The following is a 72,089-nucleotide window of genomic DNA, read 5'->3' on the forward strand; positions in this document are numbered from 1 at the left end:
ACAGATTTAGAATTTTTAATTTTGTGTATTCTATATTGTATTTGTATAAGAATAATTATAGAGGATTTGAATGTGTATTTTAAAATATTTGTTATAATGTATGCTACTATTTTAATTTATTATGTGCTTTAAGATTGATATTATTAATTTTGAAGGGTTAGAATTGAGTAAATATTCATTATGTATGAATATATATATATATATAAACTTCATAATAGGTGAACTCGTACGAGTCTACGAGTTAACTTGCCAGTTGAGTCTAGGTGAACTCCACGAGTTTACTTAGACTCGCGAGTTTGACAACCTTAAATAGATGTAATTCAAATTTTAAACTAGAAATATTTTTTGACATAAGTTAGAAGGATTAAACATTTTTTCAACTTAGTCAATTAATTTATAAGAAAATTACTTATCAAATACCTAATCAGATATTAGTACAATGTCAAAAAAATATTTGACTCAATTATTAATTAATTTAAAAATAATCTAAATGATTAGATAACAGTATAAAATTAAATTATTTTACATAATTAATATATAATAATCAAACTAATATGCGAGATAATAAAATGTATGTATGTATTAAGAATCACTAAAAATAGTGAATACAATATAAAAAATATAATGAATTGAAAATACAGTATAGTATTCTAAAAGTAAGAATAATATGGGAGCGAAGGAAGAGCTCAACCACTTGCAAAGGAGAAGAGAAAGGGACTTCAGTTCAAGTTCAAAAGATACAAAAGAAGAGAAAGCACAAAAAAAAATGGTCATAGCTTATAGATCAATCTTCCTTTCTCTAGCTTCTCTTTCCACCTTATATCCACTGTAGTAGTACTGAGTTTGTTATGTTATTGTGAGTTTGCTATGTCATTCAACTCTCTCATGCATGATGCATCTTCCTCTAAAGTGTCTATCATCACTCCTCCCGATGAAAATTAACCTTACCCTCAAAGTTGAAAGTCGGATAAAGTTGTTTCATACTCTCATAACATTTTCAGGTTGCGTTATCTGGTGGTAGTGCTTGCTATTTCATTAATACCTCTTCCTGCTAGCGGTTGTCTTGCTTAACCATGCGGTGTCCCAAAATCGCTTGTAGCTATATCCCAAGATCGTTCTTGCCAAGCAATAAAGGGGACGAGATGTTTGGTTCTGAAGGTCTGCTGCAACACTTCTTCAATAGGTAGGAAAATGTGGAAGATCGGATGAATTTTGGCTAAAGGTGGTAGAGAGAGATTGTAAGTGACCTTTCTAATTCAAGTCGTCGCTGAAAATAGTCCAAAGTAACACATGCTCAGCTTTTGGTTCTTGTGCAATGCAACCGATTGTTTATAAGGCTGGAGCTTGTCATACAATAAATCACCAACTTGCAATTCCAGCTCGTTACGCTTCTTATCGGCTTGGAGCTTCATTTTTTCTTAGGCACGTTGAATGTTTTGTTTAAGGGCAGCAAACAATTCATCCCGCTGTTGTAGTTGTTCCTGGACTGCCGAGGGATCAGAGGGATCGGGTGTGTAGTGAAGCAGGGGCAGGGGCAGGGTGTAAACTCCGAGTAATTAGTAAATAATTAACTAATTAATTATTATTTAAAGAAATTAGAAAATTAAATTTTATAGTTGAATGAAGCAGAAACAATTGAAAAATGAAATTTGACACTAATTTTAAAGATTTTAGTCTAAAATTGGACTAATGAACCGAACCGGTTAAACTAAACCTAAACCGGACTCAAGACCCAACCCGTTCACCCTCATTTAATGGACTTCGGCCATTCCTTCCCTTTCCATACCCCCATCTACGCTGGAATTGAAGCAAAGCTAAAGAAACCTTAACATAACTCGTTTCCAATTTTCAATCCATTGTAACTTTCAATTCGAAACTCCAATTGATGAGTCGTTAGTGGCCATGCATTCGTCTCAGAATTCTCTAAAAAACCCACCGAATAATTTGGAAAGGACTTTGCGTTTTCTCACCCATATCTTCTCTATTCAATTTCAAAATTTGGGGATTTGGGTATTGAAGAATTATATAATTTTGATGATTTAGGTGAACTCTAGCAGCGGATAATCACTGTGTTTTATTCAATTGAGTTGTGGGTAAGGTAAGAAACTCCTATGTCTTGGTGAAATTCTAAATTAGTGAACTCTATGTTGATTATAGTGATAATATATGATATTAGATTGATGATGCGGGTTTGAACTTATTGAATTGAGAATCGGAGGAATTGGAGCTTGTGAGGGAGAAGATTTTGGTGTTACGAACTTAGGGAGGAATCGGCCAAGGTATGATTTTGGTTTCTTGTATGTAATATATAATGTCTTGTGAAAGTTTAGGCTAGATGACCATAGGATAAGTTGTATGATATGGAAGGTTGAGGTTTAGTGACTCGTTGTTGGAAATCATTGAGTGGGTGGTTGAAATGCATGATGATTGATTATTAATGATTGTGAATAATGATAATGAGAATAATTGATGATTGATGAATGATATTGAATTATAATGATGAGCTTTGAAGTGAATAATGAATGTGATAAATAATGTTGATAGTAAGCGATGATGATGATAGGTTGTGGAGATTTGTTGATTATATATATGTAGGTATTTGTGGATGATTGAGTGGTTTGGATGGGACCCGAGAAGAGTGGCAAAGTCTGAGTTTTAGGGGAGGTGCTGTCAAAATTTTATGAGAATTTTGTGAAAGTTTTCTATTTGGTTAATTTGGATGGAAGAATAGTTTATTTGATTTTGATTTATTTAAGAAAAGAATGAATTAGATTTGAGTTTAAATTATTGAGAAAAGAATTATGTTTTGAGTTTGATTAAGAAATCACATTTGGAGGAATTTTAGTGAATTTTAAAAGTAATTGTTTTAAGTAAAATTATTTTGAAGGTTTTGGAAAATGTTACAAAGAGGTAGTTTTGGTTTTAAAGGAAAAAGATATTTGAGATTTGAATTACCTGGGCAGTATGCAAGGGTTGTGACTTAGTCCCACTTGTTCGGGTCAATATTTTAAAAGATTGTGATTTTAAATGTGAACTTTGACCTGGTAAGGATCGTGGTGGTGTACCGCTTTCCAGTGTTGCGATGGACGTGGGGATCGTGGTTGTTTACCGCCCATGTGTGTGCTGTTTTCCAATTGAAAACGTCTATGGGGATCGAGGTGGTTTACCGCTCACCAGGTGAGGATCATGGTACTGTACCGCTCATCAGTTTTCAAGAGGACGGTGTCTGGGTTAGCTACCGGACATGTCGGGCTGGCTTTATACCCGACAGATGAGACTCATTAGCTATAGGACAGGCATACATTATATGCATATGTGTATTTTGTTTGATTCTGCATTAATTGGACTTGCCTATATAATTATTATGCTTACCTACTATATTTGCTACCTGCTATATCTATATCCTACTTTTATTTGCTTTGTCTGTATTGCTTGTCTGTGCACTGGAGTTTTAGAGGATTGGAGGAAGGTGAGAAGTTGAGGGAATAAGTAGAATTGAGTTAGACTTAGGAACCTTATATCTCACCTTATATTATGGTTTTAAATTTTAATTCTAAACTTTATATCTGAGTATCGGAGTTCTAGGATTGCTTATGACTTTTCCGAGACCTTATATCTTATGTACGTGGACACCTTTACCATACTGAGAACCCTCGATTTTCATTCCATACATATATTGTGGTTTTCAGATGTAGGATGCGAGACACCACACTGAGCATTCTAGAGACTCTTAAAAGCGAATAACTATCTTGGGACTTGGTGTTTGTATTTGGTTTATGTTTATATATGTATATAGATTCTCTATCTTGTATATATTATGTTTTGTCCCTCTTAGAGGTTGACCTGGAGAAACATGATTTATATTTATATATTCTAGTCGACCTTTGCTTCGCAGGTCTAGTCTAGATCTTAATTATATAACTATCATTTGGAACTCTACTTTTATACATCTGTCTTTTGGTTTTCTGTATAAGTTTTTTATCTTTCCGTTTCTCGTGAGCGTTGTATCTTCGATTTTGTTTTCGTTATACCCCTTTTCTTTCAAAACTCTTAGGTATATTATCCTTGTTATATATATATATATACTTTTAGAGGTCATAGCACCTCACCACCTCTGTTTTACATCCTAAGTGTAAAGTTCTGTGTAGAAGGGTATTAGACGAAGGATCCAATTTTGACATCCAATTCTACTATTATGGTGTCTGAATCCTCTATTATTGTAGTTCGTGGAGACTCTTGTGATCTGTCTTGATGATAAACTGATGGCTTAGGAGATAGTGGCGGAATTTAGTTACCAATGCGATGATAGCATGCATTTTGCTGGCATACACTGGCTGCGTCTGCTCCAAACCCGAGAGCTTTCGCGAGAAGAAAGCAATAGAATGATTATTCTAACTTAAGATAGCACCAATTTTAAAACTTGAAGCATCAGTTTCCATAACGAAGGGTTGAGCGAAATTTGGCAAGGCCAAGACTGAGATCCATGTAAGAGTCGCTTTGAAATTCTAAAAGGTTGTCTTTACAGTTGGGGACCAAGTAAAATTATCTCTCTTAAGGAGGTCTGTAAGTGGGGTGGCCAAGCGTGTAAATTGCTTGATAAACTTGCGATAGTAGCTTGCAAGGCCGAGAAAAAACACGCAACTATTTAACAGAAGTTGGAGTTGTCCATTGTTTGATAGCTGTAACATGCCCAAGATGATCGATGCTTCTTTGTCCAAACGAATACTTTGATAGTTTAGCAAAAAGTGTATGCTGCCGTAAAAGTGACAGGACGTGCATCAAATGCTCAAGATGGGATTGCCAGTCTGGATTATACACTAAGGGTGTGTGTGGTTCAAGTATTACATTGTTATAAAGATTACATTCCCATAGAAATTAAAAATACCCAAGAGAAATGTGAGAATTGAAATGATGGTATTTTGATTCCCTGGAATCAAACTTGCTTAAGAATAGTTTTTCAAACTTTGAACCAAATATGGGAATATGATATTCCCATCTTAAAATTCTTAGGAATTATTTATAATTTCTCCAACCACACACGCCCTAAAATATCTTCGAAAAATACCATAACATATTTACGAAGGACTGCTACGAATATGAAGTTTTTGAGACTCTGTAATGCCGCCAAATATATGTATATATATACTAAATAATGCTAATTGATCTTAATTATATTCTAACATGTATTAAGAATCACTGAAAGTAGTGAATACAATATAAAGAATGTAATGAATTAAAAATACGGTATAATTTTTCAAGAGTGAGAATAATATGGAGAGAAGTAAAATTCAACCACCTGTAAAGGAGAAGAAAAAGGGGCTTCAAGACAAGTTCAAAAGATAAAAAAAAAAAAAAAATACAGAAAAGGGGTCAAAATTTATGTATCAATCCTCCTTTCTTTAGCTACTCTTTTTTCTTTATATTCACTGTAGTAATGTCAAATTTGTTATGTTATTATTAGTTTATTATGCCATTCAACTCTCTCATGCTTCTTTCTCTAAAGTGTGTATCACAACTTAGATAAAATTCTTAAACAAGCTTAAAAAGTTTTGTTATTTCTTTTTTTGTAAATTTATTCATCCATCTATTGACGGCAAAACTTTAAAATACAAAACAAGAATGAATGAGAAAAAGCATGCCTATTTTAGTAATAAACATTTTTCAAAGCTAAGCGGGGACATATGTTTCCCTTATTTTTTATATAAGTGGCCGGATTTTATATTTTATTTTTCGAAATATTGCAAGGCAAATTTCAATAGGTACCGATGGACTAATATATATATATATATATATATATATATAGTCGGATTATTCTGTGCACATTTATAATTAGAATAAAAATTAATTTTAAAATGAGATTAATTATATATAGATTATAGAGTATGTCTAAAATAAATTTAAATAGTTTTGTTAGTATAGGATATGTCATTTTTAAAAATCATTAAATTTTAATAAATAAAAATTAAATAATGCCATTACATATATAATTACAAATAAAGGTTTATAATTTTTTACAAGGAATGAATATTTGCATTTTATCCAATAATACCAAAATTAGATTGGATATGTTTTGATGTCACATTAAAATTGAGTAAATTTAACTTAATTCTAAAAAATAGTTCAAGAAATAAGTAATAAGTAATAATGGGGTGTGTGTGTGTCACACTAAATATATTGTAAAAGCTTACATGTAACATGTTACAAAATTTATAACCGGTGTGTGTTGAGATTTGGAATTGGCGAAGTCAATAATGGATGCTAATTATGATTCTTATGAAAATTTGGGTTTTTTGGTGACTGAAATAAATTAAACAAAGAAAAACAAAAGAAACAAAATAAGGAACTGCTTAAATAGAGGGATAGTCCCGTTTAAGACTACTCTTAAACTTCTCTCAAGGTGAAAGAAGCTCCACATGCGAAAGTTGTAACTTCATCGCCATCTTTGCCATAGTATCTGCCACCGTGTTTGCATCTCTCATAATCAAACGAAAGTCAACACGCCAATTCCAATGCATGATATCTCTTATTTTGAGCACCAGTGGATCAATAAACCCAAAACCATCTTGAGTAACAAGATTAAATGCTTCCACACAATCCGTCTCACAAATAACATCTCGTTGACCCACATCCCAAGCTAAGAGATATCCTCTCCAAATAGCAAACAATTCTCCTTGAAGAATACTATTACTCTCAATCATTCCCAAACACCCCCTTTGCCAGCTCCCATTACAATCTCTAATAACACAAGCAAAACCAACACTATCACCCGAACCAAAATAACTAGCATCACAGTTAATCTTAAAAGTACCAATGGATGGGGGATTCCAAAAACCATTTAGAGTAGAGGGAAGGGACATACGTTGTAATTCAAAAATATTTCTAAGCTCCTTTTCTGAAGTTAATGCCAAACAAATGACTTTTTCCGGAGGCCAAGTTTCATGGGGATTAAAGATGTCGTTATTCCTTGCTCGCCATATCCACCAAAGTCCCGAAAAGAACTTGAACGGGTGCTCTCTGCTATGATACAAGAACCAGTTCTTCAAATCCAAAGGATGACAGGAAATATCCAACCTTTGCCAGACAAGCTGAGCTTTTGGACAATCCCGAATACAATGTATAACCGATTCCTGGCTAGAAAGACATCTTGGACACCTATCCGATGACGACATCCCTCTTCTAAAGCGAAAACTTGCAGTAGGAAGAGCCTCCTTAAGACACAACCAAGCCAAAAACTTATGCTTTTCCGGAACAAGCTGACGCCAAAGCCAAAGCCAATTCTCCCTCTCCTCCCAACCAAACAGCTGCTTACACAACCACAAGTAACCATTGCGTGAGTCATAGACTTTGGCAGCAGACCCACTCCAATACCAACCCACTTCCGGACCTGCTTGTTCATCTAGATTGTAAGAGAGAATATTATCTTTCAGATTTTGAGATAAAGGAGAATAAAGAGTATCCAAATGCCACCTACCAACCGACCAAATATCCTGTATCCGGAGATTCGAATCAGAAATGTGGACATAATCCATCTCATTAGATAACCGTCCTTCTCTCCTCCAGCTAGAAAACCAAAAATTCTGGTTCAAATCTCCAATACACCAAGCAAACCCATCCTTCAACACTTTCCAAGCCTTGCAAAGACACCTCCAAATGGGAGAGTCCTTGTTCTTAGGATAACTAAAACAGTCATATAGAGATGATCGGTATTTGGCATCCAATAATTGGACCCATAGCTTGTTTGGCTGCTGGAAAAAAGTCCAAACTAGCTTCCCAAGAAGAGCAATATTTACACAATAAGGATCTCTAATCCCCAAACCTCCATATTTTTTTGGAGTAACCAGTACCTTCCAACTAACAAGATTTAATCCTCTTCCATCAACTTGTCCTTTCCAAAGAAAATTTCTCATCATAGACTCCAATTTACTAATGATTCCTTTGGGAAAAATAGAGACCTGCATCTGGTACGTGGGAATAGCAGCGGCAACAGAATTAACCAAGCAGAGTCTACCAGCCCGATTGAGTAAACTCCCTTTCCAGCTTGCTAGCCTACTCCGAATCTTATCCAGGACACCATTGAAAGCTGAACGAGTCACTCTAGAATGGCTAAGGGTAACTCCAAGATACTTGCCCAAATCCTGGACAAATCTGATAGAGGATACCCCAGTGAAAACCTCTTTCCTTGTTGCAGAGACATTCTTGGAGCAAAGCGCTTTAGACTTCTCCACATTAATCTTCATCCCAGATGCTTTGCAAAAAGTCTCTAAAACCAACATCACATTTTGCACTTGTCTCTTTGTAGCTTTACAGAATAGAAGCAAGTCATCTGCAAACATTAAATGGGATATTCTTGGTCCCCCTCTAGAAATAGCAACCGGCTCCCACAAGCCCAAATCAACCTGATGACTAATAAAGCATGCCAGTCGCTCCATACACAACACAAAAAGATAGGGTGACATAGGGTCTCCTTGTCTAAGACCTCGGCTAGGAGTAAAGCCATTCAGACGACTCCCATTCCAAAGAATAGATAAGGAAGAAGCAGTGACACAATTCATAATCAAATTAAGTGTAGGAATAGGAAAACCAAAGCTCTTAAGGGTATGAGCTAAAAACCTCCAGTCAACTCTGTCATAAGCTTTCTCCAGATCAATCTTAAAGGCCAGTGTGCCTTTCTTTGATTTAGTCTTCTTCATAAAGTGGAGGACTTCTTGAGCAATAATGATGTTGTCAGGAGTTCCTCGTCCCGGAATAAATCCTCCTTGAAGCGGGCCAACAATCTCCGCAAGATGAGGACGAAGCCTATTAACAAGGACCTTCGTGATGATCTTGTAAACTACATTGCAGAGACTAATTGGCCTGAAATCTTTCATAGATACCGGTGATTCAACCTTTGGAATGAGAACCAGTAAAGTCTCCAACATTCTCGGATCAAGAGTAACACCGGAGAATGCCTGCTTAACCATCTTCCAAACATCAAGACCAATGATCTCCCAATATTCTTTGAAGAAGAAAGCTTGAAACCCATCCGGACCTGGAGCTTTAAAAGAGTTCATGTGAAAAACAGCTGTTTTGACTTCCTCCATAGTAACTGGTGCCGTAAGATTATTGCAAGCTTCCTCATTCAGAGAAGGAAGAGGCACATCACCAAGGCAACCCAAATCAACATCATCCAAATGACAGAATAAGCTTTTATAGAAAGACTCTGCTTCTTGACTCAGAACTTCTGGATCAGTTTTCCACACTCCATCCTTGAGAAAAAGGCCATGAATCTTATTATGCTTCCTTCGCGCAAGAGTTTGAATATGAAAGAATCTTGTATTCCTATCCCCGAACCTTACCCACTGCTCTCTGGACTTTTGGAACCATAGGAGCTCTTCTTGCACTAGAGTATTATTATAATCATCAAGCAACTGTTGCTCTTTCTGACGCAAATAAATACTATCCACCACTTCCAAACGCTTTTGTAAATAATTAATCTGCTGCTCTAATTCACATTTCTTAACAAAAATGTTACCAAATACCTTCGAGTTAAACTCTAGTGAATTCTTCTGTACTTCTGAAAGCTTGCCATGAATTCCTCTATTACCAGACCACCATGACTGGTTCACAATATCTTTATACCCAGGATGAGTAGCCCAAGCAGCAACAAATCGGAAAGGTCGATTCCCTTTAGGCTGAGGACGACCTTTACAACGCACCAGAATAGGGCAATGATCAGACTGAAGCCTATTTAAAACTTCTGCATAAGCCTCTGGAAAGATAGATAACCAACTACTATTTATACAGACTCGATCAAGCTTTTTTGCCACGTCAACATAATTTTTCACCCTCCTGTACCAAGAAAACTGCCTCCCGATAGTCTTCAGATCAAACAAACCACTATCCCCTAATGAAGTAGCAAACATGTCTGCTCTTTGATGAGAAAATTGACAGCCCTTAGATTCATGAGAAAATTTGACTTCATTAAAATCACCAAGAAAAATCCAAGGTCCTTGAAAAACCATGGATTGTGCAACAAGATAATCCCAAAGGAGAACCCTTTTATTAAATTGAGGACTGCCATAAATACCACTACACCTCCAAATTAAATTATCAAAGTGAACCTCAACAGTAACACCCTGATCAAAAGCATCAATGAACTTACAACAAACACCCTTCATAGAGGATAGAAACCAAATACCTCCCTTATGCCCCTGTGCCTCTACTATACCAACAGAGTGATACCCCAACCTTTCCCAAAATAATTTTAAATGCTGAAAAGGGGAGTGAGTTTCAACCACAATAAAGAAAACAGGTCTAAATTTCCTAACAAGTTCCTTACAATGCACCCGGGCTAACTTATTAGAAGCACCCCTAATATTCCAAACAATCATATTTAAACTATCCATAAATAATAGGGACAGAATAAATAAGAACATAAACTCTAAACAGAATCACCAACCTCAATAGGTGGTTTGTCCTGCGGTACTGGCACACTCTGATCCTCAATAATTGCCACCTTTGGACCCCCTGACACTGCACTTGCCATGCTTCCATCTACTAAGGTTTCCTCCGTTGTGCCACCATTTTTATCAACTGGCGAGTTCTGCAAGGAGGAAGGCCGAGGACGCTTCCGTAGAGAAATTCCACGACGTGCAGGAGTTCTGCGCGATGGAGATGGCGCAATTTCATGTTTTTCTTGCTTTCCCATCCTAATGCCAGTTGATTTGCCTCCATCACCATGCAAATTGGGCCTTGGAACCCTTCTCGAACCAAACTTGTGCTGCTTTCCATCTTGGTCCTTCAAACCTGATGACTGGCCTATTGTAAATTTTTTCTTACGCAGCACTTGTTGCCAGCCCTCTCCATCATCCATGCATGCCTCATTAACAAGACCATCAGGCACGTGAGGAGCCAATGATTCCGTAACCACATCCTTCCCTTTAACAACTCCTAATTTCTCACCCAAATCACGAGCTTCTGATTCAGCCTCTTTTTGAATCTCATGATTGTTGTGTGGCACTAGTGTTGGGGCTTCATTATTTTTTCCATCACCAAAGGAATTTATGTTTCCTTCCAAGGACTCCTTCTCCATGCACAAAGATTTATCATGCCCATACCGTGCACAAGTAGCACAAATCAACTGTAAACTCTCGTACTCCACTTCATAAGTCACACCCTCCACTATAATATGTTTGATTACAGGCAACTCAAGATTAATTTGAACACAAGCTCGGGCATATTTTCCTCTTTCTGCGAGCTTAGTAGCCAAATCTACTTTCACCGGAATCCCAATTGCAGAAGCAATTCGCAGCATTGCTTGTTCCTGGTAGCACCAAATTGGAAGTCCCGAGACTCGAATCCATACCAGCGTTGATCCAAAGGATTTTTCGCATGGCCTAAAATCCACATCCCATGGCTTTACTGCAACATAGTGACCGTCTATCAACCACGGGCCACCAAGAATGACTTTCTCACGATCCCCAGCAATATCAAATTTAACCAAAAAATATCCAAATCCCACATCCAACAAATCAAACCCTCCTTTGATGCGCCATACTATCCAGAGCTTATGCATGAGAGCCGTGTAGCCATAATACTTATCCAACACCTTGATCACGATGGCTTCCTTATAAGGTTCAGCTAGACAGCTCTTTGCCTCCTTGGTAAAACTGACACTTGGTGGACGAGAATCACCCTGCTTACCTGTCACCATCGCGATACCATCCCCAGATAAAGACCCTACTAATGCAAAGGCCTTAGACTTTTCTGCACCAATGACTTTATCTCTAAAAGAGACCTTGGATGGCTTTCCTAACCCCTCTCGAGAAGAACCCTCCTTAACACCGGATACACACCCACCCACGCTCTCCCCCTTATCTCTTCCGATGGCATGGCCATCTTCCTCACCGTGTTTCACCCTCAACTGCTCGCCCCCGCTTTCTCCTTCTCTCATTCTCTTTGAGTACGGAATACGTACTCTTTCTCTGCTAGGGTTTTGGATGATAAAATAGTATAATTTTAATATTGGAAGATTTGGGTTTAAGCCAATATTAAAATTATTGAGAAATTTTGTTAATAATTTATAAATGTGTTATATATATTATGCTCGCTCATTTTATATATTAAATAATTGAACTTTAGATGGGCCAATTATCATGTAAAAAAAAAAAAAAACAGAAGACCCATCACTAGGGTGGATAGATATAGATACATGTGAGTGAAAGAACAAAAGAGAAGATTAAGGTGGAGCCTTATAAAATATATTATCAGCAGTTAGGTCATAATGCAGAGGTGTATTGATAATTGTCCAATTTCACTTTAGTTTTTTTTTTTTTTGGTGACTACTTTAGTTTTTTTAATAATACTTTGTTTGTGAATGATTTGAGATAAAAAAATATGTTATATTTGAGATATAAAGTTTAACAATATTGAATTGAATGGCAAACATTAACTATTTTCCCATTCTTTTACTAAAAATATTCACTTCTACTATTTTTTATTTCTATTATTTTTAATTGAACTGATAGAAATTCAAGTTGTTAATATATATATATATATATATATATATATATATATATATATATATTTCATGACTCTAATTTTATATTGTTGATACTTTAGCTAAATATTTATGGTTAAAAATTATTTTAGTGTATCTTGCACTAAATTAAAGCAAATTTATTGAAGATTAGATGTATTAATCGAGTTAGTCTGATTTATATAGATCTGTCTGTTTAAGTTTGCAGGTATAAATAAATGAATATATTATATATCAAATACGTAAAAATTTTGAAAATGAAAATTCGATACACTTAAAAGAAGTTTGCCGAGCTAATGAGCTTGCTTTTTTTCTCTAAATAATTCATGTTAAATTAAAAACTAAAAAAAACTCAATTTTTGGCATAAAATATCATTTTTAGACTAAAAGTGATAAAGGAATAAAAAGATAAACAAAACAAGAATTGAAATTGAATAGAAAAGATACATTGAAATTATTGAAATAAAAATAAAAAGGATAGGTTGAAATTGAATACAAAAAGAATCACTTTACTTTCTACCTAATTTTTTAACGCAATAAGAAAGGGACTCTTCAACCTAACTTGTCAACGCCATAGTTTAGAAATTGAATCGAATGGACTCCTCAAACTTTTACCTAATTTTCCGATGCAACAAAAGAGGGACTTCTCAACCTCAATTGTCCACATCATGGTTTAATCACGAAACCAAAAATTTGAAACCTCTAAATCATTCTATACTACGACTACAATAGCTAAGGAGGTATTTATAACCTCTTATTAGGTTAAAACAAATAAAAATCCTAAAACCCATAAACATAAGGCCCAATCTAGTAATTAAATAAATAAAATCAAAATACATTAAATTAAAATATTCTAAAAATGTAAACTAATATCTTCTAAATAACACTTGAACTCTTCATATCACGAACATTTGAAGCACGTATCATTCTTCTCCTCTTCAAAAAAAGATTCGTCCTCGAATCTTGTAGGTAAAATAGTATATGAAAAGGACAATAATTATAAAGAAGATAATTTTTTTCTTTTCTTTCTTGTATATTTTTTTTCTTTTTTTTTGCACTGTATGCTTTTTTTAAAAAATAATAAAATCAACAATAATGAAACGCAAACAAAAAACAAGAACACAAGAACTTAAAGAAAGACACAACAGACACCAGACTTTTTTTTATGATAAAAGAAGAACAAATATAGATTAATAAGAATTAATCTAATACCTGAGCTCTGATACCAAATGATAAAGGAATAAAAAGATAAATAAAACAAGAATTGAAATTGAATAGAAAAGATACATTGAAATTGAAATAAAAACAAAAAGGATAGGTTGAAATTAAATACAAAGAGAATCACTCTACTTTCTACCCAATTTCTTGACGCAATGAGAAAGGGACTCCTCAACCTAATTTGTCAATGCCATAGTTTGGAAATTGAATCGAAGGAACTCCTCAACCTTCTACCCAATTTCCCGATACAATAAAAGAGGAATCCTCAACCTCAATTGTCCACATCATGGTTTCATCACGAAATCAAAAAAGGTTTTGAAATCTCTAAATCATTCTATACTACGATTACAATAGCTAAGGAGGTATTTATAACCTCTTATTAGACCATCTCCAGTAGGGAACTCATCCCAATTCCTGTTTATGGCCCACCTGTCATAAAAAGTAACTCCACATTAGCTTTTGCGTCATAAATAGTAAATAGGAACTCAAAGCATCTCTCTCTTCTCCATTAGAAGGAACTAACTTTAGTCCCTGTTGTGGTCCCACTTAATTAATTAATTAAAATACTTGAAATTAATATAATTAATTTTTTTCAATAATGTAATTTAAATTTTTAAATTTAAAAATAATTCACTATTAAAAGATATTAATATTAAATAAATTTATATATAACAATAATACACAATATATAATTCGGGGTTACACTAATTTGTAAAATTACTTAATACAAAGAAAACATAATTAAACTCTATAATTGACGACAAGCATTGTGAAATTGCCATATGTGTTCAATCAAATCCTCTTTCAATTGTCTATGCTGCTGCCTATTTTAAAGTTGGATATTTCTTTGGAGAAATTAATGGTAATTAAATAAAAATTTAATTATTTTATCTAATTAATTATGTTAATTATTAATTAAATAAAAATATAATTATTTAATATAAATAATTATTATAATTATTACTAAATTAATTATTATTTAATTATTTAATATAATTATTTATTATAATATAATTATTTAATATAATTAATTTAAATTTTATATAATTATTTATTTAAATAATAACTTGCCATTTGGCAAGTTATTATTGGCTTCTCCAAGTCCCTGTTCAGACGGCCTGGTTCCTCTAGAAATTCGTGTGGAGACCTTCTCTTCTCTTGCTCCAACGGCTAGGACCTCTCAGTGTCAGAAAAAGTAAAATTGGGTCTCATACATTGGACTTGCTCTTAGGTTAAAATAAAAAAAAACCCCAAAGCCCAATCTAATAATTAAATAAACAAAATTAAAATACATTAAATTAAAATATTCTAAAAATATAAACTAATATATTCTAAATAACAATTGAACTCTTCATATCACGAATATTTGAAACACGTATCATTCTCATCCTCTTCAAAAAAAAGATTCGTCCTTAAATCTTGTAGGTAAAATAGTATATGAAAAGGACAATAATTATAAAGAAGATAATTTTTTTCTTTTCTTTCTTGTATTTTTTTTTCTTTTGCATTGTATGCTTTTTTTTTATTTTTTAAACAATAAAATCAACAATAATGAAACGCAAACGAAAAATAAGAACACAAGAACTTAAAGAAAGACACAACAAACACCGGACACTTTTTTTTTATGATAAAAGAAGAACAAATATAGATTAATAAGAATTAATCTAATACTTGAGCTCTGATACTAAATGATAAAGGAATAAAAAGATAAACAAAACAAGAATTGAAATTGAATAGAAAAGATACATTGAAATTGAAATAAAAACAAAAAAGGATAGGTTGAAATTGAATACAAAGAAAATCACTCAACTTTCTACCCAATTTCTTGACACAACAAGAAAGGGACTCCTCAACCTAACTTGTCAACGCCATAGTTTGGAAATTGAATTAAAGGGACTCCTCAACCTTCTACCCAATTCCCCGATACAACAAAAGAGGGACTCCTCAACCTCAATTGTCCACATCATGGTTTCATCACGAAACCAAAAAAGGTTTTGAAACCTCTAAATCATTCTATACTACAACTACAATAGTTAAGGAGGTATTTGTAACTTCTTATTAGGTTAAAACAAAGAAAAACCCTAAAACCCATAAACATAAAGCCCAATCTAGTAATTAAATAAACAAAATTAAAATATTCTAAAAATATAAACTAATATCTTCTAAATAGCACTTGAACTCTTCATATCACGAACATTTGAAGCACGTATCATATATACGTATAATGTAATATACTAAAGGAATCTAAGTATGAGCTACTACTTCTTACACTTGTATGACTGATGATCTTTTACTCTTTTGATATATATATATATATGAAACTCTTGCGGTATTATCTATTATGTGATATATTGGTTTGGGTTAAATACTTTTTTCGTCCCTAAGATTTGGGGTAAAAATCAAATTCGTCCCTAATTTTTTTTTGTTATTAAAATTATCCTCAACGTTATAAAATGTTATAAAATCGTCATTTTTTACTTCAATTTTATTTTTTGACTAAATTACCCTCAACAATTAATAAAAATAATATTAAAAAATTAAAAACAAAAACACCCCAACCCCACCCCACATTCCAGTACCCCACCCTCATCCTCGATTTCAATTCCTGAGTTTTCTCCCTGTCTCCTTCCTCCTAATCTCTTCGAATCCCCCATCTCCGATGCCTCCTCCCTCCGCCGATGGCTCAACACCATCTTTTCTGACGAGGTCTACAACCTCCCCACCCAGTCTCACGTTGTCGTCTCCTTCGAGATTTTCGACTATACCACTGATGTCGTCGTCACCGAGACCCTAAAGGAGTCAATTGTGTCACGGGAGATGACCCGCAAGTACATGACAGACATGGTGATGCACACTGACACCGACGTTATGATCGTAGGTGCCGGTTCTGCTGGGCTGTCGTGCGCCTACGAGCTCAGCAAGAACCCGTCAGCCAACATCGCCATCATTGAATAGTCTGTCAATCCTGGTGGTGACACTTGGTTCGGTGGCCAACTTTTCTATGCCATAGTAAACCTTTTCTTTTTATTTTCATTTAGAGCAGCAAAAATTTGTGGCCGAATTCTTGCAACAATTTCTCTTATATGTACATGTATGTTTTAGTAAGAAAATTGTTGTTATTGAATTGGTTAAAATGTTGAATTTATTGTTGTTGAATTTATTGCTGTTGAATTTATATGCTACTGTTGCTGAATTTTATTTTTGTTTAAGGAGAGAAGAAGAATTGAGATTTGGAGAGAGGAGAGTTCAAAGATAGTAGGAGGAACGGGATGGGGGAGGGAACATGGAAGAGAGATCGGGGATGAGGGTGGGATACTGGGGTATGGGGTTTTTTTGTTTTATTTTGTTAATATTATTTTTATTAATTGTTAAGGGTAATTTGGTCAAAAAGATAAAATTGAAGTAGAAAAGGACGATTTTATAACGTTTTGTAACGTTGAGGATGATTTTAATAACAAAAAAAGGTCGGGGACGAATTTGATTTTCACTCCAAACCTTAGAGACGAAAAAAGTACTTAACCCTATTAGTTTTTATACCTTACTACGTATATTGAATACATTATTAGTCTTTATCTGTTGTACACATTTACGAATGAGTGCGACATGCTCAAGAATATATAAATTAAATAAAAATTTAGTATTGGTCATGACGTGCTGACTTTAAATTAAATTTTAAAATTTAGGTTAGTTTAGTAGTTAGTTCACTAGTTTGATTAAATAAATATCAGAGATTCAGAATTTTATTTTGTACATGTAACAATTTATTGGGCAGCAATAAATTTTTAAATAAAACTTTAATATGTGACAGATTAATCTTTGTCCTCTATCAGATTGAGAGATACCCTTGATAGTTAAAAAAAATTAAATTGTTAAAAAAGTTGTTAAAAATATTTAGAAATGATAAACAAAGAGACGGGAATTGTTCCAATGGGAATTGGAATTAGTGAACCAGCTCCACCAGACTCTGAGGCTAGTCAAACTTGCATATGGCAGAGAGGATAGAATCGTGTGGAAATATGATAAACAAGGTGTTTTCTCTACTAACTCCTTTGTGCAAGTGTTGCAGGTGAAAACGGCGCCGGAGGATATATCAAGTTACAGCTTTACTAGGACTATTTGGAAAAGGGCTTGTACCCCCTAGAGTGGAGTTGTTTGTTTGGTTTGTCTTGACTGGTAGGGTCAATACGAAGGAGAGACTAAGTCGGTTCGGGGTTATCAACCAAGAAGATACTTTATGTGTTTTATGTAATAGAGATGATGAAAATGGTCACCATTTGTTTCTTGGATGCAGTTTCTCTTGGCAGGTATGGTGTGCTTGGATATCATATGTTGGTGTTCTATGGACTTTTACGGGTACGGTCAAGGAGCATTATCAGAGTTGGACTGAGATATCATATAAAAAAGAGGAACGCAAGAGATGGATGGTGTGCTTTTGTGCCATTGTGTGGAATATATGGTTGGAGCAGAACAGGAGGATCTTTCAGAATAAAGAAAAACGAGTGGAGGAGATTATTAACATGTCAGTTCAGAATTACACTGAGTGGTTAGGTGGAGACCTTTTTTGTTGTTGATGGCAATGCCGGAGATGACATAGAGGTGTTTGGCCATAATGGGTGCTTTGGTTTTAATTTCCTTTTGTGTTTTCTTTGTTATTGATACTTGCTCCACTGTATGTGTTGAGCTCCTTTTTCAAAAAAAAAAATATTTAGAAATGAGAAAATGAATTAAAAAATTCAAATGGCCTAAATAACCAACTTATTTAGTTGTTTATTTCATAGTCATTTATTTCACAATAAACTAGATTGGACTAGTTAAATATCTCATTTTTACAAATGTATTTTAGAAAAAATCCACTTATTTAAAATATTAATCCGGCGAATTCGACGCATTTGACCTATAGTCACTTGATAACAGGAGAGATCGAAGTGGCAACTAGCAACATGCACCACACGCCAAATTTTACAAAAAAATGAGAACTAATGTAGCTAATAGAATAAAGAAGGGTATATGTGTAATTTTGACAACAAAATATAATATTTCAGATTAGGCATATAAATAAATAAATGCACAACATAGTTATATAGGTCTATATAGATAGTAAAGAATATGTGATTTTTAATATAGCTGCATAGACTCTTTGAATATGTGATTTTGTAAGTTTTATATATGCTATAAGCTTGAAGGTTGGATTTTAATTTTAGTCAAACAATCAGTGTTGAACGTGACTTAAATTTCCATAAAAAGTGCATAAAATAATTTCACTTAATTAATAATTGAGATATTACGAATTTAGTTTTATGTATTAACCGAATGAAAAAAAATAGTTACAATATAAGTAGATGCTTATATTATTTACGTTTCTTTTTTTACTATTTGTTGTCTTTTGAACATTTGAATTGTCAGATTAAATACATAATGGACACCAAAGAATATATAATGATCTAATAACACATCGGTGAACATTTGTGTAAATTTATTTTATTAACAATTAACAATTAACAATTAGGACAAAGCTTAAAAAACAAAAAAAAAAATCAACACAATCAAACAGAGTAAAAATGAAGTAAAACAAAAACAAAGTAATATAATAAAAAAATAAATCTATAAATTATTTGTAAGAGCAAAAGTTTCGTAACAAGCAACCCTTAACTCCTATATTACCATCAACGCTATAGATTATAGAGAATCCTTTCTTTGTTACTCATCATTGCTAGCAAAAGATCTAGGTATCACTTTTTTTTTTTTTTCTCTTTTCGAAACTTTAAAACATTATTTGGACGTAAGATGAAAAAAAAATGGAAGAATAGAAAATAAAAAAAAATAAAAGAAAAAGTAAATTTTGTGTGTGTTATTTGGATAAAAAAATTAATAAAAAAATAAAAAGAAAAAATTATAACTGAATAAAATTATATTAATATATTTATCTATATTATATATAAATTATAATTTATTAATATATTTAATTCATTTTTTTCAAGAGAAAAAATAATGCAAATTAGCTTTTCAAGATTTAATATATTATTTTTATTAACAAAAAATAATTTTTTAAAGTTATCATTCTCCATTATTTTTTAAATGCCATAAACAAAAAAATTATCTCTATTTTTTAAATAAATACAAATAAATAATTTTATAAAAAAATAATAAAAACTACTTATAAATTACATCATTAATTTCTTTAATTATATTTAAAGAACAAGTGTCAAAAGATAAATATATAATTTATATTTACCTTTATATATATATAAATTATATATTTACTTGTACATTCTCTATTAATTTAGTCACCAAAAAAACATTTTCTATTAATTTTCTTCTCATCTTAAAATTTTTTCTTTATGTAAGTCCGACATTACTTTATTTTTTTTTATTTAATTTCTCTTCTCATCAAAATAAAAATAATTTAATTTTTTATTCATTTTTTTTATTTTTTTCTTTTAAATTCCTTTGATCCAAACGGTGTGTAAAAAATAATCTCATTCCTATTTAACCAAATATTTTAAATCTACTAATAAAATTAAAGTTTGGATTTTTTAAATTTTGAATTTTATTTTAGAAAATAACCTGTGATCTCTCATAATTTATTTTTTAGGTAGGATCAAGAGAAAATATAAAAAAAAGATTATTTAAAAGTAAAAAATCACACTTTATCTTTTAAAATAAAAATTTAAAATTTAGAGTAAATTCTAAAATTATTATATTATCCACCTCTTACGAATTTCGTTATGCATCGGTGGAGGTACCTATCATTCAAAGTACTCTTTTATAACTTCTGACAAATAATTTTACATTGATTATACTTATAAATTGAATTCCAAAATTATCAATCAAAAACGATTTTTAACAATAGAGCCAAAGCCTATTTGTATATATTTTTTTAAAATTAGTTAACTAAATATACAAATACCTATAAAAAAAGGTTTATTAACAATAGAGGCAATTTCCTACTTCAGTAAACTTTTTTTTACATCAATTAACTATATATACAAAAATATTTTTAATTAATTCAAAACTCAAAAAGCATTAAGCAACTTCTCATACGATGATAATAAATAAATATAACAAAATATACATCCATGGCACGAACATGATCATCATGACCATGATGATGGTTATCATGATGGTAGGTAGACATAGTGCATGTGCATAAGAAGGGCACAATATGGAAGAACTAGATTTGACTTCCATATTTTTTTTTTGGAGAGAGAGAGAGAATAGAAGAAGAAAAGAGAAAGAGAGAGAGAGAAAGAAAGAATGAAGGGAGAAAATTCAATCCGATCGAATACAATCTTGACGTCCGCAATGACTCCCCCATTCTCTCTCTACACTTTCTCTCTCTAAAAAAAAAAAAAAAACCCACACAGGCAAACAAAAAACAAGCAGCAAGCAACAACATCAAAACAAGAGCTACATCAAAACAGCACCAACAGGGTTTTCCCCTTTTTTTTCTTTTTTTCTTCTTTTTAGTAAAAAAAGAAAGAAAAACACAGAGAGAAGAAAGCCCCCATCTTATGATGCAGCTTCTGTTGCTCACACCTTGATAACGAAAAAGAAGAAGATAAAGAAACCCTAGAAGCCTTTAGCTTAACAGATGTTGCAGAGCGAATTCGGAACCCCGACTTCAAAGTTCGAAACTTTTTGCTCGTTGATCAGTTCCCAGTTGCTGTTTCGTCCTTGATTTTTTGGCTTTTTGGCTCTTCAATTAATTTTTTCAACTCACGGTGAGTCACGGCAAGTCTTAACAGCTTTGACGTTTGACCATTAGTTTTTTCTTTCTTTCTTTTTTTCTTTTTACCTTTCAATTGTGACACTCATTTACCTCATTTGTGGCTCTGGATCGTTGATTTGTCTAGCTATGGCTCGATCGACTCCTCTCAGCTGCTATTTTTGTTGTCTACTGTGTTTTTACTTCGATAAAGTTGCTGTGTTATGCTTTCTCATCTTCACTCTCTCTCTCTCTCTGTCTCTCTTCTTTTCTTAATTGAGCTTAAACTTGTTAGTTTTTCTTTTTTCTTTTTTTTTTTTTTTTTTGGTTTGAAGTGATATCTTGAATCGTTTGTTTTGGGTTTTGTTGTTTTTGCCATGAGATGCTAGCTTTAATTTGATAGAATCTATTGTAAATTGAAATGTTGGTTGGTTTATTGGCTGTTATTTTGAGAACTGGTTGATGGGTTTGGATCTGAGAAGTCATGTGTTATACAGAGATTCATGCGAAAGCCGTTTGAAGATTGCTCATTTAAGGGAGGTAGCGCAATTGTAATGTTCAGAATCAAAGATTGTTTCTTGGTTTTGGTTTTCTTTGGTGTGTTTGGTAAAACTGAACACCACATGCTTCTGTTGGATCACGGTGAAGACTCTAAAGCTTTTGGCCTTGGACTTTGGGTTGAAATATTATCTGGGTTCAGGGTTATACCCAGTTTCTCACAAGCTGTTGTGTAATTAATAGTTTGTTAAGAAAAACTCATGTTTCATATGACTTAGTTGTTCTGCTTAGGTGATTGCTTTTGAAGACCATCATAGCGAACGATGGGACCTCCAGGACCACCCACTCAAATTGGTAGTGCTCAGTCTGTGACGCCTTCTCTTTTGAGATCGAATTCTGGAATGTTAGGGGCTCAAGGGGGCCCCATGCCTTCGCAGACTTCTTTCCCTTCTCTTGTGTCGCCACGCACTCAGTTCAACAACATGAACATTCTAGGAAACATGTCTAATGTAACTTCCATGCTGAATCAATCTTTCCCCAACGGAGTTCCAAATCCTGGGATCTCGGGTCCTGGAAGTAGCCAGCGAGGAGTTGTTGATACTGGAGCCGAAACAGATCCGCTGTCAAGTGTTGGCAATGGAATGAGCTTCAGTAATTCCGCATCCTCGTTCGTACAGTCAAATATGGTGAATGCTGCTTCTTCTGTTCAAGGTCAAGGTCAACAATTTTCAAATCCATCTAGTAACCAGCTGTTGCCAGATCAGCAGCATTCACAACAGATGGAACCTCAGAATTTCCAACATGGTCAGCAGCCAATGCAGCAGTTCTCTGCTCCTCTGAATACGCAGCAGCAACAGCAGCAGCAGCATTTTCAATCAATGAGAGGAGGGGTAGGTGGTATGGGACCGGTAAAGTTGGAGCCGCAGGTAAGCAATGACCAACTTGGTCAGCAGCAACAGCAGCAAATACAATCGTTGAGGAATCTTGCTCCAGTGAAATTGGAACCACAGCAAATTCAATCAACTCGAACTCTAGCCCAAGTGAAAATGGAGCCCCAGCATTCTGATCAACCATTATTTTTGCATCACCAGCAACACCAGCAACAACAACAACAACAGCAGCAACAACAACTACAACAGCAGCAGCTCCTCCACATGTCAAGACAATCCTCTCAGGCTGCTGCTGCTCAGATGAATCTTCTGCACCAGCAGAGGCTTTTGCAATTTCAACACCAGCAGCAGCAGCAACTCTTGAAAGCAATGCCTCAACAACGGCCTCAACTGCCACAGCAGTTTCAACAGCAGAATATGCCCATAAGGTCTCCTGTGAAACCAGGATATGAACCCGGAATGTGTGCTAGGCGGCTTACACATTACATGTATCAGCAACAGCATAGACCTGAAGTAAGGATTAATCTATTTGTGGTTTTTATTCTATATGTCTTCTCTATGAATAAAAAAATATTTTTTATGATGAATAGGAAATGTTACAGAGAGAAAAGAGGATAAGAATTAAGGAAATAATGAAAGGAAAAAGAGAAATTCAATGTAACACATGCCATATCTGTTTGTCAAACTCCATAGAAAAATCCACGAGCTTTGATTTATATCTTTTGCCTTATTAAGACATATTTGCTCTCTGATCTTTTGTAGGATAACAATATTGAGTTCTGGAGGAAGTTTGTTGCTGAGTATTTTGCTCCTAATGCCAAGAAGAAGTGGTGTCTTTCTATGTATGGAAGTGGCAGACAAACAACTGGAGTTTTCCCTCAGGTCTGTTGCTAGATAAAACCTTATTTATAACCCATTCTAGTTCCTGGATTCATATAAGTGCGTAATGGACTTTTTAGTGGTGCATTTTATTGAACCATAATAAGTTTTGGCATGTTGAATTTGTTGTGATTGCATATCCTTATATCTCTGCACTCAAGTAAGTATTGCCTTAAATATTTTCATGAAAATTTCTGGGATTCAAGGAGTCAGTTGTAGCATTTTAATGAATACTATGCATTCTTTATAGCTAAGTGATGGATTCTTCAAACGTTTTCAGGATGTCTGGCACTGTGAAATATGTAATCGCAAACCTGGTCGTGGGTTCGGTAAGATCTTTTATGTTATTTCTTCAATATTCCATGCACTAGTTTTTTTTTTTTTTTCTGAGTGGTTTAGTTTTTTTAATGTGTTTTCAGAAGCAACTGTTGAGGTTCTTCCTAGGCTTTTCAAAATAAAGTATGAAAGCGGCACTTTGGAAGAGCTGCTTTATGTTGACATGCCCCGTGAATATCATAATTCATCTGGGCAGATTGTTCTAGATTATGCAAAAGCAATACAGGAAAGTGTTTTTGAGCAACTTCGTGTTGTTCGTGATGGTCAACTTCGAATAGTTTTCTCCCCAGACCTGAAGGTATATGTAGAATAATAACTTTATGTAGAAGAATAACTTTCAGATCACAACTGAAAAATGCCTGCTTAGTGTTGTCTTTGTTGACATTATCCTTGTATGAGGAAAAGTTTAATTACATTCTTTTCTTTATTTTCTTTTTGCAGATATGCTCTTGGGAATTTTGTGCTAGGCGCCATGAAGAACTCATTCCTAGAAGATTGTTAATACCTCAGGTTGCTCATTAGTTGCACAATGATAGACCTTTGTAATTATAAGGAGATAGACAGATTCTCTGTTTATGTAAAATTTTAAATGCACTAAGGGACTTGGCTGATTGACTCCTAATCTTTTCATGTGATTGTAGCAAGTTTCGACATTGTTATTTTATGTGTTGCTATCCATATTTTGCCCCCATAGGAGTGCATTTTTGTAGTGCTAAACTTATCATTGTAAAGGTTTAAAGTGGGACATGCTGATGCATTTAAATGGCATGCATTGTGGTTATTTGTACTCATGTTTATTTTATTTTTATTATTATATATAGGTTAGTCAGCTTGGAGCGGTTGCTCAAAAGTACCAGGCCTTTACTCAAAATGCTACACCAAATGTGTCGGCTCCAGAGTTGCAAAATAACTGCAATATGTGAGTCCATTTTGCCATTTATTCTTGTCAATTTACGAGCCTTTTGGTAATTATAGGATTATGTATTTTATGATCAAACCTGTGAAATTCTCGCTGATACTACCCTTCTTTGAAACTTACATATTGTGCTTGACCACAATTTTCTTTTTTCAAGCCCATGGAATCGGCGCTGGCTTATTTGTCTTCTGTGTATGGCTTTCATGTGAACATTTTGCCATGCTCGTCTCCCTATAGTAATATGTTGAGTACAATTTGTTCTGTACTAATTTTTGCCCCTCATTTTGGTAGTTGATCCCCTTGTACGGTTGCATATAACAAACAAGTTGTATTGGAAGCTGTGATCTACTCATTTCATTCTTATTGAAAAATAATTCTCCTGTATTATTCGGAAAGTGCTGGGATAAGGTGGCATTGTTAGGAATAATGGTGCATTTCCTGTTTTATACCCACCATTTCCTGTTTCCCGATTTCTCTTTCTCCTTTTTGTTGTCTTGTGTGTGCGTGTGCGTTTTTTTCTTATTCTTCTTATTATTCTGTTTTATTTTATTTTATTGGGTCGGCTGTGCCATAGTTTAGTTTTTGCCAGTGATTTCCATTGATCACCTTGTGGTTTAAATTAGATTTGCCATTTTACCTTAAGCTTCCGCATATCTTTTTCTAAGTATGTTCACATGCTTCTTTTCCAGGTTTGTTGCATCCGCCCGTCAATTGGCTAAAGCCTTGGAAGTTCCATTAGTAAATGATTTAGGATATACAAAGAGATATGTGCGCTGCCTACAGGTATTTATCCATTTCCAATCATTACTCACCTTACTTTTCAAGTAAATAATGTTTTAAACAATGTTTCAGATGGTGCATTTTTGGTCCTTTTTCTGAATTAGTATCGGTCTTTTACAACCTTATTTATGTTTGCAGATATCAGAAGTGGTAAATAGTATGAAGGACTTGATAGATTACAGCAGAGAAACAGGGACTGGACCCATGGGTAAGTTTATATGCATTTTACTAGTTCATTGCTCTCTTGTATGTGCAGATATTATCCGTATCAATCAAGTTATACCATTGAGAATCTTGGTGCATTTACTTCATACTTCTCCTTTTAAATAAGTTTAAAAGTTGTTTTAATGCTACAGATTGCAAAAAAGGTATGCACATTAAATGGAATCAATTATAGCATACTTATTAAATTTGGATTGGACCGCACTGGCTGGTTCAACAAAAAAATCAACCGGTTCAGATTGATATTTGGATTGCTCTTACAATTGAACAATTTTATTTTGGCTCTTCCATTGGAATTAAACTCGGGTTTCCTGGAAAAGGATGAGCCGGTACACCACTAGGCCAACTTGTTCCTTGATATACATTCTTTTTTTGCAAATATATTACATAGATAAAATTAAATTATACTTGAGATATTAATTAATTAATTTTGGTTTGAGGGGTTCAATCAGTGAACCATGACTTGAACCACGACGACCTTGTGCCTTGACTAGGTCACTAGGTCAATTGTGGGGTCGGTTTTTATAACTATGAATTATAGACACGATTACCTTCGATTTAAGAAAGATGGGACTTGAAGATAGATAAACTTAAAAGGCTAGCTGACAATCTGGTTAAAATTGTTGTTGGAGACTCGAGTTGGTGTGTAATGTGTAGTATCTGTCTTTAGGTCCTAGTTATAATGGAGGGCTTTTATGGAGAATTACTTGAGTTGCAAACAAGTGAATGCTTTGTTAAGTTACGGGAGATGTAATTAAGTCTTATTGAGCATGCAAGGGCAGATATGGACATATGGTGCATATGATCCATCCAACTAATTTATCCCTAGTTATAGTGATTGGAATCTGGTCTGTTATTGGGTGCTTCAGAGTTCAGACTGCTACAATAAGATATTGAAAGAAATCAATTGTAGGCAATTAGAGTTGATAATGCCTCCACTAAAGATGATTTATGTGCTAAAGCCAAACCATTAGGCTATTATAATTTGGAACTGTTGTTTGGGAGGAATGATGTGCAGCTTTTTGTCACCTTTTATCTTCCTTTATACCTCATCTCTTTTTGGTGGTGGTGGTGGAGGGGGGGGGGGGTCAAGGATGCTCGCAGGAAAAAAACTAACATCGAAAGACGTGAAGTTGATAATTGTAATTGTAGGGTTTGAGGTCAAGAGTTGAGACTGATGGTTGTTAAATAAAATTCTTTGAGGGAGCAAAGATGTTCTATACTGTGTTATGTGTCCCAACACCCAAGTATCATACCGTTTTTATTTGAACATGATATTTGTTATGTTGGCAACTTTGTTATGCCCAACTGTTTTATTGAGATGGCTGCTATATGATAATGTAACGTTTCTTTTTCCTTTCGTCCCAGAGAGCTTAGCCAAATTCCCTCGGAGAACAAGTGGATCATCTGGAATTCATAATCAAGGACAACAACATGAAGATAGATTACAGCAGCAACCGGAACAGCAACAGCAAATGGTGGCCCATAACTCAAATGGTGATCAAAACTCTGTGCAAGCTGGTGCCATGCAAATCGCTTCCAGCAATGGTATGGTCAGTGTAAATAACACTGCCAACTCTGCATCTGCATCGACCACCACAAGCACCATTGTTGGACTTCTCCACCAGAACTCAATGAATTCTAGACAACAAAGTTCAATGAACAATTCAGGCAGTCCCTATGGAAGCAGTTCTGTTCAGATTCCATCCCCAGGTTCCTCGAGCACTGTTCCACCGGCCCAGCCTAACTCATCACCTTTCCAATCACCTACACCATCTTCGTCCAATATTCCCCCACAAACATCTCACCCCACCACCTTAACGTCCGCCAATCACATAGGCGCAACAAACTCATCGGGTAACATGTCCTTGCAACATCAGCAATCACCTCTCTCTGGTGAGGCAGACCCGAGTGATGCTCAGAGCTCCGTACAGAAAATAATACACGAGATGATGATGTCCTCCCAGATGAATGGCACAGGTGGAATGGTAGGTGTTGGTTCTCTTGGGAATGACGTGAAGAACGTAAATGGTATTCTGCCGGTGAATACCAATACGGGGCTCAATGGTGGCAATGGCATGGTAAGCAATGGTGCGATGAACAGTAATTCCGGCGTTGGGATTGGTAGTTACGGCACAATGGGTATCGGTCAATCCGGTATGCCTAATGGAATGAGAGCTGCTATGGGAAATAATTCTGTCATGAATGGAAGAGGAGGAATGGCCTCAATCGCGAGGGATCAAGCCATGAACCATCAGCAGGATTTGTCAAATCAACTACTTAGCGGTCTAGGAGCAGTAAATAGTTTTAATAATCTTCAATTTGATTGGAAACCATCTCCATAAAAGAGCCTCTTTGTAGATGGTGAGTGGGATGTTGTGGTTCTTTCTTCGAAGCTGCTTCCCAGTGCAAGCAATGGTAGATTGCCTTCGGCCGTCGAACGATAATACAGCAGAATTGCTATTGGGATAGTGATAGCCTGATAGGGCGTAGGCCACTCTGCCAATATATGATTTTATAATATAAGAAATGGAAATATTTGTTGGCTGGTTGTGTGGCTGATGGGGCTGGTTTTTCTTGTGAATTCAAGTGTAACCTTTTTTTTTTCTTTTTATATTTTAAATTTTTGTCTTGATGGCTTTTTCCCCAGACTCATCTTTGATTCACGCCCTAGCACGAGGAAGGTCACAAAATTTTGGGCTACAAAATGCATCTGGTTGTTGGAAGAACAGAGTTCCTCTGCAGAAGATGATTATCTGATGATGATGATGATTAAGGAAGTTTAACATCTACAATATTGAATTAATGATTTATCCAATGTAGCCTTTGCAAAAATGTGGAGAGAATATATATATATTATTTAAAGTGTTCAATCCATATATGGAAACACTGCCCTTAACCTATATATATATATACAGAGAGTAGCGTCTAGGACAAGAAAAAAGAATGGTAGACAAATGAACAAGAAAATTTCTCCAATTTCATGCCATTATTCTATTGTGATCGAGTAAATGATCAATATGGTATTTCAAATTGCAAGTGTATTTTATTTTAACCCTTAGAAAATTTGAAAGCATTAATTTAGTATTTGACTAATCTAACTATTAGTCAACTTTGACTGTATCGTTGACATTTTATGTCAAATGTAATAGTAGTTGATTGGTCATTGACTAACAGAATGTGATACTAAAATAAAAGAGGTTGCGAATTGAAAGACCAAATTGAATTTAGTCGATTTTGTGTATAATCAAATGTCAACATATTTATCAAGTGTTGCTGACAAAGTGGACTTGGGGACTGCACCAATGACGCTCTCTTTCTTCTCTCCATTCTTGAAGAAGAGAACAGTAGGAATGCTTCTGATGCCGTACTGTGTGGCTATGTTGGGACAGTCATCGGTGTTAATCTTGTAGCATGCTATCTTGCCAGCATATTCTTTTGCCAGCTCATCAATGATGGGTGCTATCATCCTGCATGGACCACACCATGGTGCCCAAAACTCAACCAGCACTGGTGTTTCACTTCCTATCACAAGTTTGTTCCAGCTTGAGTCTGTCACTACTTGCACTGCCAAATTCATCATCATAAACAACTTTCTTATTCTAACTGCTCATAACAAAATCTTGATACAAGTTTCTTATTCCTCAATGAATCTGAACTTTTTACTAATCAAGGTTTAGAGCTTTATGAAATGATAATCTAAAAATGTTATTCACTAATTCATTTACCATTCACTTGGCTGCCCAAGTCAGCATCATCTTACCTTAGCAAAGTCTATATACGGTCAAAGTCAATTCAAAATATCTGATTTAGCGTGCATATTAATATTATTAGTAAAATTTTAAATATATTTTTTAATAAATATATAAAAAAAGCTTGTATTTAATATTTTTTAGAATTTTTTTAATTAATAAGCATTAACATATTTCTTTTAGGATACATACTAACCAAATTCATTTAATAATAACAAAACAACAATGCTACGTGACCCGCAAATATTATCATTTTGGGTTAGTATTTAGTCTGTAATAATTTGCACTCATATTTGCAAATGTTTGCACAAAAAAAATATATAATTTGTACTTATATTTACTCGAATTTGTATATATGAGTCAATACAATTTACACTCACATATTTTAGAAGAGAAACTCTTGGATAGGCAACAATTTTTAGTATTTTTTATCATCATTTGGTCAGCATAAATATTAAATTATCTTTAACAAATAAATTTTATTAATTTATAAACTATATACTTTTTGTGTGCAAAATGTCTATAAATATGGATGCAAATTATTACTAGTCGAAGATGATAATATTTGTTGACCATGTAGTATTATTTAGTTTAAAATTTATACATATAAATTAATAAAATTTATTTATTGAAGATAATTTAGCATTTATAATGACCAAAATTAATAAAAACTGCTTGCCCCTAAAATTTCTGATAATGAAATATTACTTTTTTTTTGAGTGAATACCCCATCCGGTCCCTGACAATTATCTCGAAAGGACAATGAAGTCCCTAAGAAAAAAAACACCCAATCCGGCCCCTGTTATTTTTTTTTGGGACTGATTAGCCCCTGTGCCAAAAAAAACAACATTGAATTTTTTTGACACAGGGGCCTCGTTGTCTTTTCAAAGTAATTGTCAGAGCCGGATTGGGATTTTTTTTGTCAAGGGCCTCGTTGTCTTTCGAGATAATTGTCAGGGGCTATTTTGGGTTTTTTTTATTTTTTATTTTTTTTTTCGGGATTTTCACTCTACTAAATAGACTTCTTAATTACGAGTAATATGGAGACTAATAGGTATAACTATATGCACTTATGGCTTCTAGTCATAATTTGTTATTGTGTGAAGGAAAATTCAAACATGAAAAACCGTACAAGAAAGCAAGTAAGGCTAACAAAGGGTTGTGTGAATGGTAATTACCTTCATTTACCTTTTCACGAGCATTGCAAACAAAAGAGGATTTTCTAGAGGTACCAGCAGTTGAGTAAAGAGATGGATTTGAATTTGATACTGTTGAATATAGCATGGACTTGTTAAATCCTCTGTAAGATGAAAAAACAAGTTTCTTCCTTGAAGACAATGGAGAAAGACATTGAATTCTTGCTGTTCCTACTGTGGTACTTAATCTTAAACAGTTCTCCAAGGCCATGATGCTGATAATTCTTCTTCTTTTTGTGTGTTTTCCTTTGGAGGCAGGTATATTATATTATATAATAACTTTGGTTATATATTATTTATTTTTATTTATATCAGTTCCAGGGTTTGTGGATTTTGTGGATATGCTAGTTTTGTTGAATTTATTTTGTTTTTTATGGTGTAGTATTGTATATCTATTAGTGGATAATTGTAACGTGATTGTGAGGTTCTGAAAAGGCTCAAATTCATGTGGATGTTGTTTAATTTTATGTCTTCACAAAACCTCAACTTTTATCTCACTATAAAGCATCCAACATACTTTAATGACAGATTTTTTTTTTGGTGACACTTTAATGACAGATTGAAACAGTAGTAAGAATTTCTAACGAGTGGTGAGAATTAATATGGGACGATTTATTATTCCTTTCCGTTAGCGTGGGACTTTAATTCACCTCCTCTCTGCTTTGTTATTTTAAGACACAAGAGTAAATATGTTTATGAATAAACGAATTAATTTTGTATGTATGAAAAATAAAAAATTATTATTTTTTATTTATCAAAATTCAGAATATTGAGAATATCTATTCATAAATAAAATTAAGGGTTAAGTATGATTTTGGTCCTTAACGCAGAGGTTTAAAATTTATTTCGTTTCCGGCCTTTTTTTCACTACAAAATAGTCCCAAAAGTTTCAGTTTGTTTTAAAATTGTCATTTTTACCAAATTTTAAATTTTTATTCCAAAAATTACCCTTAACTAAAAAAAAAAAACACAAAACGTTGAATAAGGGGGAAGGAATTCAATTCACGCTGGTTCAGTTCAGGAAAGGGAACAGGGGACAGTTCAGAAAAGGGAATAGGGGACAGAAGAGGGGGAAGGGAAGGCGGGGAAGGGCCACTGCCACCGCTCCTCGCCGCTGCCGCCGCTCCTCGCTGCCGCCGCCGCTTCGCGCTAACTCCAGAGCCACCGCGACCCTCTTCCCTGCTTCTCTCCTTCCCTGTCTCGGACCTCCTCGAACCAGAGCTCACCCCCGACGAGGAGCTGTCACAACACTCCTGTTGTCCACCAGCGGCGAGGCATCTACGGCCTTTGGTGATGAGGAATCTGAAGAAGGCAGCTGGTCCGAGACTGATGTGACGTTGGCGGAAAGGGAGGAGGAAGAGGCAGACGATGGCAGCGGCGGCGATAGTGAATTTGGGCTGGGCGTCGCAGACAACTTGAGCCCACGGAGAACCTGTTCCACGCTTTTGATTTCATTGAAGAAGAAGACGACGCTGTTTTACTTTTATTTCTTATGCTTTTGTTTCTGATTTCATTGAAGAAGAAGATGAATGTTTTTCGTTTTTTATTTCATAATTCAGGTTATTATTTTGCTTTTAATTTTTATTTTTGATTTGATTTTGGATTAGTTTAGTTGGATGTTGATTTTCTGTTAGTGAATTTTAGGAAATAGTTATTGTTGTTGGTTTGATTCTGTTTTTGGTTTGATTCTGGATTGCTTCTGCTTTTGGTTTTGCTTTTATTGTTGTTCTGATTTCATTATTCATTGCTGTTGTTGGTGTTGTTCTTCTAGTTTTGTTTCATTGTTGTTGTTGTTTCACTGCTTTTTGCTTCTGCATTCTGCTTCTGCTTCTGCTTCTGCATGCTTCTGATTCTGCATTTTGAGGAAGAAGGGGGAAGGGCATTTTCGTTCGAATGACGATTTAAAAAAAAACTGAGATCTTTGGGATTATTTTGTAGCGAAAAAAAGATCGAAAATGAAAAAACTTTTCAGCCTCTACCTTAAGAACCAAAACCGTACTTAACCCTAAAATTAACGTGTAATATTTTTATTATATGGAGATAATTGTTTTTGAGTGTAAAACTAATTTCATTTCTTTGTAAGTAAGTTTATCATTGTTTTGAAATTCATGGAAAAAATAATAATTTATTTTTTAAAAAAATGTTTACTTGTAAATAAATATTATTTTATATAAATTAATGGATAGATTTAATTTTTATATAGCATCAATATAAAGATGAAGATATTTATCTATCGTGCCAATAAAATAATTATTTTTTATATTCACTAATAAAAATTATGATTTAAAAGAAAGAATTTAATTGAATTATTATATAAAATATCTTATATGAGATATTTATCAAAATTACTTAATATTTTTTATAAAAGATACTATATGTATGCATGTATGAATACATATGTTTAATTTATTTTTAATATATATTTTGTATTCGAGTATAAATTTTATATTAGTACTGATATTGGTGTATATTTAATATAATTATTTTTTAAATATATTAAATTATTTAAAAAAATCCAACCAGTGCTGAATGTAATAATATAAAAATACTTAAGGTAATTATTTATGTGAATATTCTAATAAAAATTTTATAATTATCATCATGTAAAAATATTTTATTTTGATTATTGAATAATAAATTTTAGGGCTTAATTTTCATATATTATAAAAATATTACATTTGTTTAAAGTGTGCAAAAATAAATAAATCACAATTTTAAATTAAGATCATTATAAGAATATGTTTTTGATATTTTTATTGGAGTAATTGCTAATTATTTATTGGTTTAGAAGAAAAACTAATTATTGATTATAAATTTATAATTAAAATGTCTATGAGAATCTAGAACTACTATTGTCAAGAGACATCATTACGCGTTGCCCAGAAATCAATCATCAAATTCTGCAAAGAGATGCTTTATTTCACGAGGAAAAGCTTCTTTAAATTTGTATGTCACACTCCAAAGTACTAATCCAATATGCAAATTGCAAAGTCCAGGGGACCTAAGTTAGAATTAGAATCGGCCAACCCACATTTACGGTTTACCTTCCAATTCCACATTAATCACCAAGCATAACTTTATGACTAACCAACATCCATTAAGCGTGTAGCATCATTTGTTCATTGTAAATTTGTAATGTTCATGACCGAATATATTACCACCCATGTATGTAATTATGTATGTCACATGTATTACTAATAATAATAAGTTGACTATGTACTTTATGACTGTTGACCCAAAAAGAAGTCATTATGACTAGAGGAATGATCAGGGAGCTAATTTTTTTTCTACATTGCAAATTATTTTGTGTATTCCTGTATTTTATGTTATACACAAATATTATTGGCCCCTCTCAATTCAGACCAACCGATTTCATTGTTGGAATTTTTAAAAATTTGCAAAACTAGAAAATGGATAATTCGATTAGTGGGGAAATTTTTTTTTTATTGCTAAAAACTTAAATCATAATGAGAGGATCCAAAATTTTTTTTAAAAAGATAAACAATACAAATCAGTGGATACGATATATACACATGACTGTTAGTCAACAAAAAATCGAAACTCCAATTTTTTATTGAGAAATACAGGAATACACAAAATAAATGTGCTGGCGGATTTTTTATTTTAATAAATAAAATAAATATAATATTTACTGAAATAAATATTTTTACGAGAATTTATCGATTTAAATTTCTTTGTCATATCTCGTTTACACTGTTTATAAATGAGATGATTTTTTATATATCTCGTTTACAGTGTAAACAAAATATGACAAGAAAATTTAAATCGATAAATTCTCGTAAAAATATTTATTACGGAAAATATTATATTTATTTTATTTATTAAAATAAAAAATCCAAGTGTTAGCCCTAAATTTTTTCTTTTTTATTTTCATACAAGTGAATTACACACATACCCAGACAATATTGAAAATAATAAGTGATGATTGGGGTACTCACATTTTGAGTGTGCATAGGCTGACTCACTAAAAAGCTATATGATGAATGATTATTTTCAATTTATGTATGTATGCATGTATAAAAGGATTGGAGCTTTTTATATTTTCCTCTGTTTTTCATGATTTGGCATAAAAAGTTGACAAGATCCCATAGACCGTTTGTTATATAGCTTGGCCGTGCCCAACAATTTTGGGACTCTTGTGTTGATGATGAAGAATAATGGACCAAGTGGGTAGTGGGTATGGTGGTACAGAGCTATTTAATTTATGTACCATTGGAGTTTAGAGTCTTGAGATGCAGGGCGATCTTTATATCTATCTCACTTGTGGCAGTAAATGAGTTGGATCTCTGATATTTGATAGTGAAATCATTCTTTGATTTATTTTCGTTTTTATATTTATTTATTTGGTAGCAAAAAGTTTAGCTACATTTAACATGGACAAACTTTTCAGAATCCGAACATGTTTTTAGATTTTTTATATCATTCAATTTGTGTGAAGATATTTGCAAACACTACTCATTCAAATACACATAACATTATTGAAAGATCCACCGTTGAACAACTAAGCTGATCACTCGACTAAAATGAAAACTTCGTCAAATGATTGTGACGGTTCAGCAAAACAAGCCATCTGAATGCTGATATGGTCCACTCAACTTTTCCCTAAGGCCTACTCCAAAATTAATAGCAACTTAATTTATGAAATGTAAAGGAAAATGTGTACGTTAAAACTTAAAAAGGAAAGCAAAAATTGACTAGCCTATCGCCACGCGGTGACCACTCAGATAAAGACGCCTATTTCATTTTTTGCTAAAGATATTTTTATGTTGTGCTTTAATTAGTTTCTTAAAAAATTTTCTTTCCAAAAACAATAAAAAAATATTTAATTTGGACTAAAACAAAAAAAGATAATAGATTAACTATTAGATTTTTTTAAATTATTTATATAAAAAAATATATCACATTCATCAATATATATATATGTAACAAGCTCTTAAAATTTTTACAAAGAAAAAAATAATTAATTTATATTCGTACAATATATAAAATAATTACTATATTATTATTATATTATAGGTTAAAATTCACTAATTTAAATTTTGTTTTCATTTTTAATATAAGCATTAGAAATAAATAAATTTTTCATAACAAGATCTAGTGTAACAAAATATATATAATGTTAATTAATTTTTAAAAAATTTTGAAAAAATAGTTTTTTCTACTAAAGTGTTATTAGAAAATTAACATTATAAAAGCTAATTTCAACCAATATGATATAATAGGTTATTAAATATATTTAATACAAAACACATTGAATATAATTTTTTATTGAGTTTAAATTTTAAATAATTTTTAATTGAATTTCGAATATTTTTATTTTAAAGAGTTAAAATAACATCATCTTTTTTGTATCTTTTTAATTGAGTTTTTAATTTTTTAAATTATAAACCTTATTTATAATTAAGAGTAATGTTTTAACACCACCAATTAGTCACATATATAAAAATACCAGAACAATTCTATTGTCACAATTATAATCTAACTTTATAAGCAATACAATACAATAAAACTATATATAAGTAATATAACTAAATTTTATCTACATCACATTTCATAAATAATATAATCAAATTTTATTTATGTTTATAATTAAAATATGAATAAAAATACAAAAAAATTATCATGATGGTTAATTTTTTTCGTTCATAATTTTTTTATTATTTTTGTTGTGAAAAGTTTAATTATTTTAATAATTAATTATTTTTTAAAAAAGATAATTGAATAACACAAAAAAAATCTTATTAAGAGTAATTTATTTATATATGATTAAAAAATAATTGAATAATTATATACGGTAAAAAATTAATATTATTAAAAAATAAAATTAAAATTTATTTTAAAATTAAAAATAAAGTTTATTTAAAAATAAAATTAAAAATCATGCTTTTTTTTTCTTTTTTCTAAAATTTATCTACGAATAATTTTTCTAAAGAGATAATACTTATTGGTCTCTAAAATTATGTTCGTATTTCAATCTAATTTCAAAATTTACTCAATTTAGTCTCCCAACTTAATAGTTATGACTCACATTGGTTCTTAATCTTATTTTTGTTACTGTCTCACAAAATCGTTAACGACATGTTGAGATGGACTAACGACTGCTATATTATACGTTCTAGCGACTATTTGATGTGACAATTGAATTTTTTTTTACTTTAATTTTTTTTAACTAAACACTTAAAACCCTAATATGAGTCACAGATACCTAAGTTAAAAAATTAAATTAAGTAAATTAAAACTTTAAAAATCAGATTAAAGCTCAAATATAACTTCAAATCAGAACTTTAACTTATATAATGATTAATTTAAATAAGAATCAAATAAATCAAAATTCTAACATAATTTTTATCAATATTTTCAAATTCGAAATTTCTATACCAAAATTAACTAGAATTTCTCTTTAAATTAAAAATTTAATAAAATAGTGACTTTAATTATCTTAACCAATATTCTAATTAATTACCTTTATGTCTTAAAAAAAACTGTATATGAAAAGAAAATAATTAATTTGTCTACTTTAATAAATAGTTATTTTACTAAAATGGAAGAAACTATTTTTTTAGAATTTTTTAAGAATTAATTAATATTATATATATTTTGTTATACTACATTTAGTTATAAAATTTTTATTTATTTTTAATGCTTATATTAAAATAAAAAGAAAATTTAAATTAGTGAATTTTAATCTATTATAATAATAATAATAATAATAATAATAATAATAATAATAATAATAATAATAATAATAATAATAATATAGTAATTATTTTATATATTGTATGAATATAAATTAATTATTTTTTTATTTGTAAAAATTTTAAGAGGCTTGAGCTTGTTTTAGATATATATATATTGATGAATGTGATATATTTTTTATATAAATAATTTAAAAAAATCTAATAGTTAATTTATTATTTTTTTTTGTTTTAGTCCAAATTAAATATTTTTTTATTGTTTTTGGAAAGAAAATCTTTTGAGAAATTTAATAATATGTGATGAGAAACACCGAATAAATTATACAGAAACCAATTAAAATACAACGTGAAAACATCTTTAGCAAAAGATGAAATAAGCGTCTTTATCTGAGTGGCCACCATTGCACGTAATCAAAATATATGAACTATTTAATTATTCAAGAACTAAAAAAAAAGACTGTTAACTATAGTTTTAGCAACAAACTCTTAAATAGAGTTTAAATTTGTAATAGATCAATTCTTAATCTGTTGAGCTGAAAAATAATGTGACAACCAAACAAATTATAGAAAAATTATATACTTATCCTTACCTCTTGTTAGGGCAGCCTAAAGCAGACAAATCAGCAGTTGGATTCGAAGTACCTTATCTTTTTAATAAATGAACTTTAATAAGAATCGATTATTAGGAGTAGCATGAATCAAACATGGCAACATGCATTATTGAATTGAATAGATTTCTTGATGTGTGACATAAGCCCAACAAAAATTTTGTTTCCACGTGCTTGTTTCTCTCTTAACACTCATTTAGATTGTATATGTCCATTAATTATTTTTTTTATTTTTTCGTTTTAAGAAAATAACACTATATAACTATGCTTATGACGCATTATTCAAGCTTCCATTCATTAAAACTATAACACTGGACCTAGATGAAGAAGTTGTAAAATAATCATGGAATATCATACAAGATTACGCGAGGTGCAGTATTATAATGGCAAACTAAAAGAAAAACTGAAGTGCATTATTATTGTTATTTGTTTATATATATTGTAGCAATGATGAATAACCCAACCAGAGGAAACTTTTTCGTTTTTGAAGTCGTCGAATTCCAAATTTCTTAAGAACCAAGATATTTATGAATTATGATCCCTTTTAACTAATTCAAAATTTTTTGACTACCCAGTTATTCTCGAATCAAAACAAATAATCTCTTCTTTTTGGTGTCAATGAATATTGGGGCACTATACCGTACAGATTTAAGTGGTATAGAGAGAATATAATTCTTTTTATAGTTATTTTTTATTATTTTATTATTATTCAAAATGTGGATTCTATTTTTATTAATCTCTCTTTCATTTTATTAAAAAAAAATCTATAAACTTACATCTTTACTATATAATTCACCATGAATATTTTATATTTGCCTTTCATATTAGTTCCAACTCCCAAGTCCCAGAGGTTGCATTCAAATCCTTTGACTTTCTCGAACATTCCTTGGACCTTTGATTATTTCAAGCCGATAGTTTTGGTAAAGGGCCCATAGTTTCAATTAAGAGTGATGTGTTATGAATTATGATGGATCAGGCCAATATTTCCAAAGCTAAGAAACCCCCCACTAAAACAAAAAAAAAAAGAAATCATGCAAAGCCGACTTGAATAAGCAAATTAAAATATGAATTTGTAAGCTTAATAACATGCATGTTTATATGATAATAATATTGTAAAAAATAAAAGTTTGTGAAGATATTTGAGAAATTCTTGCGACAAGCAATTTTTAGTATTTTTGACCGTCATTTAACCAGCATAAATATTAATTGTCTTTAACAAGTAAATTTTATTAATTTATGTATGTAAATTCTAAAAAATATGAATATAAACTGTATTGATTTAAGTGTGTAAATTTTAGTAAATATAGATGCAAATTATATAATTTTTGTGCGTAAAATCCTTATAAATATGGGTATAAATTTATGCTAATCAAATACTGACAAAAAATAATAATATTTATTGACTATATAACATTGCTTTATGTATTTTGTTGCAACCATGCTACATATACATAAATAATCAACTATCAAATTAATCACCTATATAAAATATATGTTAAAATATAAAATACACATTGAAAAAGTTAAATAACACATTTATATACAAATATTTTGTGATTTGAGTTGGTGACTGTTTTTTTTGTGCATGAAGCATTTTTGATTTTATGTTTGAATTTCATAGTCTCATAGGACTAAGTAGCACATGATGCGGTGACAGAAAGAGATAGCATCCATTATTTCAAATCAAGATGATTTCGTTGGTAACAATAAATTCTGCAGTTTCTACCAAGTTTGTATCTTCTTTTTTGTTTTTTATTTTGATGGGACAACTAAAGCTAACTAAAAGGAACCATATGATGCTTTAATTGTCTGTTTCCTCATATTGTTTTTGTTTCTTTAACATATTGCAGTTGTTGTTGAATCTCTTGTGATTCTGCAGACCAAGACCAATGATGTTTACATAGCAAAATGATATAGTTCGTTATTAGATTAAAGATTGTGCGTTAGTTTACAATGTCCAGAACCAGAACCAACCAAATACTAGGACACAAGAAAAATAGTACCTATGACTAAAATACAAGCAAGCAAACAAATACAACAACAATAATAATAAATATGACTACCAATAACTCAACTCAGTCTTCCCCTAATAACATAAAAGAGTTATCATGATTCTTGGTTACCTCCATGCTGAAGCAACAATCAAGTTCTTGTCTTCCCAACCAAAATGAAGAGCACCCTTCTCCTCCTTCACATTGTACTTGTCATAATAATGCATCTTATTCATTTTCCTTATCTCATCACTCACATTTTTGCTCATTGGTGTTGAAGTGAACCCAGCCATTGTCATCCTAGCCCTCCATTTCCCGGCAACCTCGTACCGTTCTATCCTGTCCTCGCCTTCGCATGCCACGATGTTCACAATGTCCCTCGCCAGGCATTGGCGTTCCACATTCATCCTGTCCTGACTATCTCTTGGAAGAGTAACATCAAGCGACTCGAACACAGCCGAGTAGTAATTGTAGGCCTCAACAAATCTTGGCAAGAAAGGAGTAGTGTTGGTGTTCACATCTTGCTCCACAACCGTGACAAGCTTCGGATTCAGGCTCTTCACAAGGCGAAGGAGCTGATCACGCTCGTTAACAGTCGAAACGCTCTCATCAGGCATGTGATGAAGCTGGAATGCAAAGTTTACCACGAGTGCTTCGCCCGGATGACAATTAAGCATTGATGGAGTGACAAGGGAAGTCCTTGATGGCACTGCTTGAAACTCGAATGGTAAGCCGAGTGCTTCGGCTAGTTTTTCAAGTCTTTGTCCTATGATCTGTAGGCCTCCAACAGATCTTTGAACAGATTCTGGATCATCAACCCCAGTCAATCTAACATGGACAGGCTTCCTTGATCTTGAAGCAAGAATTTGTATTAGATTTATGTACTGACTCCCTTGATTTATGTCAAAATCTATTATATGAACCTTTCTTGCATCTTTAACTGCCTCTGTAATTGCATTGTTTGCGGCGACAAATCCAAATTTAAAGCATGGACAGACCTCAAAGAGTATCTGCATTGCTGCTAGACGGTCTGAAGAAGGAGCTTCCTTGCATTTCAGTGCTTTGTAAATGCATTTCCCGGATTCGGCCAAGCGAGCTGCAAGACCCTCCACCATATAGGCTGCAATTCTTTGGGAAGGCTCTCCCTGAATCGATACCTTTTGGCGTAGATCATTGATCATAGACGATGCTGCTTCTTGATTCCCCTCCGAAAGCGCAACCGCACAATCAAGGAGCATTTGCCTAGGAGTTTGAGGAATTGCTGACATTTCTTTGTTGCTGCTGATGCTGCTACTAAGACTTGAATCCGAAGACGAAGTCTCCTTCGGAGAGTCTTGGAGCAGCATATTCTGAATGGAATCAGCCCATTCAGAAATATCCTGCTCGATTTCCATGTTTTGAGAAGTCCCAAACATGTCCTCTTCCTCCTCCTCCTCCTCGCCATCACTTTGACCCAGCAATCTTCTCTCCAGTGCCTTAAGCCTTGATCTCATTAGTCCTTGATCATCCAGGTTGCCAATTTCTGAAAAACCTGATCCAAATTCAGACACAAAAGAGGTACCCAAAGTGTTGTTAGCAACCAAAGAAGCTTCTGAACTGGATCTGAACTGGTATGAAGAGGCACCATCAATGTGAATTGGACTATAGATTCCAGAACTACACGGTTCTATCAGCTCTTCTGAAGGCGATTCGTGGAAGTACTTTTCGTAACTCTCGCTCGAGTAAGTATCTGTCATGTGCATGTTTCTATGCTTGTCAGCATCAAAGATTTGGGATGATAATCCTGGTCTAACATCAGTTTCCTTTAGCGAGTATAGCTTCGCGCTTTTATACGGTGTAGGAGCAAGCTCTGCTGATCTAACTAATGACATGGTTCCCCCTTTTAATTCAGATCATATAGAATTTCAGCCTGTATTCAAAGCATCAAAGATATTAGCCAGGAAAATTGCTACAAATTCTGAAACAGATTAAACTACCAAGCTAAATTCCCTTACTCACCTTGAAAACTAGTAATCTTGTTGAACTTGCTAGGATTAGAGTACCCTGACAGGGGAGAAAACAGAATTAGAAGACCCTTTCAATTGGAACCATGAATCCATATCAATAACATAGTAGATACACTTGTGAATTTTGTAGTTTTTGTGTCAGATAATTTCTTTGGATCAGCAGGGTTGATGATTCTCATGTTTCAATTCACTAAAGGTTATATGTGATGGAATAAATTAAACCACAAATCCATACACTTCTTAAATAAATGGTCCAGATTATGCAGAAACCTCACAGTTTATGCAAGTATCATTTTCAATCTAAACATATGAACAAAACTGATCTGAGATTCTCATAAACAGTCTTCTTTCTTATAAGTTTAACAAATATTTTAGTTTAGTATCCTCATAACCATTGCAACTCAAAACTAATTCTTTGCTTGAAATTCCAACTGAATAGACGAGTAGATAGATCAAAGTACAGTAACAGAAAAAACTTGAACAAAAAACTCCCCTTTGGAAGAACCAAAGACATGCACAAGTTAAAATTTCATTTAAAGCAGATCATCTAGATTCTGGGGGTAGAAATTAAAGAGACAATAACCAAAGGCAGAAGAAAGTTTACCTGATATAATCACAAACCAGGAAAAAGCAGACACACCATAGCAGATAAAGATGAACCTTGTGATTTATGAATGTTTCTAGATGAAGAAAATAAAAAATAAAAAAAGGGCTTAGCTTAGGTATTTTGACCAATTCCAAAGAAAAAATATAGCCACACCAAATGGCATAACTACTGCTTTCAGCTTGGTGACTGTTCTCTATATATAAAAAAGGAAAAAAATTTGTTGGAATTTGAGTTCAAGGTTGGTAGAAAAGCAACGAATAAGATAACAACTAAACCACTCCAATATTAACAATAGAGAACTTTGAGAAATTGAAGTGCACAAGTATAGATAAGGAAGAACAAGAAAGAATGAAGAAAAAATTGACAAGATTATATAATATATAATATAATATAATATAAAACTCTCTGAATGATTGAAGAAAAGAAATTAGCAGTCAGATATGAAGAATGGTTTAGGTCTTAGGAACTAAGTTTTTAAAGAATGATAATGATGATAATATGAACATATTGATATTCCAATTCCAAAAAGAGTTAAAAGTAAATAAAAGAAAAGGTAATGATGATAAAATAATCTAAGCTTCTGGAACCCAGAAAATGTTACTGGTTATACAATTGAACAACTCACCAAAGATTTATTAAACCCCACACATCCAAATTAACGAAACTACTTAGCATTCACCGTAACATTTTTTTTTTATACCTTTTTTTTTCTTATATGTTTACACCAACTTCAAACAATTTCGTTTATTATTACCATTATTATACTAATGTGTCATTGTTAACTTTGTACCTCAAGAGAGGTTTGTGTATGTCTTTAATTTCAATGCTTGTGTTTCATCTTTCAATCATGACCGTTGGATTGAGGCATTAGTTGACTATTTTGGTGGCAATTGTGTCTTTCTGTATTAAAAATATATTTCCTTAGTAATTATCATACATAATAATATTTGGACTTGCTTAGTCCGTGTCCACTTGTAAAGATGATATGAATATAAATTATTGATATTGATATCTGAATAGGGAGCGTAGAAGAGAAAAAAGGGAAAAAAGAAAAAAAAGAAAAAAAGAAAACCGGTGCAAAATGACGCGGTTTCTGACATCATGAAATTGTCACTGTTCTTTCATTAGGCTTAAGCGTGTTAGACAGCAGATAAATCCTCAGTGACGTTTTAATAATGATTTCTTTGATTATAATAGGATAAAAATTGATTACATTTACTAATGATTAAGGTGTATTTGATTTATGTTTTTATTTTTTATTTTTAAAATTGTATAAAAAATAAAATAAAATAAAATTTTGTTTCCTGTTGAGATAACCTATATTTCATGTAATTACAAAAATGTATGTAGTAAATAACTACACATAAGAATGAATATAAAAAAAACGACCACTATTGTTTTTCTACTAGAATTTAAATTAAAAAAGAAAAGAAAAGAAAGAGTAGTTGAGCCGAAAGTCAAAACAAGTTTCGGAGGTCTTCTTTTTTTGGTTCAGACTTGTAATGGAAATTGGTAGTGGTTGGGAGGACAAAGCTAAAGCCGCGTGAGACTAGTAAGATCTTCAAAAGGGAAGGGGCTTGGTAGTGGAACACAAGACCCACATTGTCTAATTGCATTTCCCTCCAAACTGCAATGCAATCCTTCTCTTTCTTCCTCTCCTTCTTCTTTCTTTCTTTTCATCCCATATTTGGATTTGGACTCTTGTATACATTACAATCATCAAAATCAACATATCAACAAAGTTGAAAATAAAGGACTTGAGTTGGTGGAGTAGTGAGCCCACTCATGTACATAAGTAAATGTCATAAGTTTGAATTTTATAGGGAGTGGATTTTTTTCAGTAAAAAAAAAAATTAGATAGTATTCAGTGTAGGATCTTATTTTTCATTATTTTTTTTTTATTTAATTTTGGTCTCACTTGTAGAATAAAAGGTGAGAAATCACACTTTATTCTCTCAAATATTAAAAAAAATGGAGAGGATCTATTTCCCATTATGCATTTAGTAATTTTTAAAAAACGATAAATCTTTCAATGAAGAGATCTTCTATTTTTAGTACTAGATTATCAGCGTCTAACTACTAGTCTACGGGTGATATTAAAAAAAAATAATATGTGCACGTTAAAAAATAATTATTAATTTAATTATTATATATATGTAATTTAATTTATTTTTAATATGTTTTTTATATTTTAATATGTATTATTTTATCATTTTATATATTAAAAAAAATTAATTAACATATATTTTAAATAGATATTTGCCAAATCTATTAAAGGAATTACTTCTTTAGTTACTTATAACTACATAAAGTTTTTAATCAACATTTATTTATTAAGGAAAATTTTATTTTGTGCACTAATCTTAGATACTCTTCTTTTTTTTTTGTGTAAAACTTTTTAAGTTAAACATTTTAGATAAAAAAAATTGAAAATGAAATAAAAGAATAAAAGTCTTACTTGACATAAAATTTAACTATTCATATTTTCAAAATAGAATTAAATATTTATATAACAACAGTCATTTATTAGTACTAGAAAGAATTTAGTGTAGTGGTAAAGTGAAGAAAGACATCAATTCCAATTTGAATAAGTTAACCTCTTAATTGCTATATAGTACGCATTTGAAGTTAAAATACTTTAAAGACAACAACGTAACAATTATTAAATTATATGAACTAATTAATTTTCCTAGCATAAATAATCAATCACTTAGCGTAGTAATTTAATCTTTTCTTTTTCTAATACCAAAACCAAAAAAACACTTGATTACATATTCCTTATTTTAGTATAAAACTTAATTCTTTCCATGATATAATAATACATGACATGATTAAATATTTGTATAATAATGTATTTTCTACTCTCTACTCATCAATCATGATTACATTGATAACCACTTGACAGAATAAATGCATAGAACTAATCCAAATTCTATCTTCTACTACGTCTAGTTAGGGGAGGACAAGTGCATCCAATAGTTTTGTCAATTTGTGACCTATGGTGTGAAATGAATCAAGTGTGTCATCCATCATAAAATGGTAATAATAATAAGAAGGAATAATGATGCAGTTGAAATCGCATGAAGCATCCAAGCATTAATATCCACGCTAGTTTTATTTTCTTAACATGAAGTCCTAATCATCTTGGCCCCCACCTTATCCAAATTGGCCAAATCAAGAAGGTTGGATTCCGTATAAGCAAGTAAATTTTATATAGTTTAGTTTGTATTTTTCCCTTCCAAAATTGTTTAATGTTCGAGATTAAATTTACCTACGTCATTATCATCTTCCTTGCCTTCCTAATCTGATATAATTGTCAAAATTGAGTTAAATTATTAATTTATTAATTTTTACTGATTTTAATTGATTTTTGTCGGATTTCATTAATTTTTATCGACTCTAAATTTTAAATGAATTTGAAATTAAATTGGACTAATTGAGAATCTAATTTACTGATTTTTCAATGGAATTGATCAATTTAGTCCGATTTTAATAATTATGTAATCTGTTTTCTCGATTTATTATACCGAACTCTTTAATTGTATATGTTAGATATTCCCTATAGAATAGTACTAAGACAGGTACCTTTGAATGAAAAATATTTAAACGATGGAGTTCCATACATTACAATAGTGCCGTATAAACATGTTATGACAAATGCAAATGGTTGAATACTCATCATGCAATTAATTGGGTACATCAAATTTGGGCATAAATCAAGAAATTGCATGAGGATATGCTCTCCCTTTAAAAAAAAAAAAGAAAAAAGAAAAAAACTGGAATGGTTTCTTGACAAATGATAAAAACGAAATTAGAATGTATCTTGTTACCATAAATATTGTTGTAAATAAAAATTAAAATAAAATAATTTTGTTCCAATAAATAGAATATCAAATTCAAATTAGTAGGCTCAATTTTTTTGTTATGGAAGTCATGTATGTGTTGTGCTGTGTTATGGAGTTGGAGGTGTTAGACAAATATGTGGGGCAGTTTTTTCTGAGTTGTAGTGTAAACAAGTCAGACCATGCGACTTCTTTTTAAAAGAAAATTTGATGGACAAATCGGACAGTCTGATTTGAAAGGAGAGAAGTTTTAAATTTTGGAGAAAGCGAATTGGATCGTCTGTGTTGTATATATAATTAATTTTTTTTATAATACGAAAATCAAATCGAACGGTCCGAATTGATTATTATATATATATTTTTGAACGAGCCAAGACTAATCGCTGGATCCGATTTATGTATACATACATATATATATATATATATATATATATATATATATATATATATATATAAGTGTGTAACTCGTAAATTGATGATAGAGTTCTTTTAAAAGTATATTATTTTGGTCAAATTTTGTTACAAACATTTGAAGGAGTAAAATTTATTTGTAAAAATCCGTTAGATGTTATTCCCTTCACAATCTCATTTGAAGAGGTCAAAGGTGTGATTTGTGAAAAGATAGATTCTGAGATGTCAAAGAAAATATAATGTATTTTATACAGATATCCCATACTAGTATTTGGTGGATTCGTTCAATTTCAAACTAAATATGTAACGGATGAGGCAAGTATGCAAGAGATGTTTTCAATGTATATTGAAAATCGTGCCCAAATGTCGTTCATCGAGCTGTACATTAAATTCGAACAATCTGAGGCCGACCGAAATTTGTACGGAAAAATTATAATAGTGGCAGTGAGGAAGAGTTTGAAAGCAATTACGAAGTTGTTGATCCAAATGGAGATGAAGATCAAGGTGACGGCACTATGGCTCCAAATGTGACAGACGTGACAAATACACTGGCAAATGAAGTGTCATTTGAGGAGCCATCTTTCATGCGAATGTTGGATTTGGAAACCATGCATGCTCCGGAGTTTCCGGAATATATGGGTGTCGGTACGTAATTGCCTATATTTATAAGAAGGATTAATTTTTTGTAATAATTTATATTAATTGATGGACCAAATAGTTAAGTGACATGTGAAAATATATTCAATTAGCATTTGTTTATGTGTTTATGTAGTTAAGTTTAAGATGATAATATTTTTTGTTAGTTATTGATGTAGTTAAATATTAATTAGTATTTATTAATCAATATTTATTTATGTTTTTATGTTTTTTTTGTTAATATTGAGATAATAACCTGATGTAAGTTTATTTATATCATCATTGATGTAATGAGTATTGATTTACTTTTAATTTCGGTTATTAAATTTTCGTATGGCACCGTTGTGGCAGAAGTTCCTCTTGTTGCAGATGGTGAATTTGCCGTGGGATGAAATTCAGTTCAAGGGAAGTAGTTATTAAGGCGATGAAAGAGTATGCCATCCGAAGAAGTGTAGACTACCGGGTATATGAGTCAGAGCCGTTGACATTTTATGCCAAGTGTACACAGTAATACAGTATGGGGAGGGGTGTGATTGGCTTATCAGGGTTAGCATGATCAGCAAAAAGTACTGTTGGGTTATAAGGAGGTATAATGGTAGTCACACTTGTACCAAAGCCACCATTTCTCAGGATCATTCGAAGCTGGATTCGAACACAATTACAGAAGCAATAAAGCCATTGGTTGAGGCTGACCCCTCGTTAAAGGTAGAATCAGTTATTTCTGAAGTGCAATCGCAGTTCAATTACACCATCAGTTATTGGAAAGCATGATTAGCTAAGCAAAAGTCAGTAGAAAAAATATTTGGAGGTTGGAAAGTATCGTACGAAGCATTGCCGATATGGTTTGAGACCATGTGTCATAAAGAGCCATCAGCTATCATCCATTTTGAGACTATGCCTGCATATCAAGGCGATGACTTGGTAAGTGATATCCGAGAATTGCATCGAGTCTTTTGGAGTTATTACCCCTGCATTAGAGCATTCAGACATTGTAAGCCAGTTGTCCAGGTGGATGGGACTCACTTGTACAGAAAGTATAAGGGTTGTTTGTTAGTGACAGTTTCACAGGATGGTAACAATAATATCGTCCCAATTGCATTTGCTATTGTGGAGGGAGATACTTCTGATGCGTGACTTTTTTCTTAGTAACCTGCGACAACATGTTATGATTCGGGATGGTGTGGGACTGATATCCGACCGATACGAATCTATCAATGCAGCTGTGTCTCGCAATAATGGAACTTAGTTACCTCCTAGAGCTTTCCACATATTTTGCATCAGGCATATAGAGTTGAATTTTTTTAGAAAATTCAAGGCATCGTACCTGCAAAAATTTGTTGTCAATATAGGTAACATTGAGTAATTCGAAGTTTGTTATCAATAGAGTTACCTTCAATAAGTGTTTGTCATCCTTTTTTTGTTTGTTTTTTGTTATCGTGCAGGATATTCGAAGACGGTGCGCGAGTACGAAGTGCGTTACCAGCGGTTACGAGAACGGGGCGAGGCTTACACTAATTGGTTAAACCGAATCTCCCGCGAACAGTATACATTGGCATTTGATGGTGGTTACCGATGGGGTCGCATGACGACGAATCTAGTCGAATGCATCAACTTAGTCTTGAAGGGTGCACACAATCTCCCCATCACTGCACTTGTCAAAGCAACATTCTACAGGCTTAATGAGTTGTTCACCCGAAAAAGAGCCGAGGCAGAGGCTCGGATTAATGCTGGCCATATTTTTTCTGAGCTTGTGACCTCAAAATTGCATGCAAACCAGCTTACATCAGGAAACATCCAGGTTAATTGCTTCGACAGGCAGAATGAAGTCTTTGAAGTGCGTGAGATGCCAAGTGGACTGGAGTATGCCGTCGACCTCCGTTGGCACCGATGTGACTATGGTGAGTTCCAGGTGGACCGGATTCCGTGTCGACATGTGTTTGCATGTTATGCAAATCAATGACTGGATTGACAAGTATATGTGCATGATGTGTATAAGATGGACCAAGTTCGATGGATTTATCGAGTTAGGTTTAGGCCACTGGGGAATCCTATTACATGGCCTGCATACAACGGGCCGCGATTCGTACCGAATCCGTACCTAAGACGCGTTACTAAAGGTCGCCCTAGGATGACGCGCTTCTTGAACGAGATGGACACGCGAATGTTGCATCGTCCACGGCGATGTAGGCAATGTGGGGTTGAGGGACACAGTCGTAGTAGATGCCGTCAGTCAGTTGGTACAAGTGCCGAAAATAATACTCAGTAGAATTATATATTATGCTATTTGAAACATTGTAACTTATATCAATCTACTCTATGACATATGCGACTTTAGAATTATATATTATGCTATTTGAAACATTGTAACTTATATCAATCTACTCTATGACATATGTGACCTTAGAATTATATATTATGCTATTTGTCCAAAAAAATTAACGACATTTGAAACATTATAACTTGATACATAGTAAGTGATACATAGAACAGTTAATTGATACATAGAAAAGTTAACTGATACATAGAAAATGTTAACTACACAACATTCACTTTCTCATTGTCCACTTTACATCTTTCACAATATTCTTGTATTTCTTGGCGGCCTTTTTGAACACAGATGGAGTGAATCGATTAGCGCTACGACGAGGCAGATCAACCCTGAGATTGTACCCTTTGCCTGTCTCATCTGGAGTGCGTACCTCACCTGTATACAATTTAATTAGACAGACCACCCTAACATGAATATAATTACATCAACTGAGCAAACAGGTATATAATATAATCAAACCAACAAAGATACCACATATGAATATAATATAATGAATTGACCAAACAAGTAAAGCAATAATAGGACCTGCATCATCACCATCATCAGGTGCATCATTACGGGATTCTTCATCCTTGTCCATGTCCTCATCTTCATCCTCCTCGTCATCCTCGTCATCTGGTTCATCTACTAGATACTCACCAGTCTCTTGCTCAAGTGTCTTGGCATTTTCTTCAATTAGACTCATTGAAACACGGTTAGGGTTTTGACTATTAAGAACTTCTCGACCACCGTCACTCCTACTAGAGTCACCAGATACCAACCCTCCAAAAGCACTCAAGGAAGTGCGGCATGGATGCCTCGCGTCCAAGGAATACGTACCTGCCATGATGTCAGGCTGATGGCCATATTGTGATTGGCCTGCATCTGTAGCCATGAACCCAAGCAACTGGCTCAAAGAACCTCCATCTGCTGAGTCAAACTGTGGCACACTCTAATACTGCTGATGTATTGGGTATGATGAGGTAAATTGTGTTTGAGGTAGATATTGGCTTGAGGACTGAGGTTGTTCTTGTGGAGGTGGAGGTGGAGGTGATTGTGGCTCATGCTCTTCATTCTCCTCATTCTCTTGAACCACATCATCCATAACCTGATCACCCTAATCATTCTCTTGAACCACAAGATCCGACAAGTTCAAGTGGTTGCCATATTTTGTACGGCACCAGTACATGTAAATATCTAAGGGATGATGAGAACCATCGAGCTCAGTAAGAACGTAATTATACCTGTTTATCCACTGCATCACCCAAAATGCATGACTCGTGGCCGTGGCCCAGTTAAGATTCTTAGGACCAGTCAGGACTTCTCCGTGTGCCTTGTCTAGATTCCGTTCCTGATGAGGAACTCCCTGAACAAAACCGAACTGTCGCCTATACCGATCGGTTGCATGTCACTCAATGCATTCAAAAGACACCAACGACACCGTAGCACTCTACACAACCAAGTGCATGTAGATGTCTGCAGGAATTATGTCCGGATCCACGCGATCCACAGCATAAGCAACCCACACAAACTGGAAAAAAATAAACAAGACTGATGATTACAATCTGAATAACAATAACACTAAACCCAAACCAAATACTTCTTCTTTGATGAAGATACACCTGGCCTTCCTGAAGATCATCTAAGGCCTTCCTAAAGTGAGCAAGTGTAAGATACCTAAAGCGTCGGTCTCCACGCTCCCAGTTACGCCACCTAATATGACTTATTTCATTAACACAACTGGATTCTAAATATGAAGATACAGAGTAAATGTAAGATAATGTTACCTGTTTGCAAGCGAAAAACTATAGGGTTCCCTAGGAACTGGCGCTAGATATGGCAGGCGAATCCAAGCCCAAACGAGCAGAAATGTTAATGGACCATCGATCTCCTTACAGTCAAAACGAGATGCCCTACATAACGCCCTGTACAGGTGTGCTAGGCATGCCGATCCCCAACTGTACTGTCCAATACTGCCAAAATCACAAAGTAAAGGAAGAAACTTCTAGTGCACAGATGCCCTAGACTTGTCTCCAAACAAGATCGTACCGATCAACAACATAATGTGGCACTTCACGTACCTCTGCATACTATTTTCATCAGTCAACTGTAACCGTTCTTTTAGATTCCGAAGCCATGTTAGTTTTATGCCGCTTCCTCTACAGTCTGACTTTCTCGGTGCAACTCCAAATTAGTGCAAACACTCTGCCTCTAAGGCTTCAAAACTACTCATAGTCATCCCTGTGACTAGAAGACCCTCCGTTGGAAGACCAAGAATTATAGCCACATCTTCCAATGTGACAACACATTCACCAACCGGAAGGTGAAAGGTATGTGTGTCTGGATGCCATCTTTCGACTAGAGCATTTACGAGTGCTTTTTGACATTGGACAATTCCAATCTGAGATGCATGATAAAAACCAGTAAATCGTAAATGCTTCTCCACCCTATCATCGTACTGATCCGGAGGGACAGGGTGATCACACGTCAACATCCGTGAACTCTACAAAAACATAAATTATTAATCAAATTATTAACAATTACTAATTTACTACTAAAATATAATAATTTTCATATAGATATCACGATCTAATGATCCGTATAAATAGCTTGTTATCACATCCATTAGATGCGTATGTAGTTTATGGTATGCGGATAAACTGATCAAATAACGCAATGTTATTGCATCCACTATAGGAGAATATATTTTTTCATGATCTATACCGGGCCTTTGTGAAAAACTTTGTGCCACAAGTCGAGCTTTGTAGCATACAACTTCATTTTTCTCATTTTTTTTCTCATAAATACCCATCTGTCTCCAACAGGTTTTACATTTTCTAGTTCACATTGCCCTGATTGAGGATCTAAATGCATCAAGGATGATGCATTTCAATTCAGTTCCTTTCAAGAAGCTTATTCTCTCTCCCCTAATATTGAAAATTTTGATTCATCAAAATGACAATATGCAAATCGGGATTTAAATACATCTCCAGTTTGTATCTCAAGACATCTCACTATAGAGGGAGAATTATATCCAACATATATCCCCACTTTTCTTTGGGATCCCATTTTAGTGCGAGAAGGTAGTACAATAGGAACATATATATCGCACACCGAAATATTCTTAAATGGGAAATATTTGGCTGTTGGCCAAAAGCTAATTGCAGAGGAGAAAACTGATGATAACTTGTTGGCCTCAATCGAATAAGTATTGTAACATGTAAAATAGCATGCCCCCAGGCCGACGTTGGGAGATTTGATTGGAGGCGTTTAATAAGTGATTCAGCTAACCCATTTTATGTGTGAACATGAGCTACTGCATGTTCAACGCTTATTCCGTTAGCCATATAATAAGCATCAAAGGCTTGGAAAGTAAATTCACCAGCATTATTAAAATGAATTGCTTTGATTGGATTTTCTGAAAACTGTGCTTTTAATCGAATAATTTGAGCAAGTAATCTCGCAAACACCATGTTGCGGAGACAATAAGCACACATGTGACCATCTTGAAGATGTGTCTATTAGTACCATAAAATATTTAAAAGATCCACATGGCGGATGAATAGGTCCACATATATCGCCTTGAATCCTTTCTAAGAATTCAGGGGACTCAAATCCAATCTTTACCGGTGATGGCCTTAAAATTAACTTTCTTTGAGAACACGCAACACAACAAAATTCACTAGATTTAATAATCTTCTGGTTCTTTAGTGAATGTCCATGAGAGTTTTCAATAATTCTCCGCATTATGGTTGTTCCCGGATGACCCAATCAATCATGCCAAATTATAAATTCATTTGGGCTGGTAAACTTCGGGTTTACAATAGCACGTGATTCAATTGCACTAATTTTAGTATAATATAACCCAGATGAAAGTGAGGGTAACTTTTCTAATATAACTTTTTTATTTGAATCATGAGTTATGATACATAAGTACTCATGATTTTCCTCATTCATTGTTTCAATATGATATCCATTTCGGCGAATATCTTTAAAACTCAACAAATTCTTTACAAACTTAGTAGACAATAGTGCATTATTTATTATGAATTTTGTTCCTCCGAAAAATAAAATTATAGCTCTTCCAAAACCTTCTATCACATTACTTGAGCCAATAATAGTATTAACATATTCTTCTTTTGGCACAAGATGAGTAAAATATATATTACTTTTGAGAATGGTATGCGAACTTGCACTATCTGCAAGGCAAACATCTTTACTATATGTCATTGCCATTTTTTTCAAAGACAAATAATAATAATAAAATGAGTAAAAGTATATATGCAGTAAAATTAATTTCTTGATTGAAATCATTTTTCTAAGAAATACTGTACATAGTATCATATACTAAAAATTTTATTATTATTATTTTAGAACTTGACATATTTAGTAATTTTAAAATTCATAAACATAAATATTTTATTGAACATTATTTATATACATCACACTTGGAATTCAAATATATAGAAATTAAAATAAAACTTAACAAAAAGTTTCTTATATAATTTATTTACATGAATACTTAACAAACCTACATATTTAACTTTTTCATCATTGATCAAATGGCCAATATTTCCTTCAGGATCCTCAAAGAAATCAGATACTTCATAATGAGTGGTGTAATTTTCATGAACATCCTTTGAAACAAAATTTGTCTCCTTTCCTTTGTCTTCTTTTTTCAAAGATGCTTGATAAAGATCGACTATGTGCTTTGGGGTACGACAGGTACGCGACCAATGACTCTTTTCCACTATAACGGAAACATTTATCTTCTGTTGATTTATTTTACCCATTGTTTCTTTCTTTATCCTACTTCTAGTGAGATACTTTCTTGTGAACATAATTTTTCTTCCCTCTATAATTTTTCTTGTTACCAAAACCTTGTCATTTACCTCTTCTAGGGTAATGATTTACCGCATTTGCTTTAAGAAATAGGGCGGCCCCAACTGAGCGCACTTCATGATTTTTTAAAAGTAACTCATTGTTGCGTTCAGCAACAAAAAAACAAGAAATTAGCTCAAAATATTTTTTAAATTCTTTTTCTCGATACTGCCACCGCAGGAGCACATTCGAGACTTGAAAGATCGAGAAAGTTTTCTCTAACATGTCATTATCAGTTATCTTTTCCCCACATAATTTCATTCGTGAGGTAATTCAGAACATTGCTGAATTGTATTCATTTATGGATTTAAAATCATGTAGACGTAAGTGCATCCACTCATATCGGGCTTAAGGAAGTATCACTGTCTTTTGATGATTATACATTTTTTCAAGATTTTTTCACAGATCTACATAATCTTTAGTGTGAGATATTCATTTTTTAATCATTCGTCAAGATGACGACGAAGGAAGATCATGGCTTTGGCTTTATCCTTCTGGGATGCATTATTTTCAGCCTTAATAATATCTCCAAGATCCATTGAATCAAGATGAATTTCAGTATCTAGTATCCATAATAAGTAGTTGTTTTCAAATATATCAAGAGCATTAAATTCAAGATGAGAGAGTTTCGACATAATGAAAATTTATTAACTGAGTCTTCCTAAAATTTGATTAGAGTCTCGTGCTGATAACGTGTTGTGAAATAAATAAATAAATAAATAAAGAAGAAGAAATAAATATAAAATAAAGAAATATAAATAGAAGACTCTAGTATTAATATTCACCAATATTAATATTTCAATATAATAGAGATGATTCATATATGTATTTACTAATATTATATGTTGTTGTGTACATATATATAAAGAGGGAAAAAGAGGAGTATTCAGAATAGTTGCAACATAAAGAAAGAGAGAAAATTATTTTTATTGTTGTGTGTGTTATTCTTCATATCAGACTTCTCTGTTTATAGGCGTACAAAAGTTAAAATTTTAAATTTAATTAACTTAAATCTTGCTTTGATAATTTGAACTTTTCACTTAAAAAAGTTAGCCGCCCAAATATTAATGGACATCCACCTCATACATTCTTATCACAACAGTTTAAAGAAATAAGATGTCTATACTAAAAATAAATAAATACATTTGTTAACAAATGTGTTAAACATATCTAACTTATCAAAATATTTTTTTAAAGCTTTTTATTAATATTTTTAAAAATATTTTTATTATAAATAGTTTTAACAATTATGTTTAAAATATACATTTTTTAATTTTGATATGATTTTAAATGATGTATTTTACCAAAGATTGATCAAAATATATAAATATAATTACGTAGATATAGTAATGCCTAAAATGTCTTTCATCTCTACCTCAGTGAATGGTGGCCGGATAAGATTGTAGTGAAATCGCAATTTTTCTAGCAACACTTTAGAGGAATTTAAGAATTAGCTATGCCATGGAAGAAGTCTTTCAACCATGGTAGACTCAATAAAAAATATATATCTATTTTTAATTTTTTTAAATATAATTTGTTCCAATTGATTCATTTTTCAATTCATTAAAAAAAAATATAATTTGCCCCTTGCTAATTTGCTTTTCTAAAATTAAAAAAAAATTACAATTGACTAAGAATTTTTTTTAAAAAGTTTAAATTAAAAAATACAATTCACCCCAACAAATTTACTTTTTAAAAATATAATTTTCCTCCAAGATTTTCTTAATTTTCCATATTTTGAAAAACCACAAAGGCCCCTTTCTTTAGAATATTACTCAAATTTTTCCTATATATAAATGTTTTTTGTCTTAGAATCTGTACTAACAAGATATTTATTGAAAAAAAAAAACATTATGAGATGTTTACAAATAAGGGCTATGTGCCTAACCTATACATAGTAAGTACTTAAGGGATTTGGTCAATATATGCTATAAGAACATGAAACTATCTAATTAAAATGGAAAATTGTTCCTAATCCCAAATAAAAAGTTCAAAACTATTCTCTAATTACTAGTTAACACATCTATCCATTTTGCAATACAGAGGCGACCATAGAAATTTGGTGGCCACCGTTATTCCAGCAGAAATTTCTGTAAATAAATAAATACTATATAATAGCAGCCTAATGAAACATGTTGGTCTGTTTCAATATTCCATATTTGGGTTGTACCTAACCACATACACTTTTGACTCGGATGTATTCATAGTTTCTACCATTAACATTATAAGTCGTCTCGACAAAGAAAAAAACACATGGAAATAATTAATTAGGTTGCCTCTGACTATATAGTATATAGGACATCAAAATAATTTACTGCACAGAAATCAAAATAATTTCATCACAAAACAAATTTTAAGATTAACCATTTTTAATTTAATCTGAATCAACCCATAATAAAATCTAAATAAAAAAAAATCAGAAAAGAGACATAATCTAAAAAATTATAGAACACAAAAAATTTATTTATATTTAATTTTTTTAAAGAAAATATCTTCCTCAAGCTTTAAAGAAAACAAATCCAAAACTATAGAAATGAAGTAGAATTATAAAAGTGAAGCAAATCTGCAATTGAAACGACATCCAAAAGCATAATAACAATGACAGAGATAATGAACAAAACAACGAATAAAGGCGACGAACAGATGCGAGGAGACACGGAAGAAAAGAGAAACGGCAAGAACATAGACACAATTTAGCCAGGGTGTGACAATGATCGATGAAGCAGAGAGAACCACAGTAAATCATGAAGGACGAGGTAAAGAGGAGCGCAAAGAACGGAAAAAGATATGAATATGAGTGACGTCAAAGAGGATTAATAGTAGATGAACCACATATATTATTTATTTATCGGGGATGCTACACATCCATGTAACCATGTAACCAAGTAACCACATATATCCAACACCAAAAAAATCCAATACCATTAAATGAAACGTGAAATACACACGCCCAACACACACGAAATCGCTCTTGCCCAACGCTTCTTCTCCCCACGCTTTTTCTTCTTCTCCCGCGCTTCTTCTTCTTCTTCTTCTTCTTCTTCTTATTTTCACGCTCATTTACGCACGGAGCGTCTTCTTCTTCGCCTTCTTCTTCGCGTTCCTCCTTTTTCACGTATTTTCTCCTTATCGTCATTCTTTTATTGTTGTTGTTGCTGTATTTTTTTGTATTTTCCTTCTTCTCTCTCTGGTGAAGAAGCAGTAGAAGGTGAGGAAGAAGAGTTTTGAATAGTGCAGAATGAACCGAACACAGTACTCATGGTGAACCGAACGTATTACTCATGGTGAACCGAACACAATACAATTGTATAGTACTTGAGTGAACGAAACATAATCCATTATATAAAATCAAATTCAAACAGCTTTCTGCAGAATGAACCGAACACAGTACTCATGATGAACCGAACACAGTACTCATGGTGAAATAATTGTATAGTATTGAGTGAACGAAACATAATCCATTATATAAAATCAAATTCAAATAACTCTGCCTACAATTTACATATTATCAATTCAATTCAGTACAACTCTGTCCATTTAATTCAATTCAAATTAGCAATTGCATTCCATTCAATTCGATTCAAAATTGAATAATCCAAACTTTGTCAGTTTGATTCGTTTCAGAAGAGTAATAAAAATCGCTCTCCTGATTTAAAGTTGAGTCATTTATTATTTCGATTCAGAAGTGCAGATCGAAGAAGAAAACGAAGAAAAATAGGAAGAAGATAAATGCAACCAGATCGAAATAAGAAAACGAGAAGATGAACGCCACCAGAGGAGAACGACGAAGGCAATGCAGATCAATAAGGAAGAACGCGAGCAGAGAAGAAGAAGAAGAAGGAGAAGGAGGAGGAGGAAGAGGAGGAGGAGAAGAAGAAGAAGAAGGTTTACATTGCAGCAGAAGGTTTACATTGAGCAAAACTTTAGGTTGCAGCACGTTATATGTAGTGCGTGTATGATAAACGAGTGAGGGGTGTGGGACGCGCGTATGGAGGAAATTACTTGATTAACAACCATGTAAAAAATACATGGATGCAGAACTTTTCCGTTTATTTATTTGTTTTTCCAGATCTAGAGATATATAAATTTTTTCGTGGATACTTATCTTATATCCGTCATTCGATTTTATTATTTTGCAGATTAAATTGAATCAGATTTGATATTTCTACGAATCGAATCTTATTTGTAATTTTTGAATCGAATTCGGATAAATATCGCGAATCCGCTTATCTGAAATCTCTTCTCTTGCTTGTTCCTGTAACTACTTTATAACTATATTTTAGATAAACGCTATTAAAATTAAGACATTAACACTTTGTTTGGATAGATAATAGAAAATGGAAGGAAAGAAAATAAGAGAAAAGAAAATGAGAGGAATGAAAATAGAAGGAAAAATGAATTGTTTTATGTGTTGTTCGGATAAAGAAAAAATGGATGGAAAGAAAATAGAGAGAAATTTTTTTTTTTTGGATGAAAACAAAAGTAAGAAGAGAAAAAATTATAATAGAAAAAAATTACATTAATAATACCCTTATATCTTTTATTTTTATAATTAATCAAAGGATAAATTGATAATTTTACACTTATTACACATTTTTCTTTCATTTTCATCTCATCATTGAGAAGAAAATATTTTTATGGTCCCACATCAATTTTTTTCTTTTCACTCTATTTTCCTTCCTCATCCAAATAACAAAAAACTTACATTTCCATCAATTTTCTTTCTTTTTATTTTCTTTCCTTCCATATTCACCGCATCCAAACAAAGTGTAACTAGGTAAAGCAGGGTTAATAATGTAGTAAAGATTAGGAAAGTGTATATTATTACGCTTCCCATTATTGGACATGGTACTCAAGATCGTTGAATTTGTTAAGTACTGTTTCGATTGACATGAATCTGATTAATAGGTGGAAAAAATTGGAACGAATATAATAAATATTTTTTCTTTTTGGTCGGGAATATAATAATTTTTCCATAAAACAATAGTAGCGACACGGGGCGTAAATCCAATAATCTATTGCATGCTTCTTGTAAATTGCATAGGACAATACCTATTACCTAACATTAACAAACATGACCTATTTTGGGTTCTTAGAGCTGGCAAATTAAAATATCGAGACATTACTTATTAGTTATTACACTTAAATATTAGGGAAAGAATAAATAAGTCTTTAATTTTTTTATTTATAGATATTTAAATTTTTGAAGATTTAAAAATATATTTAAGTGCCTAATCTACTTAAAATTTGGACATATCAATCTTTCTGTTCACTTGGGTCTGTTAGATTTAACGAAAAAATCAAACGTGACTTTCGTTGTACTAACGGATGCACACGTGAGAGAATTTTTAAAATGAAACAAATTAGACACAAGAATTGATATGTCCAAATTTTAAAAATGTCAAAAACTTAAATATATTTTTGAATCATCGAAAACTTAAATATCTGTGAGCCAAAAAGTCAATGACTTATTTATTCTTTTATCTGAATATTATGATTACTACTAATTTAATGATGTATATATAAGATTTGCATAACTATATTCTCCTTGCTTAAAAATATTTCAAACTTCTAGTGGCTTGACCACTTGAAAACAAAAAGAGTAGTTTATTTTTTTCAAATAAAGAGATAAGAGTTTAAATAAGGTAAGACTAATAATAAAAAAAAGAATAATGTGTCAAGTTGCACCATAAATATATGGGTTATCATTATGATACGAGAAATTTTATATATATATATATAGTGTGTGTAATTAAAAGAAAAAAATATTAATTTTTAGATGGTAATTTAAATGATTTTTGTTTGTCAATTTAAAAGATATTCTAATTTTTAATTTTTTGGCCATGATATTTCACTGCCAAACTTTACCTACTACCATTTTTTGGTACTACTTTTTGGTCTTGAGTACTTTTTTTGTATTTGGTCTGGATAGCACGGGTTTTGGTTTGGGAGCCCAAATATTTATATAAATGGGCCTACTAGGTAAAAGACTGATTCGTCATGATAAGACAATATGTTACCCTGTCCAAAAACAAATAATGGTCCATTTAAGGCCCAGGATCTAACCAAAAATGAAAAGAATAATGGGCCTATCACTTTTATCTAAAATAATAAATGACATGTTGTATTCATGAAAACAAAAAGGATCAAATATATTTTTTTTCTCCTTGAATTTTTATTTTTAGTTTTAAAATTTAATTATTTTGTTTTAGATTGAAATAAATTTAATTCTACTCATTTATCATTTTTTTATTAGTCAATAATTAGTTAAATCTATTTATCATCCGTCAACTCCTGGGAATGAAAACAATCAGATAATAACACCAATCAAGTCTGTATTGTAGTTATTCATCTGTTTTTTTTTGTCTACAACACTCACATACATTATCCATTTCCAGATTTTAATCATGACTCAAATTCTATTTAAAAAGAGCGTAAGTTTTAATAAACGGAGATATTTGATAACAAAAAAAAAAGGTTAAAAATAACTAGAATTTATCTTATTTAATATTTATTAATTATTGTAATAATTAATGAATGTTAAATAAAATTGTTTTTTTATATTAGAGAAAAACTCAAAATAGCCCCTGACAATTACTTCGAAAGACAACGAGGTTCTTGACAAAAAAAAAATCTAATCCGACCCCTGACAATTATCTCGAAAGGACAACGAGGCCCCTGTGCCAAAAAAAAGTCGAGGTTGTTTTTTTTGGTGCAGGAACTAATCAGTCCAAAAAAAAAAAAATCAGAAGCCGGATTGGGTATTTTTTTTTTTTGAGGCCTCGTTGTCCTTTCGATAATTGTCAGGACGGAAGGGATATTCACTCTTTATATTACTAAATTCTAATATTACCGTCTAATAAAATACAAACAAATTTCCTTCTGCGTATGAACCTTCGGAAACAGGGCACCCAATGGCCATTTCCGTTTTGGTATTACATTACATTAGTGGTCCTTGGTACTTGATTAATTAATGGATTTTGCTAACATCTTATTAAGCATAAGCAATGAATATGAGACAATTAAGCGGATATCTGCGTTGGCAAAGTAGCAGATTCATTAAGGAACAAAAATATATACTGTACTAGCATTTAATTATTGTTATATCTTATTAGCACGGTTTTATGTACAATGATTTTCCATGTGGAATTATACGTTGAATGTATGGGTCCTTTAGAATTATTAGGAAACGGTTGGTAGGATGTCATTATGTCATTCGAAGAACCCTAATTTAATTTAAGTATTGCTATGCCAATTTGGCAACAAGAATTCAAGAAACGGCTTCAAGCATAGCATTAGCCACATGACATATGCATGCATGCCTATTAAGCAACCAAGATTGAAATAATCAATAGTTTATTTATCACCCTATCAACAAAATGATGAAGCGACACTAGTTCAAATGTTCAATGACTCGAACTAAATATCTATTAAAAATATAACAATTTTTATAACTTCTTTTATTAGTTTAAAATTTTGGAAGAAGTAGTATTATAACATTGTATCATTTTTATGATCAAAAGATCTAGAGTTTGATCATTGTTAGTTGCGAAAGAAAAAAAAATAGTATAAAGTAAATAAAAAGATAAAAGAAGGTCTATGCAAAATTTTTTGAAGTGATGTATTAAAAGATCAAAAATATTATTCGCACACTAAAATCAGTCGTCAATGTATTTGTATATAAACACATGTGTGGTTTAATTTATTTTCAATGTGTATTTATATTTCTACATGTATTTTATATTTGTGGCTAATTTTAATGACTAATTTTAATGTATACATAATATATAGTCGATTAAAGATATGATCATTTATGTGCCTCTTCCTATAATTTTTTTTAAAAAAAAAGGAATATCATAACAATATATATCATTTCCCCACATTAATGAATGGTATATATATGTGTAGACAATAGTTTTAATAAATGTTATCAATCTTATGTGAATTAATATAGATGATGTTATAAAACATTAAAACCAACGTTTCAACAACAAAGAGTGTAATCGATAAACTTTTTTTTTTTATAAGAATTTTGATATTATGTCATAATTTTTATGGAAAAAAATTAAATTGTTATGAATGTAGCAACACAAGTATAGCTTAGAGAAACGTCCTACCAAACATGCACTTAATTTTTATGTGTGACAGATTGACTATAAGCACGATGGACTAAACATTGGTTCATATATTATTATGAGTTGAGAGAATTTATGTTGATAAAGTAAAATGAAGAATAAAAAGGGTAGATGTGTAGGTAGGTGAAGTGTCCATGTTTTGTGCCACTAACTATACCATTTTGGAGGTGTATCACACCGGAGAATATGGGAACGTCACTTTTTGGCTTAAACTGCCACACATGAAAGCATAAAAAGAAAAAAATAAAATGCCACTAGATTGCCAACGAACCGTACTTGTGTTGCCTTATAAAAATAAAATTTTAAAAGAACAATGATGATATACTTTAATTTATTTATAAACATTTGAATATTTTAATTATGAAGCATTAGGGAATATATAGGACTTGTGTCTCAAACGATAAAATTGAGTTATTTAATTTGTAGCTAAGTTTATTTTTTTTTTCTAACAAATTCAAAGTGTGTCTAACAAAATATTTTACCATTGAACTCCATTTACATTATTTATTTATTAGGCTCTTATATAGGAATAGCTATTAAAATCGATAATGATTAATGGACCTGGTTCAACTCCAAAAGTTAATTTATGGAGTTGATTTAGATTCACTCAATTCAATTCTAATATGATATCAAAATCTATGTGATTTAATATTGTTAGGTCATTTATTTGTAAATATTTACATTTTAAATGATCATACTTGTGTGTTAAAAGAGTATATTGCAAGTCTCATACTACTTAAGAATAAGATCTCTAAATAGTTTATAAGTGTAAAACATCCCTAACTCAACTCCATAAACAAATTTTTGAGAAATTAAATCCATTCAATCTCAATTTTAATAATGATAATGGAACTTTGTGGAGAGTATCTCTTCTTTGCCCTATCTCCATTAAAAAAATGTTCATGGAACCCTCTTCATCCCCATTCTCGAGTCCCCATTCATTGGTCTCCATGGACGATACATATCATTGCAGATATCTATGGGTAAGTCAATTTTTTTAAAGAAAATTCTCAAAATAATAATATAAAATAATAAACATAATACAATATAATCTAACATAATATAACTTAAAAGATAAATATTCATTAAAAAACACAATAAAAAATTTAAGTATAATCTAAAACTTCATTCATATTATTTTTAGGTTAAACCATTTCAAAAACATAAAAATTATTCATATATTGATATTCATATATTGTCTATCATATTTCTATAATAATTATGTCTATATCTCATATTAACAAAACAAAAATAACTAAAATTCTTATTTTACGTTATATATATAGTAAAATGGTGATACTTATGACTAAGTTATTTTGGTAACCAAGTTAGTTCAATAATTTAAGAATTGATAATTAGAAATTTTAGTTTTAGAAGAAGAAAGAGAAAGAAGAGAGGCAAAAAAAAAAAAAGACTTGATTAGATATAATTACAAAAATAATTTATTTACATAATATTTTTTATAATCGGATCAATTTCACAACTAAAAAAATCATTTTTAGCAATAATTTATTATAATTTTAATAACATTAAAAATAGCTGCTAATATATCTATTGGCCAATAATTGAATATTTGTTGTCTTATATTTTATTGTTAAAAAATTTTAGTCATAATTATACATTTGTCAGTAAAAACATTTTTAATAACTACAAAAAAATATATAATTACCATTAAAATATGTAATAATAACAATAAATATATAATTACTGCAAAAATATGTTAGGATATATTACGACCATTAGATTATCGTCACTAAAAGAGATTTTTACGGTAGTATTTATATTATAATTCTCACATACTCATTTTAATTAACGTTGGTTATCTAGTTTAGAACTTTGTATATTGATGCCTGGGAAAACAAGAAAGAAATTGATCAGTCCAACACACAAATACATCCTTACGGGTTACTTCACCTTGTCGGATTACACGTCATGGTTTGGATTTATCATCTATGGCTGCTGTAATGAGAAGAATAATATTGTGGCTATTTCGCCCTGCAATGCCTGGTAATTATTAAAATTAAACCATGTCATATATATATAGTTTAATTTCGGAAAGAAGTGTTTAAAAAAATATTAGGGGATACGATGGCGTTTATATATGATCTCTGATGCACGGACACTGATACGGACACAGGACACGACACGACACAGGACACATCGATACGCGAATTTTAAAATCTTACGTACATGACACGGGGACACGCATATATATAAAATATAAAGTATTTTTTAGATAAATTGTAATAATATTTTGAAATTTTATTGATATTAAAATATAAAATAAAAATTTTAATTATTTTTAATATCTTATTTTAATTATATCAAATATTTAAAATATTTTTTATTTTAATAAATAATAATATATACTATATCTAAATTTATTTTAAGAATATATGTTAAGAATAAAACTGGACATGCAGACACGTGGTATTTAGGTGTGTCTAGGCGTGTCCGGAAAAAAATTTTTTATTTTTTATTAAGACACGGTTGGACACAGCAGACACGTGTGTCGAACGAGTGTCGGTGAATGTCGTGTCCAAAATGTGTCTGACACGCAGACACGATAACTCAGCAAAGTGTCCGTACTTCATAGTATATGATTAACTTCGAACACATAAAAAGATTTCAATTCTGAACATATATTGTCATAGCTACATAAATGTTGGATGAAAGAAATTAAAAAAAAAATCAATTATTTACATATTTTTAAAATTAGAATTTAGCTAATATGTAATCTATCTTAATGTTACTAATAAAAAGTGTTTTTATAGAAAACATATAAAATTTAAATTTTAATGTATTTATTTTATATTTATTGAAATTAAAAGTTGAATAACTTTTATTTATAATTAAAGTTATCTTATTTAATATATTATCCATAATGATTTCATACACATAAATTACATTTAAAATTATATAATTATTTTAATAATAAATAATAAATACTAATAAAATAACTTTAGATTATTTGGGTTAATTTTTTATTGTCTATATGCACAATTACAACTAAATACTTATTTTGGATAAAGAGTAATAATACAGAGAGTAAACTTATTAGCTGCTGTGCTATTTGCATTTAATTAGGGGTAAAAATATATTTCAGGACAAAATATGCTTTTATTTTTAATGTTTTTAATTTTTTTTAAAAATACACTAACGTTTAATTTTCATTCAATTTGATTTTTAATATTTTTTATTTATGTTAAAATTACTCTTGGACATAATTCCATCTAAAATATTAGGTATAAAATTAGGTATATTTAGAGATAATTTTGGTACAGAAAATATTTGAGATAAAATTAAATGAGGTGAAAACTCATGTGCAATTAGCTTTACGTAAAGTTAATAGTTGAAAGCGATTAAATGATTTTATTGATTTGACTAAATTTTTATATAATAACTTTCAATTATCAACTTGACGTGAAATTGACTGCACCTGAATTTTTATCATTAAATAAATAAAAAATATTATAAAATTAAACATCAAGAATAATTAAAAAAAAAAAGATTACAAACGAACGTTAAAAGAACAAAAGTATATATTTTACCTTACATTTTTTTTTATATATATAAAAGGCCGGGATTGAATGGGAATTGAACAATTGAAGAGTCAAAGTAGTTTGTTGAGGATTTTGAGGGCATAATAATGTTGATGTCAAACTACGATTGTGTGGGTTATGATGATGAAAGTGTTGTGTTTTGGTTGCTTAGGGTTACGTGGGAAGGTGAGAGAAAAGTATATAATTGCTTTCATACAGAGACAGTTAAAGCAAAATTAATTAATGGATGTTTGCCCCTCCAAGTTTTAATTTGAAAGCTCTTTCAAACCCTTCATTATTTCTATTTTGTTGTATATATGCTTCTCCCACGCACACTCACTCAGAGACAAAACACATCATCATAGAGGAGAAAAGAAAAAAAAAAAAGGAAAAGTATAGGTAACCAACAATATTTTTTAATAATGTGTGAATAATGTAAATTAATAGGGTTAAGAAAGTAAATTTAATGAATAACATTAAATTAGGGTATAGTGTACTTGTATTTAATTGGTGGTTGTTCATATTGTTCAAGAAACTTAAACTGATTTTGGGGTTCACCAAGACTCGAACTCTTAACCTTTTGAATTTAGCGCTCTAATACCATGTTATGATACCACTCACCCCAAAAAATTCAGTTGATGAGAAAAAGTAACACTAATGATTATATCTCTAATACTCCCTAAACCTCCATTGTACACATTGATAAATATTTCATTGGCTCCTCATACTTTCCCATTACGAATATAGCATCTGTCTTCTGTCATATTTATTTTAACGGTCTATTTTCTTTATACAAGTGAAACTTTAATAATATATATATATATACACACACGTAGGGTTTAATTACTATGAAATATTTATCGTGATATGTAACTAAATGTTTGTGTTTATATGAATTTTTAAATAATAAATAATTGATTAAATATATATATACCTGACAGCACGTTCTACCTTAAAAGCAAATTCATATGGCACTTCATATATACACATCAAAACCATGACGAAGTTCTTATTATTTGATTGACTGCTTGCTGAGTTTCTTTTAGGTGGAGGTATGTTTGTAAGTTATAACTAATATATATAAACAAGAATAAGCTAACCACACAAAATTAATTTTCAATGAGGCAATATTAGTTAATTTTTTATCATAAAATTATTTTTTTTAACTTTAATTTTTTAGAGAATTTAGGATTTAGAATTAAAATCTAGGATTTAAAATTAGGATTTATTATTTAAAATTTAAAATTTATGATAAAAAAGTAACTGATATTAAGTAAAAATTAACTTCCTAATTAAATTTTAAAAATAAAATCATTTTATTTGATTGATATCTAACTAGATAAAAAGTCTTCAATCTAAAGGTGTTATAACTAATTATTGAATTATTATACAATAAAAAACAGACTTTTTAATTCATTGTAAATTGAAGTCAATGCAATAATGCTCAAATTAAAGTTAGCTCCATCTGATTTAAGGTTGATAACAAATATTGCTGGTGCCAGCTAACTAGAAGATCATGAATATCCCATTCTATACTATATCTGGAAAAATCATCATTCCAATTTGGAAAACTAACATTACATAGGAGTAAATTAAAGCATTAATAAAAAACACTTTTTTGGCAAGTAATTATTTTCTGTCGTCTTATTCTTAACTTCTCTAGCGTTTTTGTCTGTGGTTTATTTAATATAATTAAGATTGCATTGCATCCATCAAATTGAGACTTCAATGGTTTCTGTTGATGGAGTCATTATCAAATTAAACTTATTGAGAGACTAACTCAACTAGGATGTTTCTTTTTGGTTGAACCTTTACTTAATTGGTCATGTAATAATCACAATCCTTCCTTATTACCCTTATTAATATAGACACTTCATCTTGTTTACACCTGCAATTAGTTTCCTAATCTTGGTGGGAAGCCAAATATGTAACTATATATTGATACCTACAATATTGTTTTTATTTATTTTATTTATCTATTAAAAAGAAAAAAGAAAAAAAAAACTCTATAGGATTGCATGGACCAAAAGCAATGTCACTAATAAAAAAAAAATTAAAATGACAATTGTATTACAGCAATTTTAAAGAGTCGCCGTAATATTTAGATATTATGATTTTTCAATTTTGTGGCAGTTTTTGTTAATTTTGGCAGCTTTAAACTACCATTGTCAATAGCTACATTAAAAGGCACAAATTGACTAAACCCTAATTTAAAAAATGCTACATTATATCACTGTGCGAGAGCAAAAAGTTGAAACATTACGCGATCTGATCTCCTCCTGTGTTTTTCTCCGACGGCGATCTTCTCTGACGATTTTTCCTCTGGTGACGATCTCCTCCGATAGCGATATCTTCCGACGACATCTCCTCTAGCGACAATCTTCCTTCTCCGACGTCTCCTCGATCTCTTCCGGCTTCCTCCTTATTATCATCTTCTATGTCTTTTCTGTCAAATTCTCAATGTCTCTCTTTCGTTCTAGATCGGTAGGTCAGCTTGCTACTTTTTTAACATTTGAGAGTGCGTGAATACGTGGATATTAAAAGAGTAAAGAAAGAAAAACTTGCAGAGCAAGTGATGCAGAGGAAGCAATGTACTATAAATTGAAAATTGAACCAAAAAATATCTTTCAATAAATTACTAAAAGTAAGTTTGATACATTCACATTATGTTCTACTCCTAAAAGACTTATATAGAGTGGTTAAAGTCCTTTCATAATAGTAATACACACAACACAACTAGTTATTACCTTTTAACAAATTCTTTGCCTTTCTTGATCAGTCCCTGATCTTGTGCTTCTTTACCTGTCTCAACAACCCCCCTCAAACTTGAGTGAGGTTTCTGAATCATTTGAAGTTTGTCTTTCAATCTCTGAAAGGTAGTTATTGAAAGAGGCTTGGTTAGTATATCAGCTACCTGTTCATGTCTCAAGATGTGTACTACATGCAGAGAATTTGCCTTCAGCTTTTCTCTAATAATTTGAACATCAAGTTGAAAGTGTTTAGTTCAATTGTGCTTAACAGGGTTGGCAGTAAGAAGAACTGTACTGAGATTGTCATAAAAAAATTGTAGAAATTGTCTTCATGAGTATCTTCAATTCAGTCAACAATTTCGTGAGCCACACCAACTCTCCTTCACAGGCAGCTAAGCTTCGAAATTTTGCCTCAGTGGAGCTCCTACTTATGGTAGTTTGTTTCCTGCAACACCAAGTAATCAAGTTATGCCCGAAAAATACACAATAACCGGAGACAGAACGCCTGTCCTCTAAGTCCGTGTTTACAAATTCATAGAGCCTGTAATCAATTAATGCTGGAATAATGTATCAACAATCCATGCTTTTTAGTGTCCTGTAGGTACCTGAGGATTCTCTTTACCACCTTCCAGTGAGAAAGCAAAGGAGAATGCATAAACTGACTCACTTTGCTCACTATAAAGGATATATCTGCCCTGATTAGTATTGTAATGTACCTACCATACTACGATACAACTTAGCATCATCAAAACTTTCAGACCCGCTAGACAGCAACTATAATAATGAAATCATAGGTGTAGGCATTTTGTTTGCTTCACCCATTCCTAGTTTAGAGAGCAGGTCACTAATATATTTTGTTTGGGACAAATGAAGCTGTCCTTAACCTGTCTTTTGAACTTCAATTCCAAAAAAATAACTTAGCTCACCTAAAATCTTTTAAAGAAAATACTTTATCCAATTGAATGATCATATTACTAATATCATTTGAACTATTACCAGTAATAATGATATCATTCACATAACACAAAATATACATAACAGAATCTAACCTAAATCTAATAAACAGAGAAGAATCAGAGTTAGAGCTATATAAGCCAAAGGAGTTTAAAGTGTTACTCAATTGGTCAAACCACTCTCTTAGTGCTTGCTTTAATCTATAAAGGGACTTATTTAATTTACAAACATATTGAGTAGCTTGTGTTTCTAAACTAGCTGGTTGAGCATATAAATGGTTTGATGCAAATTAACATTTAAAAATATATTGTTAAAATCAAATTAGCGAATTACTCAATTTTTGGACACTGCAATGCTCAATATAAGTCTCACAATTGAAGGCCTTACCATAAGGTTAAAAATCTAGTTAAAATGAAAGCCTTTCGATTAGTAAAAATTCTGGGCTACTAATCTAGCTTTGTATTTTTGAATAGTCCCATCTACATATTTTTTAATAGCAAATATCCATTTACTCTGAATAACCTTAGAATTAGATGATGTTGGTAGCAAGGTACATATGTTATTCTTCATCAAGACTTTAAATACCTTATTCATAGCATGATGCCAATGAAAAATTTATAGAGTAGCAACAACTGATTTTAGAGGTTATTCAAGAAAATTGTTGAATAAAATGGTGGCTCCTAATGCTCTTGGCCTTGATGAATGAGTTTTGGAACTTATAGGAGTAACTAATAGTACATAGAAGTAAATTAAAGTATGAATAAAAAACACTTTTTTGGCAAGTAATTAATTTCTGTCGTCTTATTCTTAACTTCTCTAGCATTTCTGTCTATGGTTTATTTAATATAATTAAGATTGCATTGCATCCATCAAATTGAGACTTCAATGGTTTCTGTTGATGGAGTCATTATCAAATTAAACTTATTGAGAGACTAACTCAACTAGGATGTTTCTTTTAATTTTGGTTGAACTTTTACTTAATTGGCCATGTAATAATCACAATCCTTCCTTATTACCCTTATCAATATAGACACTTCATCTTGTTTTTACACCTGCAATTAGTTTCCTAATCTTGGTGGGAAGCCAAATATGTAAACTATATATTGATACCTATAATAATGTTTATTTATTTATTTTATTATATTTTGTTTATTTATTTATTAAAAATATATAAAAAAAAAATCTCTATAAGATTGCATGCACCAAAAGCAATGCTAATTAGGTATTGACGAGTCTTCAGGGTGTGGGATGCAAGAGTGCTATTGGGTGTGATAGGTCCATTTTCTTACTTTGACGGTCTGATTAAATTTATAATAATTAACTTAAAAAGAGTAATACAAGGAACTTAACTTTTTTTTTTTTTTGGGTCAATATTAATTAGTTAATTTTTTAAATTTTGTTTTATTTATTTTAAAGTCTAAATTATAAATCATAATTTTTGCAATTCTAAATCGTAAATTATAAATTATAAATTTTAAACTCTAAATTTAAAAAAAAAATAAATTTAATGTTTCAACTAACATTCAACTAATTTTGTCATTCTTTCTCTTTTACTCTTTTTTTTTTATTTTATTTTATTGGCTAAAAAGTTATATTTAATTTATTTTTGTTGAAAACATTTGCCCTAATTAGCTAGACTCAGATCAGTTGATTATATTGATGAGTCAAAACTTGCTAGGATAATATATATGACTGGACTTGGTCTATATTGTGACCGGGTTTGCTATATTACTATTTACTAGTTCGTTATTGAGGTCAGTTTTCAACTCAAATAATGACAGAACAAGACCAGA

At 31.8% G+C, this 72,089-nt stretch overlaps 3 protein-coding genes and 1 pseudogene across 7 annotated transcripts; 1 reads left to right on the plus strand and 3 right to left on the minus strand.

The window, feature by feature from the left end:
• Positions 1-6,347: 6,347 nt before the first annotated feature.
• Positions 6,348-11,932, minus strand: LOC148554206 (uncharacterized; annotated as a pseudogene).
• An 8,966-nt stretch (positions 11,933-20,898) lies between these two features.
• SEU (SEUSS transcriptional co-regulator) lies at positions 20,899-28,864 on the plus strand. 3 transcript variants are annotated; one of them, XM_016307937.3, is made up of 11 exons: positions 20,915-21,456; positions 21,938-22,082; positions 22,230-23,341; positions 23,591-23,710; positions 23,988-24,036; positions 24,127-24,341; positions 24,485-24,553; positions 24,865-24,962; positions 25,649-25,742; positions 25,878-25,947; positions 27,330-28,864. In XM_016307937.3, exons 3-11 carry the CDS (start codon positions 22,262-22,264, stop codon positions 28,304-28,306), a joined length of 2,772 nt encoding a protein of 923 aa, XP_016163423.1. In that variant the 5' UTR covers positions 20,915-21,456; positions 21,938-22,082; positions 22,230-22,261; the 3' UTR covers positions 28,307-28,864. The 3 variants fall into 3 exon arrangements, with proteins under 3 accessions (XP_016163422.1, XP_016163424.1, XP_016163423.1); XM_016307936.3 differs by having other exon boundaries at positions 20,899-21,456; positions 21,938-23,341; XM_016307938.3 differs by lacking the exon at positions 21,938-22,082 and having other exon boundaries at positions 20,900-21,456.
• A 229-nt stretch (positions 28,865-29,093) lies between these two features.
• LOC107605977 (thioredoxin) lies at positions 29,094-31,199 on the minus strand. Its single transcript, XM_016307939.3, has 2 exons — positions 30,892-31,199; positions 29,094-29,528 (listed from the first exon to the last, which is right to left on the minus strand). Exons 1-2 carry the CDS (start codon positions 31,118-31,120, stop codon positions 29,209-29,211), a joined length of 549 nt encoding a protein of 182 aa, XP_016163425.1. The 5' UTR covers positions 31,121-31,199; the 3' UTR covers positions 29,094-29,208.
• Positions 31,200-40,128: 8,929 nt separating this feature from the next.
• Positions 40,129-43,623, minus strand: SCL1 (SCARECROW-like 1). Of its 3 annotated transcripts, none has more exons than XM_016307940.3 (4): positions 43,463-43,623; positions 42,835-42,910; positions 42,223-42,267; positions 40,129-42,133 (listed from the first exon to the last, which is right to left on the minus strand). In XM_016307940.3, exon 4 carries the CDS (start codon positions 42,093-42,095, stop codon positions 40,353-40,355), a length of 1,743 nt encoding a protein of 580 aa, XP_016163426.1. In that variant the 5' UTR covers positions 42,096-42,133; positions 42,223-42,267; positions 42,835-42,910; positions 43,463-43,623; the 3' UTR covers positions 40,129-40,352. The 3 variants fall into 3 exon arrangements, with proteins under 3 accessions (XP_016163426.1, XP_088349126.1, XP_088349125.1); XM_088493000.1 differs by having other exon boundaries at positions 43,538-43,614; XM_088492999.1 differs by lacking the exon at positions 43,463-43,623 and having other exon boundaries at positions 42,835-43,440.
• Positions 43,624-72,089: the final 28,466 nt, after the last annotated feature.

The sequence above is a fragment of the Arachis ipaensis genome, chromosome B7 (assembly GCF_059453495.1).
Source record: "Arachis ipaensis isolate K30076 ecotype BB chromosome B7, ASM5945349v1, whole genome shotgun sequence".
Lineage (NCBI taxonomy): Eukaryota > Viridiplantae > Streptophyta > Magnoliopsida > Fabales > Fabaceae > Arachis > Arachis ipaensis.

Excerpts from the sequence above, each read along its gene's own strand:
- LOC107605977 (XM_016307939.3), bottom strand. The coding sequence starts at position 31,120 with ATGGCCTTGGAGAACTGTTTAAGATTAAGTACCACAGTAGGAACAGCA. Across the intron at positions 29,529-30,891 it reads TCGTGAAAAGGTAAATGAAG|TGCAAGTAGTGACAGACTCA; the intron begins GTAATTACCATT and ends TGAATTTGGCAG.
- SEU (XM_016307936.3), top strand. The coding sequence starts at position 22,262 with ATGGGACCTCCAGGACCACCCACTCAAATTGGTAGTGCTCAGTCTGTG. Across the intron at positions 24,554-24,864 it reads GAAGATTGTTAATACCTCAG|GTTAGTCAGCTTGGAGCGGT; the intron begins GTTGCTCATTAG and ends TATTATATATAG. Across the intron at positions 24,963-25,648 it reads TTGCAAAATAACTGCAATAT|GTTTGTTGCATCCGCCCGTC; the intron begins GTGAGTCCATTT and ends CTTCTTTTCCAG.
- SCL1 (XM_016307940.3), bottom strand. The coding sequence starts at position 42,095 with ATGTCATTAGTTAGATCAGCAGAGCTTGCTCCTACACCGTATAAAAGC.